General features: G+C 39.5%; 1 pseudogene; it reads left to right on the top strand.

Moving 5' to 3' along the window:
• Nucleotides 1-48964: 48964 nt before the first annotated feature.
• LOC101822394 lies at nt 48965-60050 on the top strand (annotated as a pseudogene).
• Nucleotides 60051-72089: the final 12039 nt, after the last annotated feature.

Here is a 72089-nt window from a genome sequence, read left to right as displayed (position 1 = left end):
CTCGGCTCGTAGGTAGGACACTGTCCTCTGCCCTGGCTGACGGGAGAGCTCAGATCAGCTGCAGAAGACCTCTTTCTCTGATATAGCTTGTAATGTTTATTGTGGAAAATAGTGCAGGCTTTTCTGCTTAATAATATTTAATGGTAAATTGAAAAGAAATCAACAAAGTCCCTGCAAATGAACAGAGGTACTGGCCACTATGCATGTGATTGTTTATGGCAATACAGAACAAGACTGTCACTCAGTGGGTCCTTAGGCCCCACATCACAGTGTGTGCTTTTCCTGGATTGTTCTATTTGGTCCCTAAGATACAAGGGCTCTTACGCCGCTCTTTTCTAAGTGAGGATGGTAGCACCAGCAGAGCTATGACTTGAACCTGAGGCCACTGTCCAAAAAAAGAAAATTCTTGAGAGTGAGGCTTCAGTTTCTGCAAAAGGATGATCTGTGCTGTCCCTGAGCATTCGAAATTTTTCAACTATCCAGGCTGTCTAGGAATAAGACTTGCCATAAATCTTTTTTGTAAAATAGACAAATAGTGATGAAACACTGAGCAATTGTAAACAGTGCCATTAACTGGCTGAAATTCTAAGTTTCCCTTTTCTCATTTGTATAAAGCTCATGAGAATATTAAAAGACAAAGAGGGATCTCACATGGCAGGCATTGTCTTAGCTATGTTTCCATTGCTGTGATAAAGACCATGACAAAAAGGCAACTTGGTGAGGATGAGGCTTATTTCGTCTTAAACATCCATGGAGCCGTCCGTCACTGAGGGAAATGAAAAGCAGGAACTCGACTCAGGAACCTGGAGGCAGGAACTGAAGAAGAAGCCATGAAAACTCTGCTTACTAGCTTGCTACTTGTGTCTTGCTCAGCCTGTTTTCTTAAAGAAGCCAGTACTACCTGTCCAGGGATGGCACTGTCTCTTTCAATCATCAAATCAAAAAAATGTCCAATAGACTTACCTCCAGGCAATTTGGATATTCCTCTCCCAAATATGTCCAGATGTATATTAACAAACACCACCAGAAGGATATAGTAAGGACCTGATAGGCCAGAAATATTCAATGTTTGATGCAATCAGCATTTTTGGTTGTGAGCCTAGCCTTTAACGGCTGAGCCATCTCTCCAGCCCGCAATCAGCATTTTTGGTTGTGAGCCTAGCCTTTAACGGCTGAGCCATCTCTCCAGCCCGCAATCAGCATTTTTGTAGACCCTGTCTTGCGCTTATTTTCCCTCTTAATGCTTTGCACGGAAGCAGGCAGTTTCACAGACATCCATTAGTGAAAATTTGGGTGTTTCTAGTGAGTCTTACTAGGAAATATTACCACACTAAAACCAGTAATGACTTCCTTCCATCACCCTTTGTCTGCTGGTAATGACTTTCTACCCTCACCCTGAACCCACCGAAGGACAGAGAGAGCTTTAAGTTTCTCAATCACAGAAATTACGCCATCTCTTAGATTCAAAGCATCATATTTATCTCTCTCAGTCCCAATGATTCTACACTCTCCTTGCATTGATACCTACGGGTAACAAACTCCTCAGGGAAACCTACCTTTTCTTCATCCCTGTTTTTCCCAGTGACCTAGTTTCAGTCCTGCTGTCTATGAAATATGACACCAAAAGTAAGCATAATTTTCAACTTTGATCAAGCTTTTAGAGCCAATCTGCAATCCTTTTATATATTCCTATCCTATTCCTTTTGTTTTTGCCACAAATATATTTACTTTTGACTATTTATGTTTACAGTTCTGAAAACTCATTTGCTCTGTTTTGTTTTGTTGGGTTTTGTTGGGTTGGGGTCAGAATCTGACCCACTAGTTTAGGCTGATCTTGAATTCATGAGTAATCTTCCTACTTTAACGTCCTGGATGCTGAAACTACAGTCATCACACTGGCTGTCATACTCACTTTTCAAATCCTATCTTTTAATTCATGGATTATCTTTTTTTCCTATTTTTTAATCTAAATTAGAAACAAGCTGTTTTACATGTCAATCCCAGTTCCCTCTTCCTCGCCTCCTTCCCTGCCCCCTATCCTATCCCCTTCTGCTTCATGGGTTTTTTATACTCTCTTCTTAACACAGAAAATATGTCACATAGGGAAAACTTTCTTAAAAATATTTTTGGGGTTATTTGTAGGTGCATTGACATGCCTAACACATTTTCCATCACAATGGATGCAAAATGCTACAACTCACATTTCTCACCTACTTAGGATCCTTGCTTTACCCATCAGCTCTTATCTCTTCTCTTTCAGCCTCTGCCTCTGTCTTGGATCTTACCCTCTACCTATGATATTTGCAGGCTTTTCCCATATGAAGAATTGAATCTCAATATCAACCTTACACATCTCTTGAGAAGTTGTGCTAGCCCTACCTGGTACTCATGACCATGTTTCTACATAATAAACTTTGGGTCCCACTTTATCTTTACACTATAATTTGATTCTTTCCCCATTAATCTACAAAAGTTGCTCCTGCTGAGACCAAATTGCTGTTCCCAATTTGCAATTACCCAAAGTTGTCTTCCTTGATTTTCTGTGACATTTGACATGGTCACAACTTTTTCAAATTATTTTCTTTCTTTGTTTTTCCTTCAAACTGAAACAAGTGTTTTGGGGGAGTAAGGATACTCATTTATTTCTTGTACTCACTAAATGCTTGAGGTCCCCCAAAGTCTTATTCTTGGGGCTTATAGTCAACAAAACAACTCTGTGCTTCTTTCTTAGAGCCTATGTCTTCCCATAAAATAATATTTGTTACATCAGTGGTTCTAGTCTTAATATCTCTGTAGATTAAATTATTAAGAATGATCCTGACTAGAGAACAAATCCAAATGAGGTCTCAAAGCCTCTCAAATTCAGTACTTAAGCTCAGTGGTTACTGTGTAGATGTCTAACAAGTCATTATAAAATCAGAGTCACTTTTGAGTTATTCTATAATCTTAACAAGAGAAGAGAAGAAGCTTTTAAGAACTTAATATAATTTGCAGTAGAGAATTATTTATCTAAAGTTAAATCCTGAAATCTATTCATCTTTTTAATCTATGTATTTCCTCACAAAAAAGTTTGAAGTTAAATGCACCAGACATTAGTAATGTGTGTTTTTCTCATTCTACTGCTTTCACATTGTGCTTTTATATCAATATAATTTTACAATGAATTTATACAGTTTATGGTACAATTTCCAAATCTAATCACATCTCTTTCTGTATATCCTATTATTATATTGCATGGAATAACACGGTTTCCCTACTTATTCATTCTTCAATTAAAATTTTGAATGCAATCCCTGATTTATCCTTACACTCAACCTGTCTTAGATTCTTTTCTCCTGCTGCAATATAAATACCCTGGCTAAAGCAACTTAGGAGGAAAGGAGTTTATTTAACTACCAGTTCTAGATTGTAGTCCATCATGGAAGAGAAATCATAGTAACAGGAGCTTGAAAAAATGCAGAGAGCAACCCATGAATGCAAGCATGGTAGTTCTCAGATTTTCTTCATTCATATACAATCCAAGATCCCTTGCCTAGATAATAGTGCCACTCAAAGTGGGCAGCTCCAATTGCAACTCTCTTGTGATCAAGAGCATCCCATACCCCAAGTGATTCTAATGGGTCACACAATCCTCTTGAATGTATCTTAAATCCATCCACCTTGAAGTAGCATGAAAGCACATTCCAAGAATAATTTTGTGTTTTGGAAGGAAAGATCACAAGATATTAGTCTTGTTTTCTTGGAGTTCTCTCCTAAGCACTCAAAATTCTCCTCATACAACTCCATTCTTTGACTGTGTTCCAACAAAAGGAACCCTTGTACATTGCTGGTAGGAATGTAAATTAGTGAAATGAGGATGATCTCCTCAAAAAGTTACAAACAGAATGTAATTTGACCCAACAATCCTATTTCTAATGTATTCCAGAGGAAATAAAACCAGCATTTCACAGGTCATCTGTACCCTCATGCTTACCATAATACAAGATATAGAACCAACTTCATTTTCCAAACAGTGAATGAACAGATAAAAATACTATGGTTAGTATACACAATGTAATAATACTCTGTCATCTTATAAACTAAGAAGTCTTACCATTGTATTGAATCTGGAAGACATGTTAAGTAAAATAAGCCATCAACAGAAAATCAAAGACTGAATGATCTCACCTCATATGAAGAATCTTAAAAAGTGAATCTCATAAACACAGAAGACTGGTTGTAGCTCAAATAATAAAAACCCAGAGACAGATATTGGGGTTCAAGCTGAAGATTCGAAGCAAAGCAGTCCACCCCTAGAGAGCTCTTACCTCTACAAAATCTTCAGACTGAAAACAAAGAATGAGTTCCTGTCTCATCCTGTTTTATAGTCCTCTCCAGTGCTGATATTAAAGGTGTGCACCACCACTGCCAGTCCTCTATGGCTAACAAGTGTGGCTGGTGGGAATAAAGGTATGTGTCACCACTGCTTAGCCTGTAAGGCTGACTAGTGTGGCTGCATCCTTTATTTCTTAGATCATAAACAAAATATCACCCCAGCTGGTGAGCAAATGCTAGGTTGGTAAGGAAGCTTGGGGGTGGAAAAACACTGACCTAAGAATATATAAATACTGTTAGATAGGAGTACACTTTAAGAGTCCTATCATACCAAAAAAAGTGAATGTAGTTAACCATGACACATTGTGCTCTTAAAAATTGCAGAAAGAATTGGCAAGATGGCTGAGTGGGTAAAACCACTTGCCACCAAGCCTGATGACTTGAGCTCAGTAACTGGAACCCACATGATGGGAGAAGAAAACCAACTCCAACAAGTTGTTCTCTGACCTCCATACATGCACAATAGCACACAGATACATATATGTATACACTCAAAAATTGTAATAGAAGGGTTTTTAATTGCAAAGATAGCAAACACTATATGGATTTACTACAAAAATAATAATGCTATGATGTCATGTATTTTTTAGTTAGCTGCGTGTAACATATGCATGTATTTCAAAATACCATGCTGTATACAATTTAAAATTTCAATACGTGTCATTTTTGTTAAAAATGAATAAATAAATACAAACTACTGGACTCCCTCTAAGATATTACATATAATCTGGTCTATGGATTTCCAACTTGATGACATTGAACTGCAGTCAGAATAAGGGTCAAGTCTAAATTCTCCATTGTCTCCCTGTGACTTAGACACATTACTGCACCTCTCTGAGACCATTGCTTTATTCATTGTAGAATCGCTGTGCTACAGACAACACATCTAAGTATATGTGCTTTTGGTCTTCAGTAAACACTGTTTTACATACAGCTATTTTGATTATTTCGTGTAAATGTTTCACGTACCTCCTCCTTTATTAGGGATGGAGCCTTGTTTATCTTTCTGTCTATCATACCTCTGCATGACAAGTTGAAGGGCTTCAAAAATGCTTCCTAAAGCCTGGCAGTGGTGGTACACATCTTTAATCCCAGCACTCACAAAGCAGAGGCAAGTAAAACTCTGAGTTTGAGGCCACCCTGGTCTACATATTGAGTTCCAGGACAGTCAGAGTGACACAAAGAAGCCTTGTCTCAAAAAACCAAAAGAAGAAAAAAAGTTTCATGAATAAAACTATACATAGATGCTCACTTCAGAACCCTGCTTAGTCTGCCTTTATTAACTGTGTGTGGGTCTTCCAAATTCATTACTCTGCTCTTCCCAGTTTTGTAGTCTGAACCCAACCATGAACTAAGCTCTCTGTCTGCATACAGTCAAGGTTTACAGGAAGTTCTTCCAACCTGGTCTTTACAGCCAAGAGCTCCTGAATATCAATGCCTAAAAGAGCCATACAACCAAGTCACACCAGATAAACTGAAGAATATTTATGTAGATACTTGACAGTCTAACAAACACCTTATCCTCTTAGGCTGCCTGCTTTAATACTATTTTCTCAGGTTCCCAACATTAAATCTTAAAAGCCAGTGTCCACATTCAGTCAATGCATCTTGACCTGCGTACCTGGAGTTAAAATCCACCAGCAAACATTAGAATTCCTCAAAGCACAAGCAAGTTACAACTCCAGGCAGTCATTAAAGTAGCGGAAATACACTGTTTTGACTAAAGGAATCAAACTTGTCTCTGTAAAGTTTTATGAGTACTCCAAAGGGCCAGCTTTCTCATCTTCTAAATAAACAAAGTCTTAAATTCCACAGATCAGAGTAAAATTTAAAACAAAAACACAAAATTTTTTAGGTTTAAAATGAGTACACATACCTACCTGATTAGTTGTGACACATGCTTAATATCAAAAGGCCTGATAATAGCTATCTTAGTCATGTCAATTTGATGTGTTCAAGGTAGAATAATGCTTTAGGAAATAAACTTTGTTCTAAATGAAAGCATCTCATATAGGAACCCTTCCATCTTTTAGTAGTATTCATTCAATTGAACCAACACTAAATAATTAGTCTTATTGATAACAGAAGCCATATGTCCAGGAATACAACTTACAGAATCATTAAAATTATGATAATCAGAAATTATGGTTTTATTTCAATGTACCTTGAAATGTACTCAAAGTAATTACCTGCTGAAGCTCACCAAGGCTACATAAACCAACTTGCAGTATTGAGACCTCATCAGGATCTTCAGCAAATATCTCAACTAATTTCAACTCAATGCAACAAAAATATTTGCATTTGGGTTTATGGAATCAGTATAGGCAGGAATGAGAACAAAAACTGCACAATATCTTTTCTACAACATTTTGCCACATAAATTCTTCCTTTTTGATAGTTAACAACCGCACAATCCCTGTTCTGATTAACTTTTAAAAACTATCCTAGCAGTGAATAAAGTTTGATTAATTTCTATTTAACTTGGAAATAATGTGTGTGTGGATAGAGTCTGTGGCGGGGCTGAGAGTTCACAAAGAATGCAAGAAGTGATGAAGTGTGAGATGGAGCGACCACAGCAGGCTAAAAGGCGGTGATGCCTGATGACGTGCAGCTGAGAATCCCAAGAAATGATTAAGTGAGGTGGGCAGTGATCCCAGTAGAGTGGACACCCATCCACAGAATAGAAGACTCCATCTGTGGGTTTATTCAAATGAGAGGGAAAAGCAAGAACTCACTGGGCTGGATTTGGTCTAAAGAAGATATTCTGTCTTGGTGTTGTCTCCTGTAGCGTACCTCTACAGTGACATGTGGTCAGCAAGCTACCCTCAACACTAGCAACCATTGTGTAACTTCTGTGCATGGTTTGTTTTGGAACTCATGATGCCAGGTATTAGCAGACCCCAGACAGTGACTGTTACTCATGCACAACTCAGTCCACGCTGATTGGTTTTCAAGGCAAGATGGTAGAGTTCATGAGGACATAAGACATACTTTCATACAGTATCCAGCACATAATTCATGATCCAAAAAATATTAAGTGAATACGTGTGGGAAGGAAGGAAGCAAAGAAGGAAAGAAGGAAGTCAACATAAATCAGGGACAATGATTACATCATACTCCCAGTGTTCCCCCACCATAGTGCAAGACCTGAATTTATCAGTATGTAAAACATGTGATAATTTTTGTACAACTTTTGTGTTAGTTATGAAGCCAGTGAACTATAGAGTGCATAAGCCAGAGACTGCATCTTAAACATTGTAGTACCATTAGCACCCAATCCAGGGCCCAAATTTACAGTGAAATAAGAAATTCACTGATCTGTCAGAATTCATAACTTAAAACAATGTTAAATGTCAAGAGTCATTTAATACATACCTTTTCATCTACATGGTACTATCCTTAACTAGGCTTTCCTTTTCTCAATGATATTGATGAATTTCTGAAAAAAAATTGGTCTTTCTACATTAATATAAACTCAGTCACATTCTAAAGCTATATGAATATGACCACTTCAGTGTAAGCATGTAAATATGGATCGAAGTTATGGGATTTCTGGGCCATCTTAGGTCTTGCACGTTCTTACATTAACCTTTTTTTTTTTACTTTTAACAGGTATTTATTTATTGTGTTTGTGTCATGTACCATGGGGCAGGTGTGGAAGTCAGAAGATAATTTTCCTGAGGTGGTTCTTTCCTTATACTGTGAGAGTCCCGGTAATTGAACCTATTGTACCAGACCTTGTTGACTCCTCATGGGAGCCCTTGCCTGTGAGGAGGAATGGACTGGGAGTGGGCTAAGGGGAGGTGACGGAGGGTGGAATGAGGGGTGGGAGTGATAACTGTGGTTGGAATGTACAATTAAATCAGGAATCAAAACTGGGGAAAAGTACTTTAAAAAATATAAACAAATGTTTTTTGAACACTTGTTCCAGCACTATAAAAGAAAATAACCAGACACACCAGTTAAGGGGTCAGAAGGAAATCTTCAGGGAGCTGGCTACAAAGGCAAAGGCCTCAAAGCTTTTGGTTTTCACATGGGCCTCGTCCTTTAATCCATCTGAACTCTACATTTGGGACAGGGAAAGCGAGCTGTCATAAAGATGCCTTAGAGTGATTTTGTACATAGGAATATAAGATTTCCAGTAACCTTGCAAGCAAGTGGTGGTCAGGAAGATGACCCTGGGAAAGCACCAGGGTAGCAGGAAGTAAACCAGAGTAAAGAAGTCGGTGTAGGGTATAGTTGAGGGTAGGTTCTAACTGTGGACACCTGGAGATCCAATCCCATGAAGGAACTCATGGAGACAGAGACTATATCTCAAAGATAACCAGTCAAGAGATATTCACCCATCTGTCATTGACAAAGGACCACGTTGAAGGGGCCTTAGTGCCCATGCTTCCAGCATGCACAACCCCCCCCACCCAGAAGCATTCCAGAGGCCAGAATCAACCCAAAGGAGGATCTCCCAGGCCTAGTGCAGGCATCAGTAAATGGGCATGTGTGAGAACCAAATGCCAAGCAAACATAAGCAAGACAGACATGGTGTTTATTACCTCAAATTCCTGTGAGATTCTATTCCAAATGCTGACATATTTATGATCTGACCAAAACATGAGAGAAATGAAGAGAAACTATACTTGCAGGTAAGAGGATGTTGTGTGTAAAAGAAAAAATATCATATTAAATGAAAGCTTCCTTACTCTAAATCTCCTGAGGCTTTGAGGAATTAATATTAGTTTAGAACTGGGCTGGCAACTGGGACCTCTGGACCAAATCCACTCCGCCAACTCTTGTCATGCAGTCCCCAACTAAGAATGGTAATTTATATTCTTTAATAGTTGGAAAAAGTCAAAAGAGGACTATATCACAGTGCATGAAGTTTATACGATACTCAGGTTTCATTGTCCATAGATGTTTATTGGAACACAGCCACACCCACTCATTTGCATACTGTCAAAGACTACACTGCAGATGGCAGAACTGAGTAGCTGTGACAGGAACCATCTGGATGTCAAGTTCTAAAAGTTTATTATCTGACCCTTCACAGAAAGTTTGCCAAGCCATAATTTAGAAGCACCCTCACTCCGAGAGACTCTTCATGACATGAGTGCTCCCCAGGGAACAGGAGTGGGGGGTAGTCTCATCCTTCCTTTAAGGAAAACCCAAGCTCTGAGGTCAGGCTCCATGAAGCAGCCTCTGCGTCTCTTGGATGACAAAGGCTTTCTCTCAGCCTTCCCTCCCTTAGGTCCCTGCCAGACGAATAGATATTGACAGTCCTTCAGATTAACAAAACACATATGAAGGAATGAGGTTCTTACAAGCAGTGATGAAATAGACTTTGAGATTTACAGTCCCTGGTTTCTCCAGTTCAAAATATAACACTTTGTGAACACCTGTTACCTTTTTTCAATTTTCTCAGACACAAGTCCACACCGGAAACTAATGTCTGAACTCTTGAGAAGAGTCTCACTGTGAGAAAGGTCAAAACCAGGACAGTGGGAGATACCATCAAACAGAAAACAGAGATGGAGAGAGAGAGAAGAAGCAGAAGCAGGTAAGAAAGAGAGGAAGAGCTTAATTAATACAATTTAATCACCAGATGGGCAGCAACTAAATATCTAAAAGAATAATAAGGATCTGTGTAAACAGTTGGCGTGCCACTGGAGAGTTAAAGCTGGTCATCTTCCTCCGACGACAAGGGAAGCCAAGTCTAACCCAGCGCCTCACCACATGGCTGGCTGTCCAGCCACGGAAGAAGAGGATGGAATATGTAAACCAGGTCTTTTCCATGGTGTGCTGTCATGATCTATGGGTGTGCTAACACATCAGCATTTCATCTCTCAGAATGCCAGAGTCCATTCCCAAGTCTTGTTTACCGGGAGAGCATCAGTGCACGTCAGCATGAAGGGCGCTTTAAATAGCACAACAGAAGAGTGTTCTTGGTAGGAGCACAGCCTATGATAAACTCTGAAGTACAAATGAGAAGTGGAAGTGAATGTCCAACGCATGCCTTGTCCTAAAACCGTGAAAAATGAAATGTACAAGAAAAGTTGGATCCTTGCCATGACACCCATTACAGGGTAGACGGAGGATCTGACCTTTCATGTTAAACTTGCTGTGTTTTTTGACACATTTAGTCAATTAAAACGGGTGAAGTGTAATTTGTTTTCCTTAAGTTTAATACAGCGTGTCAATAGAAGTTAACCAAAATTTATAGTTGGAACACTAAAGCTGCCACACACACTTAAACAAATGGACACAATTTATCATAGTTGAAATAAAGAGAACATCACGGGCATCGGACTTTACACTTCACGTAAGCATGTTGCCAAATATAGGAAAGCAAGCGCCTTCTCACACTTCCAGTGGGAAAGACATGTGGGTTCACATTAAATACTGGCGTGAAAACGCCTGGCAGGTATCCAGTCCTAAGGAGTGTTAGCGTTGGCACTTGCACTGTGTACTTTTACTATAAATTGTTGTAGCGTTTATTTGACATGGAATACCCAAAGGATTGATGAGCAGAAACGGAAGATTTTTTCATCGTGCCATATTACCTTTTTCATACATCCATACTAAGCTTTTACGTCTTCAAAGTCTAAACAAGTAGCCACCTGTATTCAATCGGCCCAAGATATTTTTCATGAAACTATAGTTTGCCTTTTTATAAACCTATAAAAGTACACATTTTCCATTTTATTAGTCAGTGAAGCAGAGGCAGATTTAATAATAAAACTTATAAAATGCGGTTTCTTTACAGTATAACTTTTTTTTGCATGTTTGAAGTGTCACAGGACAACCAAACTTACATCACAGTTCCTGTCTCCTTCACACATGAACAAATTGCTGCTGTTTTTTGTATATCTTTACCTTGAAAATATTCACCTAACCCTCCTCAATTTATATAGTAGCTTATAAATCCCAGAAGATTCAGGAAGAACATGAAACAAGTAGGAAAGAAATTTGAATTTGGCACCCATAACATGTATGCCAGTTATAGACACCTATAGTGACCAGTCCTTTTACAGAAAGTAAAATGGCTCCACCCATGACTACAACCTGAACATAAAGTCTCTGTAAAACTAGAAGGGGATATCAGAATCAATTGTTGTGGTTTGGGTTCTGAGCCTGGACTTTAAGAGCTAACCCACCTCTCCAGGATCAAGTTTTCAAACTTGGAAACAACATAAGTAAACCCAGCAGCAATACTTTGCAACCAATGTGATCACCTAAAAGGAAAACATTTGTTAGATTACAGATTATAGGCATAAAATATATCATATATGCTTACATGGAATATATATATATATATATATATATATATATATATATTGGCCTAGCTAGACTTATTGCTTGGATGCAAAAATGGTTTGTATCTCCACTTTTAAAGTTCTGAGGAAAAAATGGCTATCTCTAGAAACATCAAAATTCTTCAACAAAATTCACACCCATTCGTGTTGAAAATACTTTGTACAGCAGAATATTAAGGATTTTTCTTTAACAAGTTACATTTACTGAAACCATAAACCCAGAGTACTGCTTAGGAGGTGACACTGAGATTTCTACTGAAAAACCAAAATGAGGAAAGAAACCCACTAGGTGTGATCCCTTCAGTATTCAACACAGAACTGGCCTTGTTCCCTATTGTAGTCATACAAGAGAAAACAACAGAAAAGCTCAGAATGTAACTCAGAAGTAGAACACTTGCCCAGTATGTGCAAAGCTCTGTGTTCTGTTTTGCTTTGTCTGTTGTTTTCTAGCAAGAACAAAATAATTTGTTTTCGTCAGAAAAGTAATTACCTATGCTTGCACAAAGTGTGCTAGTTTTTCATTACTGTAACAAGATAACTGAGAAATCAAAAGAAGGAAGGTATTTTCCCCCTTGGCCCTGTCACTTTGCACCTGGGGTGAAATTTAGGTTTTGAGTACATGATGGGAAGCCTGGGACAAAGCAAAGGCGTTAACCCACTGTCTTAGGGAGTCAGAAGCTGGGAGGAATCAGAGACAGGACCCTTTACCCTTCAGTGGCACACCTACCTTGACCAGCCTCCTCCAGCTGCACCCCCCACTTTCACAGCTGCTGTAACTCCCCAATGGTTCACTCAGCTGTTAACCCATCAGTGGCCTCCTCCATTAAAAAAAAAAGGAGAGTCCTGGAACTGGATCGATGGCTTGGAGGTGAAATGTGCTTGCTACTCCTGCAGAGGACCTAGGCTCTTTCCCCAACACTCACATCAAGTGACTCAAAGCCTGAACCTCCAGTGCCAGGGAGTCCAGTGAACGCTGGCCTCTGAGGACACCCACATGCACATGCTGTACGTAAACTCATATACGGGCATGCACATACACACAAATTTAAATTTTTAATTAAAAAAGTAGAGACTTCACAATCCAACCATCTCTGAATACTGCTGCAAATACATAGGTATTTGAATAATAGGATCCACACCATAAGTAGAAGCATCATATTTTAAAAATCTAAAGACACTTTATTTGGAATACCAAAAGTAATGATTAATTATAAATTAATTCAGTAAGATGTAAAATTATTTTTTAAATATTACTCATTAGAAAATACACTACCAGCAAAAACAATGAAAATATTAAAAATAAAACTAGTGAGGTGCTAAGCTGTTATAAGGTACATTTAGAAACAAAAATAGAGCAAATAGAAAAACATACATTCTCTCAGATAACATAAATACAATTGATTCTCCAAAAGTATACACAAATAAAAGTTTTGTCTGGATCTAGACAGAAATCTTCATGGAAAAATTCATAAAATTGCCTAACAAGTCACTTATTTGTTTTGAAAATAGTATTTTAAATTATGAGTTATAATCAGACTGGATCACTTATAGGTAACTTTACCACTGCTTAACATGAAGAGCTACTTATGTCGAAGAGGAGAGCAATTGAGAATTTACCAAACATCAAATCATACCACATAAATAAACATACAGACCAGTAAATCAATAGACAATGTTAAAACAAATCCATGTATGCATGGAAATGTAGAATGTAATTGAGGTGACACCTCATACCTTTGAAGACAAGACAGACTACTTATTGAATAGTATTGTAATAATTGTACTAATTAGAAAAAGACAAAACTGGAGTCCATACTTCCCACCACACACTATGATTAAGCCCAATTTGAGTTCAAAAAGAAAATACAAAAGTTCAAGAAATAGAAAAATTAAATTAGTGGCACTTGTCGAATAAAATGTGGTGTGAATGAGTCCTTTTATCACATGGATGTCATCAAGACTTCTCAAAAATTCAAATTCTAGGGACAAAATTAATGTTAATCTTTTATGTGTAAAAACAACCATAAAGTACAGAAGAAAAAACAACATGCATCTAAGATGAAGACCTAATCTCCAGATACACAAAGAGCACCAGGGGTGAATGTGTATTTACTATTTAGTGAATATTTATTGAGGACCTACTCACTTTAATACTCGATGCTTGAACTCGTGACTTGGAATGATGCACAGCAAGTGTGTCTCTACTCAAACTCGGAACTCCATGCCTTTCCAAGTCCAGTAGCAGTCACTTTGGCAGCTGAGGGCAACTGAGATACTAATTTCCTACACGTGTTTTTCATTTCACTCTTTGCCTTCTTGAAGATCTCGGCCTGCAAAATAACCCAAGAAAAGAACTATAAAAATCCTTTGATATCACAAGATAAGAAAAATATCCCTATACATCATAATATTTATTATAAATCTTTTTAAATTACAGTAACTTAAGGTATTTTTGTTGATCTATTCTGTCCTAATTTTATGGGTAAATTTCAGTACTATCTTTTGTTTGCAGCCATTAAAGTCATCACTTCTGTGTTTGTTTAACCCTGATTTTAATTTGAAATATCTAATATGACAGTAATTGCATTGTACTCATTTGATATTTGGCTCTGCATCTCACGTCCCTCCTAACTCTAACTACAACCATCTAAAAGACTAAGCTTGCTGCCTTCCATTATTTCTTACTCAAACATACAGAGTTCAAGTTTAATATTTTGTTTAATAATTTTTGTTTAAACAAGACTATTTATTTGCATTGGTAACAAAGTTCTTCTGGGTTTTTTTCACCCTAATGTGTTTTTCTTGTTGTCATAAAGAAGAGAACAGGGGCAGTGTATGCTTCCCATCTGACAAGAGAACTCTACCCACTTTTGTATTATTTACGCAATAATGATCAAGGCCCAGGGCATTTCCTGGGGATTAATAGCTGACTGGCAGACTGACTGAAGGCCATTAACTTCAGGCAGTCATTAATTTTCTTAGAAAACCTGGTTGAAGCCATTATTTCTATTATAAGATCAATAGCACACTTCCCTAGTCACCACTATCACACACACAAAAATGGAAAAGGCTGCTTTCAGGAATTGTTCTTAAGTACATTCAACTGAAGGTTTTGTTTTAAGAGAAACATCAACAAAATTTCTAACAGCTTGGAAACGTGTTGTTCCTCACACAGACATCAACATCATGGACATTGTGTTCATTTTCTCCTAGACTAAGAGTCAAGCTAAAAATAAAGTCAATTTCTCTGTCCGTCCTTCTTCCCCCTCCTCTCTCCCCCCTCCTCCCCTTCTTCTCCTCCTGACCCTCCCCCTTCTCCTTCTCTTTTTCTCCTTTCTCTCCCTCCCTCTCTTCTAAGGACTTCAGCATGAAAGCGGCCACTCTAGATGTAAATCCGAAAAAACAGCATGTGGTGGGTCATACCATATACAGATTATTAAAGAGCAGGTATACCTGCCAGTCTACAGTGTTTTTGTGAGGGCATTTGCAGAGAAATGACCATTGGAAAGGAATATTCTTTCTATGCAACCCGAGGTAAATGGATCAAAGCAAGAAATCAAAATTCACTTAATTAGATAGGTATTTGTCTGTAGCTGCTTTGACTATCCAAGAGGAGGAAACTAACAAAGTCTGCCCAGAAGCAAAATGCTTCAAGAAAGAAGCTATAGTTAGAGGTGGGGGAAAGATAGAAGATTATATAAAATGGATATTAAAGAACCTCATAAAATGTCTCCCAGGTTGTGAATGAGGATATTGTTAGTGGCAGGAGAGTTCTCTTTATGAACTCTTCAGTTAGAACATAGTTCACAATCTAGTTTTCTTCATCCTTAAAATGGAAGCAATATAAATCTCAATATAACCTGTGTGCCCTAGTTAGCTTTAACTGTCAACTTGACGAAGCAACTGAGGAGAGATTTTCAATTGAGGGACTGACCATTTCACATTGTCCTGTGGGCATGTCTGTGGGGTACTATCTTTGTCATTAACTGATATAGGAAGGTCCAGTCCACTGTCAACAGCACTATTCCCTGGGTACATGGTCCTGGGCTACGTAATAAAAGCTAGACACTCATAAGCCTGCGAGCAAGGCAGCAAGCAGCATTTCTGCTTTGAGTTCTTGCTATGACTCCTGCCTTGACTTCCCTCAACGGCAGGCTGTAACCTATAAACTTATATGAATCTTTTCCTACCCTAGGTTGCTTTTGGTCATGGTGCTTGTCACAACAAAGGAGCATTGCACTGCTCCAGAAATGAATTTTCTCATCTTCTTTTCAGTCATCAATTTCTATGTGAGTCATGTCAAATCCTTAAGTGCTATTGAAGTATTGTAACCCATCTATGTGTTATTTCATACAGTTCCATTCCTTGGAGACTTTTCATACATTGGGTACCTTTTTATTCTCTTCCTTCATCTTTACTCCTCTTATTCATGATAAGACAATATTCCATCCCTATAATGGATCCCTGGATAAGGAGAAAAAGTAAACCATGAAAATGGGGAAAATGCTGCAAAGACAAAAGTATTTGGTCAGCACTGAAGAATACCTGGGATTAATAGGCACTGTTCTTCCTATAAACAAGAACAGACCAAAGTAAGGGAACACGATGGTAAAAGCATGAAAAGAAGTTTAAAACAATGCCTATTCCTAAGAATCTTACAATCTATGAAAGAAAGTGAAGTTAGAATACAAACATTGCAGTAATGGTTAGAAGGTGATAAGAGTCATGAGGGGGGGGGAATAATGAGTGGTCTCAAACATAGATGCTTGTTTCTGGTTGGGATAATCAATTTCAAGAATGATACAACTTTAAACTATCAGAGATAAGAAATAAACGTAAGAAGATAGAATGGCTTGAGGTCCACAGAGCAAGACAATGGAAGCATAGATGGTCTAATGAACACTGACACTCTGTCTCTGCTAGAATGTGTGTGCTCAACAACTACAGTGAGACATAATTGGAAGATGGGTCATGGCCAAGTCAGATATCTCTAAATTCCAGCAAAGAAATACAAGAGAAAATAATGGAAAACTTTGAAGTAGATAATGTGAAGAGAGCTGTATTTAGACAATAAGAACCTCACAGATGTTTAAATTAATTGAAGTAAAGAGCATATACTATAAAGCAATTCCGAGGCAGTTTATATAGTCCAAATATGGGAAGTTCAGACTTTTAACAAACAGAGTAGCAATGGTAATAACACCAAGAGTCACGCCGAAGTAGGAAGGAAAAAGCCCATGAGGCATCAATCCTAACAAAAAACTACAGGTAACTGAATAAAACTGAGAGTGGAGAATAGTCTTCCCCAGGGAAGAACGCACCAACCGGTTATCCAGTTCCAAATGGTCAACTTTGAAAACATACATACAAGTATCATTATACAGACAGATCAGGTTTACATAGAAAAATATATATGTATATACATATTCATGCATGCATGCAATAGCAACTAATGAAAATAAAAGGGATGAATCTGAGAGAGAGAGAGAGAGCCCTATATGGGAGGGTTTGGAGGCAGGAAAGGAAAGGGAGAAATGTAATTATGATATAATCTCAAAAAACAATTTTAAATAGAAAAAAGGAGATGTTGGGTAGATGTAGCTTATTTTCAAGACTTTTACTGTCAACTTGGGTAATTTTTTTAAAATGAGTGAAGTACAATAGCACTTTTCTGAATAAGGACTATTGTGTGAGACCTAACAATCTTTTAACTTTTTTATTGCCATGTACATGTAGACAGTTTGCAAGAGCCGGTTCTTCCCCTCCTCCACGTGGGTCTCAGAAATTGAACTCATGTCTTCAGGTTCATGGAGAATGGATGTCTTTACCTGCCAAACCATCTCACAAGCCCCTCTTGGCATGTCTTAATGTGAAATGTGCCATTGCTGGCTATACATCCAGTTAGTTCGATCTCTAGATCTTATCTTGTTTGACTGGAACTTTATGACCACTAATTTTTAAGTCCACACTTCTGCCTCCTACTGCCCCTCGAGGCAACCATTCTACTTTTCCTTCCAGTGCCTCATATAAATGGAATCATACAGCATCGTCTTTCTGTGACTGGCTTATTTCCCTTAGCACTGTGTCCTCAGGATTCATGCGTGTTATCCCATGCTGCAGACCTTCTTTTTCATAGCTGCATGATATTTTGTTGTGTGTGTATCACATGTTCTCCTCCATTCAGCAGTTATGATTATCTGGATTGTTTCCACAGCTCAGCAATTGTAAACAGTGGTGCAATAAATAGGATTACTAAGACATCTTCAAGACCTTGCTTTCTGTCCTTCTGGACAAATATTTAGAAGTGAGGCTTCTAGTTCATGTGGCAGTTCTAACTTTAAATTTTGGGAACCTCGGTATCCTTTCCCACAGTGGAGGCACCCTTCCGCATCCCCACCAGCAGTGTGCAAGGGTTCCAGTTTCTCTACACCTTCACCAACACTTGTCTTTCGTTTTTGTACGTAAGATTCATACTGACAAGTACAAAATGCTATCTCATGGTGACTTGAATTTGCGTTTCCCTCATGATCAGTGTTACTGGCCATTTCACATATCTATTTGGCATTTTATGTCTTTTTCAGAAAAAAAATTTGCTAAAGTCCTTAGTCTATTTGTTAAGTCTGTTTTCATAACTTATATTCCTACCATATCTAAATGACATTAATACCTCTTACATGGTGGCAGAAAAATAGGTATTAATAGTAAATCTAGCAAGATTTCACATTCATCACCACAAGAAGCACAGAATATATCTAGGTAAATAATACATGCATAAGTGTGTCTAGCTTCATTTGAGCATGAAGCTATAAATACACTTTGTCAATGACCTGATCAACAACTTAGAAAGATGATTATATACACTTAATCTTCATAAAAATAAACTGATATGCAATGAATATGGCCTTACAAGCAACTTAGGATGGAAGATAAAAAAAAAACATTTTAAAAAGCTTTGTCTTTTCACCCCCATGGAGGGCCTCACCCTCCCTGGGGGAATGAGGGGATAACGGGGGGGGGATGGGGGGGAGGGCACGGGAGGAGGGTAGGGAAAAGGAGAGGGACCTGGAACTGACTTGTGAAGCAACCTTGTTTCTTATCTAAATTTTAAAAAAAGAATAAAAAAAATCATTATTGATTAAAAAAAAGTTTTGTCTTTTATGTATTTTATTTCATTAGAAATATTATTGATCCCTCACTGATAAATGTTTTTAAATAAACTTATTCATATACATATATTACCTGGATGGGATACTAAATATATTTTCATTTTATAATATGTCCTGATTATTCATTTTGAGTTTGATTTTAAATTACATTTATATGCTTTCTGCATATGTGTGTCAGTCTAGTGGGAGCTCACGGACTCTGAACTGACAGCTGGGGAACCTACATGGGACTGAACTAGGCCCTCTGAATGTGGGTGACAGTTACATGGCTTGATCTTTGTGGGGTGACTGGCAGTGGGACTAGGACTTATCCTGGGTGCATGAATTGGGATTTTGGAGCCAATCCTCTATGATGGGATACCTTGCCCAGCCTTGATTCATTGGAGAGGGGCTTGGTCTTGCTTTAACTTTGTATGCCAGACTTTGTTGATTCCCCAAAGAATGCCTTACCTCCTCTGAGGATTGTATGGGGAGGTGGGGAATGGGAGAAGGGGAGGGTGGGGAAACTGGGTGGTATGCAAAATGAAAGAAAATTAAATAAAAAAAAAGAGAACTAATTTCTGCAAGCGATCTCTCAGAAACTGACACACATATGCAGAAAGACACATAAATGTAATTTAAAATTAGACCAAATTTTACTGAAGTATTAGGTTTATTTACCTTTGAGTTGTTTAAGTTCCTTATGTATGTTACATAATGACAGAAACAGAATATGGCTAGTGCATGCACCTCATTAGTTGTCTTTTTGCTCTGTTGCCTAGGTTGGCATTAGTTGTCATTTCCTCTATTCCTCGGGTTAAAAAGAAGCTTTTTTAGTTTGGTGCAATCCTGATTGTTTATTTTTTGTTTTGTTTTCTGTGCATCTGGTGTCCTAAAATTACTGACAAGACTAATGTCATGAGCATTTCCATTTCGTTTTCTGAAGAGACCAATTTCATTCTCTTGGTTATGAATGTCTGCTTTTTCCAACACCATTTTCTAAAAGCATTTTTTCTCCTTTGTATATTTTCTGTACCTTGTGACATAGCTGACTATATATATATATATATATATATATATATATATATATGTAGTTATTTTTGATTCCCCATTCTATTCCATTGTTCTATATGTCAAACTTTGTACCAATGCTATGCCTTTTTGATTACTCAACTATGTTTTGTTTGCTTGATTGGTTGTTGGTTGGTTTGGTTTGGTTGGTTTGGGTTTGGTTGGGTTTGTTGTGTTGCTTTTTCTTTTTCAAAACAGGGTTTCTCTATGCAATATCTCCAGCTATCCTACAACGTGCTTTATAGACGAGGCTGGCCTCAAGCTCACAGAGATCTGCTTGCCTCTGCCTCCCAAGTGCTAGGATTAAAGGTGCCACCACCACCCAGCAGGCTGACTATTAACTCTGTTATATAGTTTGAAGAAGTACCATGCCTCTGCCTTTGTTCTTTTTTATTGGGTGAGCTGGTTATTTGTGGCTTCTATTGTTTATTCTATATATTGCCAACTTTACTGTTATTATTGTATTATAAAAACAAATGAATAAATAAAATATGCCTGCAGATGATAAAGAAATAAATGTGTTGTGAGCCAGATTCTGATTAATGTAAATTTGTGTACCTGAGATTTAAAAAATAAAAGATTTTCAAAGATAAACTCCTTAGATCATTGAATGCCTTGAGGGCACAGCATCATCGAAGCAAAACTTGACTTCTGATATAAATAAACTTGGCCTAGAATTCTGGCTCTTCGTTTATAGTTTTATGATACAAAGACCTCCCTTTCACTTCTTTGAGCATCTGCTTGTTCATCTGGCAAATGAGAATAATCATATTTACTTTGCAGGAGACTGTGAAACTGAAAATGATACAAGGTACTAGATGCCTGATAAAAAGTGGCTATAGTGGGTGATTAATTAAAAAATGAAGAGAGGAAGGTAAGTTAATAAAATATTATTAAAATCACCATGCTGTCAATACAGGTATTAAATTTGAAACATTGAGTAGATTTAAGAAATTAAAAGATTGCTTTTATTTTGGCAATTTTTATTTTGATTCATCTCTGTAAGTTGTATGAGACACATAACTAAAGCAAGTTTAGAAGACCTTGCTCCTTGATAGTCATAAATAAATCCCAAGTTAACTTTCTTTGTAATGAATTTCATTTCCTCATTATTGCCGCTAATTCCTTTTTAATCTCATAATAATATGTTGTGAACATAGCAAAACATATAGATAATGAGTTAACCATAGGTGAAATTTGAAGATCCCAAATAAGTATACCCCACATGATTAACATTATCCCCAAACCTAACTGAAAATACAGCGTAACCAAATTTCCTTTTTGTTATTTACTTTTAATTTATGTGTATGATTTCGAACCTGACAAGTTTATGTACACCATGTGTATGGAGATGCCTATGAAGGCCATAGCGCTTTGGAGTTCTTGAAAGATTGAGGTGTTTGATATGGGTGCTGGATACCAAACCTAGACCTTCCATAAGAGCAGTAAGTCCCTTTACCACTGAGCATCTATACCTTCAGCCTCGGATTATAGTTATTTTAATCTTATGTAAAGGTTGACTTCATTTTATGAAAATGGGAATAACAAATTAAATGGGCTCTATAAAGCCCTCGACATTATGCAAAGAGTTCTCAAGTGTGGCACTTGATGGAAGAAGACAGGAAGAGTCTGGCAGTCATTCTGAGCTGAAGAAATGGGAGGTGAACTGAGTTGGGGATTCTGAAGATGCATAGACTGTCTCTTGAGTTGGGATTTGAAGATGCATAGACTGTCTACTAGTTGGGATTCTGAAGATACATAGACTACCTACTGAGTTGGGATTCTGAAGATGCATAGGCTGTCTCCTGAGTTTGGATTCTGAAGATGGCCACCATAGCAAGACTTCTGTAGAAAGACTCAGAGGAGACAGCTTCAGAGGTCTATGATGTCCATGTCTGCTACGAGTAGCTTTCCTTGATAGAAATAACTTAAGGGATAACAGCTTATGTTGCATCATTATTTGAGAGGATGTGGCAAGAAAGACAGAGTTCATAGCAATTGTAGTGAAAACTTTACATCCTCCTATAATAGACCAGGAAACAGAGAACAGAGGAAGAACCAAAAGTGAGGATAAACTTCAAAGACATGCTTCTGGTCACTTATTTGTACCAGCCACGTTTTCCTCCCTAAAGGTTCCACAGCCTCCATGCAGAGTCATCAACTAAAGACCACATATTGAAACACATGAACATGTGGGATACATTTCATATTCAGAACATAATGCCATTTCATGTATACTAAGGTCACTGAAAGACACCAAAAAAATTAGAGGGCAATACATTCACCCAACAGATATTTATAGGAAAATTCATGAAATAACACTGAACTAGAACATGCATTATTTCTAGTGGACATGGAACATCTTCCAATATATATCATGTTACAGGGCACCAAAAGAAGTCTCCTTAAAGATCCCCCAAGGAAGGCCTCACCCTCCCTGGGGAATGATATGGGGATTGGGTGGGGGGCTGGGGAGGAGCTGGTGGAGGGACAAGGGAGGAGGGGTGGGAGAGGGAGCTGGGATTAACATGTGGATCTCTGTGAGTTCGAGGCCAGCCTGGTCTACAGAGTGAGTTCCAGGACAGCCTCCAAAACAATACAAAGAAACCCTGTCTCGAAAAACCAAAAAAAAAAAAAAAAAAAAAAAAAGTCTCCTTGCCTAGGTAATCTATTGAGCCTTAGGCAGTAGATCAGTGTTTATACCGAGTATACACATGGACTTTGGACTCCCATCCAACAATGTGAGATGCACTCTCACCCTGAACTCTTGGGGGAGGGTCTAGGCCCTGCCCTGGATGAAATGACAGACTATGGACACCCCCATGGAGGGCCTCACCCTCCCTGGGGAAATGAGGGGATATTGGGGAGGTTGGGGGGAGGGCACGGGAGGAGGGGAAGGAAACGGAGAGGGGCCTGGAACTGACTTGTAAAGCAACCTTGTTTCTAATCTAAATTTAAACTTAAAAATAAATAATTAAAACAAAATAAAATAAATAAAAAATAAAAAGTCTCCTTAAACTAAAATGCAAAGTGTATTCTCTGGGTGCAATGAAATTAGACTAGGAATCTTTAACATCAGGCTACATAGGAAATTCTCAAGAGTGTTGAAACTACTATATACTTCTAAATAATCCATAAATAAGATAAAATATACAATTATGTTGTATTGAATAAAACAGAAAATATACATTAAAGTCCATAAAATACATTTACACAGTATATGGAAATAAATCCATTAACATTAAATCAAATGCCTGCATTAGAATAGAGAAATCCCTATGCCAATTACAACTTCTGTCTTAGTAAATCAGAAAGAAAAAAGGCAATTAAAACCAAAGTAAAATAGAAATAACAGTAATAGAAGATGTGACTTGATCAGGTATGTTCTACATGCTTAATATATGTTCTATAGCTTAATATATGTTATAAAGGATTTTTAAGAAGATAAGCAAAGCAGAGTAGTTGGCTGGTAAGTTGGCTCTGCAAGCACTTACCTATACGAGTCTGATGACCTGTGTTTCATCCCAGAACTCACAAAATAACAGATGTCATGGCTCACATCTGCAATCCCAGTCCTCCAATGGCAAGATGAATGACGGAGATGGGAAAGTTGCCAGAAGGCTCACAGGCCAGCTTGCCTGGAGTATACTGCACATCAGCAGAAACAGCAAGAGATTCTGCCTCAACAAAATGGAAAGTGAAAATCAGTACCAAACAACATAAACAATACTTCATGACACTTGAACATGCGATAGGTCATGTAATAGGACAGAAGTCTAAGATTAGGAGAGTCAATGATTTAACCATGAGCTGTAGTCATGCCTCTTTCTTTACCTGGAGTGTGGCAGAGGACATTATTTCTTTCTTCCAAGCCAGTTAGCTATGCAAACATCTTTGAAAAGAGAGTTTGCATAGCTAACTGGATGGACATGGTCTGCCTACACAAAATGTAAAATGGGAGACACTTAAGAAAAACTACCTCCCAACAATAACCTCATCCCTATACATCTATTTAAATACTTCCCCTCCCCCAATCAAAGTTTTAAGAACTGCCATTCAGCCTTCTAGTGCCTACTGTTTAGAAGAATCTCTGCTCTCTTTGCTCTTTCATTGTAATTTTAACCTCTGACAAGAAATTATTTACATCTAGCCGGGCATTGGTGGCACACACCTTTAATCCCAGCACTCTGGAGGCAGAGGCAGGTGGATCTCTGTGAGTTTGAGGCCAGCCTGGTCTACAAGAGCTAGTTCCAGGAAAGCCTGCAAAGCCACAGAAAAAAAACCCTGTCTCAAAAAACCAAAAAAAAAAAAAAGATAAAGAAAAAGAAAAAAGAGAAATTATTTACATCTAATATCACTTTCATCTTTTTTATGATTCATCTGAGGCAATGTTCTCAAGGGGGAGCTAAGAGGATAGATTTTGTTCCCACTCTAGTACTTGATAATATAGCCTAGCACAGAGAAATTTTATTCAAGGAAATGAAGAAAGCCAAAAATAAAGAGTATGCCTTTGGCTAAAAATTAAAAATAATTGGCCACAATTTCCAACTCATCATGCTATAGTGACCCAAAGAAATAGACTTCCTACACCAAGAATTTGACTATTACTCCATAGCTACAACCTGCCTAGATTCCACAACCAAACCAAGGCTTAACTGGCTGAAGTTTAATCACGATGTATCATTGACCATGTGGCTATGTCTCTGCTTAACTCTGGGGGATGTAAGAAACTCTCCTAGACAAAGGTTATTCTATTTTTATGAGCAGCTTCTTAGGAAATGGGGTCTTGAAATATGAAGAAGATGGGTGTGGAGAAAGAATGTGAATTCTAGTCAAGGACTAAGAACACAAGTCCATACCATTGAAGAGCACCTAGGCATATGCTCATGCAAGACATTTCAGCCTGGCTCCTTGCGCAGAGGCAGACTAAGACCAGCATGAGCATGTAATGATTTGGAAGCCTGAGTGAATATTTATTCATTGTCTGTATTGAAATAGATTCTTCTCTCATACAATACATCCACATGATTCCCCCTACACTCCTCCAAGCTCTTTGCCCCCACCTCCCCTCTCCCCCTTCTTAAGAGATAAAGAGTAAAATTAGTTTTAATGTGGCGATGGAAAACTGCTCTGTATACCTTTGCTTTGAATATCATGAGAAGTATTTGAGCCTAGTAGAAAACATAAGTCTGGGAGGGAGGTTGAAGTTTGCACTGTACAATGTACTTGTTCTGAGTCAGCTAAGTCATGGGGGCTTGCTGGGTTATCCTGTCAGTAATATAGGAAGGAAACCCCACTTTGAGGAACATATGTGAGTTAATGGGGCCAGCAAGATGATTCAGTGAGGAAAAATCATCCGCAACCGAGCCTTACACCTTGATGTCAATCCCCAGGACCCACATCCCAGAAAGAGAGAGGGGGGGGAGGGAGGGAGGGAGGGAGGGAGGGACACAGAGAGAGAGAGAGAGAGAGAGAGAGAGAGAGAGAGAGAGAGAAAGGAAGAAAGGAAGGAAGGAAGGAAGGAAGGAAGGAAGAAAGAAAGAAAGAAAGAAAGAAAGAAAGAAAGAAAGAAAGAAAGAAAGAAAGAAAGAGCAGACTCCCACAGGCTGCCCTCTGACTTTTATGTGTACTCTGTGGTACACGCATATCCACACTTACATGTAAACATGCATGCATGCACAGAAAATAAGTCAAATATAACTATAAAGCTTTCAGTGAGATAATGTGTGTGCAGTACCCATAGCAGGGTTTGCACCCAATGATTGCTTCTGTTATTATTAAACACTGACTCAAGGATGATTCATCCCTGGGAAAGTTAGAAAATGATAGAACTATAAAGTTCTCTTGGAGGCATCTCAACTAAGAAATAACTGAAGACTTTGGGGCAGGCTTTAACTATGAACCAGGGCACGCATCAGACTTCAGAAATAATGGGGGGAAGTAACTTCTCTTCAGTGGGCCCCCAGTTAGCAATGATCTAAATCAAAGCTTCCAATTTTCAGGACTATGGAAGGAGAAAAATATTGCTGTAACCTTATCAGTCTTTGCAAATTTTCTATGCTGCACATCAATATCTTACACAGTTATTTCTTATGTGACATAAAGAATTTGCCTGCATTTCAGATTGGCTTTTTTAAATTGCTTTGTTTATTTTTAGCTATTTCTACTATCAAATATAAAACTGATGGTATAATGTAAAGGAGTTGCAGTTTCTTTGTCAGGTTGAAGTAAGGTAATTGGTACTTTTCCAAGATGGTCTAAAGGGGGTAAGTTGCATTCATGTGATCTAAATCCATTGGTTAAATGCACTGGGATTAACATCTGTTAAAAGCGTTTGTGCTTGGAATGCAGGTGTTTCAATATTTGCATTTAGTACGTGTTTTAGAAACAGCCTCTGAGAAAAACATTTATATAACAATCTGGTGGTTTTATTGTCTAAATCTGTCAGGACAGTCATTTTGTTATTCAAACTTTGTGACCCTCTTGCAAGCTGTAAACTATTTAACGAAGTGAATATATTGAGAAAGATGACAGACTTTCAAACTTTGGGGAAAGAGTATTATATGAGAAGAATCAGCTTTTCTCCCTGGAGGCTGTGCCTAATATGCGAACAGCAAAAACAATTACACCAGTGATTTCAGGAAGTCCAATAAATTCCACAGAACAGTCCCACTTCTGAAATATTACATCACTCACCAAAAGCTTAGGTTCATATATTAGCTGAAATGAACTAATCATGAATTAATTACAATCACTTGCATTTTGTGAATGGTGTGCTGAGGAAGGCTCTGGTTTCTGTGTGCTCAGCCCACACCGGTTAGCTATGTCTGTTAGTTGAAATCTCACTCTACCCATATGTGGAGGGAGAGCTGGATTTGACTTATTTCCAGTCTTCAAGATCACCTCTCTCGATTGACTCAATCATTCCATTATCCACATTGTTAAGATAAGTTGTGCTCTGGTCCACTCATTTTTAAGGAAAAGTGGGGGAGCAGGGGAGATGTAGTGTGCTCTAGGGATCTGTAGCTTGAAACTAGAAAGAAAATAAACCAAATTGTTTCACATACTGCCAGATTATTCGGAAGGAGAATTAAAACTGAATAAAAGCTGAATTGCAAGAGAAGCCACACATGTCTATGATAGCACCCGATGGCTCACTTTGACCTAATTACTTCTTTTTTTTTTCTTACGAGACAGGGTTTCTCTGTATTGTTTTGGAGGCTGTCGGTCCAGCCTGGCCTCGAACTCACAGAGATCCGCCTGCCTCTGCCTCCCAAGCGCTGGGATTAAAGGCGTGCGCCACCACCGCCCGGCTGACCTAATTACTTCTTAAGTGGTTAAAATGTATTAGTGGTACGTGAATATCCAGTCAGAATCAATGTTGTGTACATAAATAGCATTTAACTTCCAATGGAAATGTCTGCCACATGGGTTATTCTCATGTAATCAAGATAAATTTTAACCTTTAGAAAGGTAATAAATTGTGGCTAGTCAAGATGTCTTTAGGAAGTATCCTAGGTTTCAGAGACATTATTGCTTCACAATATCACCTGCCAGGAATGACTGGGTGGGGAAAGGATACATGTGTAAGATTGAATTTATATTTTTAATGAATTGTTGTTTTTTGAGCATGTAATACATAAGTATGATATTAATCTCATTTCTACCACTTTCTTTCTCCCCTCCATCTCCCCCTCTGTACCCCCATTTCCTGTCAACTTCATGACTTTTTCTACAATCGTCATGAACTTAGTTTTGTCTGATAGTTCCTGAAATGGTCTTCATTTTACCAAAGATCTAACAACCATCTACTGTTTTATTCAACGAACACTAATACTTCCTCTGATTGCTGTTGTCAATTTCAAAAACTCAATCTAGGACAATCTACCATCCCTGCGGGTGCTTTCGAAATTTTTGGATTCAGACAAATGACTTTAATTTCCATTAGACTACTTTAGATTCTTCTCTACAGTATCCAAGTACTGGTACTGCCTTTTGCTCCATGTCCTTGTAAATGCTGAGACAGAAAATCCAGAGAGAGATATGTTAAACGGGAAATGTGACTCTACGTATTTTTTTAATCTCAGGAAACTGTGCCTAGTAACTTTCTGCTCATTGGGCAAACAATCCAGGAGCAAATGGAAGGAGAAGGAAAGCTAGAGTGAAACAATAGGTTCTTCTCTAAAAGTCACAAAACTTTGCATGATCATGGAGGGTGCCATCCAGATGAGTCTAAATGCCATAATGATTGGCTCTACATAAAATCTGACAAAGAACATATACATAACTCACCTTCGGTACCCTGGCTGATGACACTGTGCCTTTTAACATGTGTCTTAGTGTTTCTATTGTTGTGAAAAGACACCATAACCATAGCAACTCTTATAACGGAATAACATTTAATTGGAGTGGCTTTCATTTCCAGACATTTAGTGGCATGCAAGCAGACATGGTTCAGGAGAAGGGCCTGAGAGTCCTACATCTTGACCTGCAGGCAACAGGAAGTGATCTGAGTTTCGCACTGAGCAAAGCTTGAGCAAATGAGACCTCAAAGCCCACCCCCACCACGTGGAAGTGGAGATGGAAATGTCCCATCCTGTAATCCTTGAGTACAAAGTTTGAAAAAACACAGTACTCAGACAAACTACAGAATTAGAAAGAGCTACCTCATGGAAAGTGAAGTATCCTGTACAATGTCTAAAACAGGTGCCAGTAAGTATTTGCTAAATGAAATTTAATTGAGTTACACAGAAGTTATATCTATGATTAGATAACAAATCTGTTTGATACTTACCATTTTGATGGATTTTTGCTTTGCTGGTTCCAAAATCTGCACATTTTAAAACAAATATATTTGCATGAAGTGATTCTTGTATTATATTTTTACTTTATTGAAACAGATAAATATCAAAGTACAGTGAGACTATGCCAGCTGATGATGGTGGTACATACCTGTAAGGCCATCACTTGAAAGGTAAAGTCAGGACTCACATTGAAGCTAGTCTGGTCTCCATGAGACAGTGTCTCAGAAAAACCAAACCAACTATAACCTTGTATAGGATACTTTAGTGGTTGACTTATCATATATATGTATGTAAATATATTCTGTAATTCTCAACTGTAGTAATGAAGATACATCTTGTATTTCTAAGAAAAAAATCCCATTCACCATAATCTCTGTAGAAAGAATAAATGTGATCCAGAGAAATAATCTAATGGATTGGAGCCAAGCTCTAGTGATACCATGTTTTGTGAAAGACAGTGCTGGGGAATGTTCTTCTGTATATATGTTTCTCTTATTGGTTGATGAGTAAAACACTGATTGGCCAGACGGGAAATATAAGAGGGACTACTCAAGGAAGGAGAAGGCGAAAGAAGGACAGAAAGAGACCGGGAAGACAGGATGCGGCAGGCATTCTCTGGTAAGATAGGCCATGTAAAAATATATAGATTAGTAATTGAGGGTTCATAATCTAGAGAGAGCTAGTCAGTAAGAAGCCCTAGCCATCGACGAACAGCTTTATAATTAACACTATACTGGATCTTCATCCACCTCAGAAATTTCCAAATATAAAAACACAATATTAACTTTGGGCATTACACTCTATCTCTTGAACTTATTTCTCATGCTTAACCAAATTTTATGCACTTCAGTCAACATCCTTACAACCTTGACTTCCAGTCCTAGGCAAACAAACCTTTTGCACTCTGATTCTGTTAGTTCAACTTGTTTAGATCCCACATATTAATGGAATCACACAGCATTTGACTCCTATGCCCAGTTTTTTCACTTAACATGTTCTTACAAAGAACTGAATTTCATTATTTTTAAGGCTAAATAACATTCCAATGTGTGTGTATAACACATCCTCTTTCTCCATTCATTTCAGTTTTGCAGAAAAATGCTCCTCCAAGCTTCTCAAGGCCCATAACCATTCCTTTCCTCTACCTTTTAAGACCTGTTATTTGCTTTCCGAGTACTAAATTGTTGGCTAAAATTGTTTATGTTCAATGGCTAGTGACATAATATTTTCTTTTTGAACATGGTTCTTAAATGCCCCAACTTTAAAAAAAGAGCAAGTGATTGCATTTCAGACACAGAGAATGACTGACAAAAGAACATCTATACACGTTCCTCTGTTTTGGTATACAGTCATGGTGCCTAAAAAGATCATATTCTGCAGCAGCTAGATAGCCATTTATATGTGGACATATAAGAATGAATAAATACTTCAATTAACAAAATAGTGGTTATTTCAGCACTCCTTCAATAAATCTAAATATATATTTTAGTTTACATTTGAGGTGTTCATTTTAAATAGACTATAACTTCATTGCTTTATTTACTAAAATATTTTCTATTTGCAATTGGAGTGTATATGTTGACAAGAATGAGTCTCTAAAACATAACAGACATAATAAAGAAAGTCACAGGAGAATATATTCAATTATGGTCATATTTATTTAAAATTCACAAACAAAATAAAATAATATATTAGTGATAGACACTGATCAAAACTAAATAGCAAAGAAGAAAAATAATGAGCACAAAATTCAGGCAATTAATTACCTTCCTGAGGGAAGTAGGGCATAGAGCAATATTTATTACTTCTGGGTAGACCATGGGAGTTAATTATCTTATTTTAAGCCATTCATGTGTTTTCTCTCAAATATAGGAAACCTTTCGCAACAATGAAAGAAAATGTTTTTAAACTATATTCAGAAAATAATTGCCAAAACCCATCACCTGGAATTGACTGTTAGCAAGCTTCAGACATCACTCGTCACATGCATGTGTACACACATGTGCACACACACTCACACGCATAAGCTTTTGTGTATGTAGGATTACATATCACGAATATCATTTACTGCCTACTCCCTTTTGAATAATACATCAACTGCATCACTAGAGGATGAACTCGTGACATGTAACTAAAGAAAATATTATGAGTTTGCTAAGAACTCCCACATAAATGAATGCTCTTACCCAATATGATGGAAAATATTCCCCCCAGGAATCCCAAAGACCACATGGTGAGAATTTAATATGTTCCAAACAAATTTATAGAAAGTATCACACCAAACCAACTTTTCTTGTAAAGTAGACTTAGGCATACAACATCTTTTTAATCCATGGTCAAAGCTTGGCTTTTTCACCCATAAGCTGATTCTTTTCACTACGGCACAAATGTGCAAAAAGCAGTATGTATTGCATCAGTGCCTATGAAATATTAAAAGTAGCTTTCTCACTTTTGATTCCCATCCCCTAGTGTAGATACAGACATATACAGCATTTAAATTCTGTTTCTGTCAGAGGATTTCTACCCAAGTGCCAAAGTTACATTTCAGGCCCTGGCAACACTTACCACCCCAACTGCCTGTGTTTTCTAGGCAAACTGTTGTTCTAAACTGACACCGTTTCTTGATCAAACTGTTCCCTTGAACAAACTGCTTTCTAGTCAGGACCTCTGGTAGTACATCCTATGAATCTGGACTGCCCTGTATAGCCACATCCCAACTGCTCATCATGTACCTCACACTCACAACTTTCTATAAATGTTTTAGTTTGAAATAATAGATGCTTTCAAAAAATACACCTACTTTGATAAGAAAACCCTGTTCACCTCACAGCTCATTCCCACTTTTTAGTAATTTTTCTCTCATCAAGTTGACTCAAATTGAAAACAAATCACCAAGAACCAAGCCACATAGTACAGCCTGGCATCAGTTCCGAAATTAGGGGCAGGAGGCCAATGAATACGACCTGAGAACTTGTGGAGAAAGGGATTTTTTTTCCTTATCAAAACATAATCGTGACTTGGGAATGTGCTCACTAAAAAAGAAAGAACTTTCAGTGAAGCAGTTCCAACCATCCTCCTAAAGCAAGCTTTTATCGGTCTGAGAGATTGTACAAGCCCACATCTACAGTTCAAGTCTCACATTTCCTCCTAAGTAAACTAAATTGAATTTCTGTAGCTATCACTGTTTAAAAGGATACACCCCTTTTAAGTGACTTTAGCGTGTAGGGATAGTCCCAATTCTATAAACACATTGCTTAAACAAAGCAGGTTTGTAGAGCAGCAGGATGTGCTTGCCGGCTTTATGAGATCTAAAGCAAACACCACGAGTTAAATACCACACAGGATACTCCTGGAAACTAGAAATAGGATCAGTTCAAACCTGAACATTCTAATGGTTTTCTTGACCATGTGTTGTTGGCACTGAGCTTCTATTATCTGCCCTCGGTGAACTAAGCTACCAAATGACAAAGTATCTTGGAAAATGTGATACAGTTCACAGAAACCATGTGAAATAACTCTATCCTACTGAGATATGAAACACACTTATGAGTTGACTCAAAGCAGGTGAAGAATGGAGGGAAAAGAAGATAAACTTCATATTGTTATAGCAGATGCTCCTAATTAGTGTCAATTTCCATCCCTGTACACACATGTGGGAAAGACCATGCCTATTGAAATTGCATGCATTTGGCTTGTGACACAGGACTAACCAGAAATATGTATGTATCTTGAATGTTTATTCTTCTGCTTTATGAATCCAAGGGCTCTGCTTCACCATGGGCGATAGTTAAGAGTGGAGCTTCCGACCGTAACAAAAGGCTGCACATTGCTCGAAATACATGTTGAAAGAAAAGAGACAAGCTCGAGGTCTCATTGGCTTCAGCCTAATGTGATTGATACAGTTACAAGAGTAACTCATCTGAAAAGGGTCTAACCAATCACACCAGCTTGCCCCACTTCTCAACTTACAGCAATAATTATACCATCCGTCATGCTCACATCAAGCTTTCTTAATATAACTTAAACTTGTGGGGTTTTTAAAATATATTTTGAGCCTAAGTGTGGTAGCATTCACCTTTAATGCTAGCACTTGAGACTCTAAGTTAGGGGAGTATGGGATCACCCAGGTGTATCACAAGATCTTGTTGTCTTGTCAATTAGATATTTTCCTTGGAACTTTAATATATGTGATTCTGCCCTCTCCCAAGAAAACAATTATTTTTTAACCAGTGAAGGGGCCTTGGAGCTGGCACATAATACACCCAGACACCAGACTCAGCACAAATTCTCAACACAAAGGAGATTTCATTACCCTGGAAGGACAAGCAAGTGGCTGCCTCTGGATCAAGCAAAGACAGCAATGACTGACTGGCACATAGTCTTCTTAAGGGCTTAAAGCACCAGAAAAGAAAAAAGGGGGTTGTCCATCCTCCACCAACCCCCATAGGGTTTGATCTCTGATTGCCTGGGAGGGGAAGAAAGGAGATGAGGAGGCTTTCAGTCATGTAACCCAGCATTGTTTTATGAGGTAGTGTGCCTTTGGTCATATAGCCTGTGGGTTGAGAGACCGTATCAGAATGACCAATCAGAAATAGTTTTAGATTACATGCTGTTCTATTCAGTTTTCATTTCTTCCTAACACTGCTTCTGAAGAAGAAATTTTAGAATTCTCCCTTTGTTATTTTACTCTGTGCTTAAACTCATCCATGTTTTCCCATTGCTAGTAGCATAAGGCTTCCATAATGTGACCCAACCTCTATGTTTTTAACTTTGTTTGTGTTGGAGGCTTATGATGTAAGATAATGTTCTTGCTCACTGTAAGAATTTGTCACTTGTATTGGTTTAATAACATGCTGATTGGCCAGTAGCCAGGCAGGAAGTAGGTGGGGCTACCAGACTAGGAGAATTCTGGGAAGAGGAAAGGAAAGTCAGAGACACAGTCACCGGCCAGATGCAAGGGAAGCAAGATGAGAATGACATTCTGAGAAAAGGTACCAAGCCACATGGCTAAACATAGACAATTATGGGTTAGCTTAAGTTGTAAGAGCTAGTTAGTAATAAACCTGAGCAATAGGCCAAACAGTTTATAATTAATAGAAGCCTCTGTGTGTTTATTTGGGGCTACAGGATGGGCAAGACAGAAACTTCCCTCTACAGACTCACATTCCATGGCATGCATGTGAATATAAAACAATGTCTTAGTCAGGGTTTCTATTGCTGTGAAGAGATGCCATGATGTCAACAATTCACAAAAGAAAACATTTAATTGGGGGCTTGTTTACATTTCCAGAGATTTAGTCCACAATCTTCATGGGAACATGGCTTCATGCAGGCAAACACAGAAGCTGAGAGGCATACTCCCATTAAGATAATGGACCCACACACAACAGGAAGAGAGAGATCCTAGGACTAGAGTGGGCTTTTGAAAACCCCCAAAGCCCACCCCCAATGACACACTTCTTTCAACAAGGCCATTCCTCCCAATTCCTCTCAAGTAGAGCCATTCCCTAGTAATCAAGGATTTAAATAGATGAGGCTATAAGGTCTATTCCTATTAAGACCACCGTGGAGGACAATTCCATGAAGTCAATTCCAACTCTACAAAAGTTTCAGGGATCGAACTCAGGTTGTCAGGTTTACAGAGCAAACAATCTCATCTGTCCACATTTTTTTCTTTCTTTTTCTTTTTTTTAATTTCCTTCCTTCAAAATTCCCTTGCCTAGGTCAATTTTTTGGGTTTTCTTCCTACTCTCAAGCACGTGTCTTTCTGTTTCAACATGTGCATACAATGCATTCCTTGCCCATGCTGATGAGCTGTGCTTCAGATAATCAAACTCTCCATAGATTCAATAGCAAATTTTTATTTCTCGTTCACGTTATGCATGGGCTTTTAATGGGTCTGAGCCCTATTCTGGGTTGTGCCACGTCATTCTGGAAACCAGGCTGAAGAAGACATTGTCAAATGAGACATACTAATCTGGCAGCAGAAGACAGAAATGAAACCTGCTTTCCAAGTTTATGCTCTGATAAAGCATGTCAGAATTCTCTCATATTTCTCAGGAAAGAGGAAGCCACATAGGCAAATCTAACACTAATGAGCTGAATAAAACACCGTGTCGGAAAAGGCATGACAAACCACAATGCAACTGGTACATGTATATCATCCTCCTTAAGAGAAAGACAGATTAATTACTACGTGCACAGATAAAACCTTTTCCACTGCCCGAATCATCTTCCCCACTCTGCCCGTAGTAGGTCCTCTCTGATCCACTATGGTTTGGGTCCAGTTCATCATCCGTGTCTTAAACATCGCCGCTCTCTTGGGGAGCTGCTCTTCAGCACAATGCATCTAGAACAAATTATCCTCCCATCTACCTATCTCATATTCATTCCCCATCTTCATTCTTAAGTGGACCACAACCTCTCTGAAAAATTAAAGTGACTCTTACACCTCCTGGTAATGTCACTGATTATGTTAGTTGTGTCACTGCAGGATTGTTTGTTTCTTGATGAAAAAAGGTACGAGTATCACCTTTTTCCCAGAAGAAGAAACAGGTCTCATCTGCAAAGAGAGACAATGCAAAGGAAAATCATTGCAAACCTGAATACATTATCTCTATTTTCAACATTATCAAAAACCATATGAAAATACAGCATGTAGCAAGTTGAGGGTAGCCTGGGATCTCTAGATTCGGTATAGAAAGAAAAAGCTAGAAAATGAAATGATTTATTCTCATGAGAAGTTAATGTATGCAAAATGACAGCTTTCCATAAAATAACTTCCATTTCAAAATAGTTCTTTTCTTTTTGAATTTACAGCACTGGAGCCAGATTCACAAGTCACATAATTTCATGGGATTTTCAAAAAAAATTCCTTGGAACAAAATAACAGAAAGCTTACGCCTACCTAATCAGAGTGCTATTTCTGCAAATTTTGTTTTTAATGTTTTTGTTGCCTTCCTTCCAACTGATCAGCACTTGGAAATTCTTCTCAAATGTTACATGTGCAATTCACTCTGTCTCCCACTAATACTTCCATATTTTTTATCAGCTACCTTATTTTAAAATCACCACTCAAACACAACTCTGAAGTCAGGAGTTGGCTTCTGTCATGCAAGATACGGTATCTCCATTCAACAGCAGATGAGAATCTCCCAGCACCTCTTCAGACACGCCCTCTTCAGGATCCTGTCTTGTCGCACATTCCTTCAGAGCTCCTTTGCCTTATTTGAAGTATGTTCATGACTCTGAGCACTGCAGCCATTGCCTCTCCCACCCACAAATAGAATCCATTAAGAGAAAATTCATTCCAAACTCATCTTAGGGTAGCAAGGAGGGATGGGTAAACCCCTAAAGGTCTAGAGGTTGAATTTCATTTGGAGAAGCACCCACAAGTTCAACTGCTTATCCAGTCCTTATCCAAGCTATAAGAGTGGAGTGGGAATGTGCTGACAGGGAGGAATTAAGGGTCCACTGGGCACCAGGGAAAACAGGGTGTGGAGCCCATGACTGTTCACTGCTGCTGAGGAGACAAAAAACATGAGGAAAGATTTCGGAGACAGTAGCAAGTGAAATTTTTCACTTCCAGCTTTTCAGAAGTCTCTAATGCTGTTTTCAACTGGGACATCCTGGGGTACTTGCTACAATTTTTCAAAGAAACTCGGGAGCTCCTTTAAACTACTTTTTGAGGCTTCCTTTCTGATTTGGACACTAACAGTTCTGAGAAGTAGTGAAATGCCATTATTTCCTTATAATTAAAAAGTTAAGTTCAAGGAAGACAATTGAATTTGGAAAAGAAAAATAAAGGGCAAGGCTTTATTATACAATCTCAAGGATGCCATAAGGGAGTGAGCCAAAATCGTATCTCCATTTCACCATTCACTAGGAAGCTCATATTCCTTTGATTGATTTTTTAATTCAAATCAGTGTGGTTGACTTCTTGATCTGAGATTTAGCAGAAATTGTTCAGATCACTGTTTAACTAGATCAACCGAGGAACTCAGCTTTAGCATAGAACACAGAAATAGAAATTTCCTTTCGGGGGATTTACTGACCTACTTTTCCCCTCTCTGGTGCTTCCTTTAAATCATTTGAGAGAAAAGATAGCTGTTTGATTTTTAGACAGAGTCACAGGGAAAACACAGTTATATCTCATCTCCTGGTTAGTAATATTCAGCAATGCTACAAAGTTGTTTCTTGTATGTAACCCAAAGGAAAAAAAAAGAATTTTCTAATACATCCCTCATGGTGACTGACACCCTATCTCTGAGGCCTAATCCGGTTCACTGGCCTTTTCATGGGATCCAGAACGGGTGTCTGAGGCACTAAAGATAAGCTAAGGCCTTCCATATGTGTCCTCACTCTTCCTGAGAATCATTTTCTCCTAGAGGGGGGGAAAGTAGTTCATTCCAACATTAATGTATCTTCTCAAATCTCCAAAATTCTGGAAAAGATTTTTTTGGTTTTGTTTTTTTATAAATTTTTATTTAAATTAGAAACAATCTTATTTTACATATCAATCCCAGTTCCCTCTCCCTCCTCTCTTCCTATAATCCCCACCGACCCCCCATCCCACCCCCATATCCACTCCCAGGGAGGATTTCCATGGGGGAATCATCAAAGTCTGTGACATCATTTGGGGCAGGGCCTAGGCCCTCCCCCATGTATGTAGGCTGAGAGAATATCCCTCCATGGGGAATATTTTTTGAGACATATTTTCTCTGTGTGGCCCTGGCTATCTTGCAGATGCTCTGTAGACCAGGATAGACTCAAACTCAGGAATTTGCCTGTCCCTGCTGAGATTAAAGTTGTGTACCACCACACCTACTTGGGAAGAAAATTAATAGGTAAGTTTGAGCATCTTTTTGTAATGAACAGTACCTTTAAAAGAACAAAAATGAGAAGAGAAACTTGCATTTCACATGAGCTACTTTTAAGAACACTTTTGGATCTAGCTATTTAAGAAATAGCTAGATCCAAAACGTTAGTGAATATTCTGATCCAATGAAGAAAAATAAACGTTTTTGAAAATAATGAATCAACTAATAAAATGCTGTATAAGTGTGTACAGGAAGTTACTAACCAAAAACAGTTGTCTCCAAAGTTTTTATTGCAACACATAGAACAGATGAGATCTTAGCTTTCTGAGACAATACTTTCACAAAACTAGGTCTCATTCTGAAAAAAACAATGGTACTTAAGGAAACACAATTTCTCCCAATGCTTCCAGGAGACAACTTGGTATCCGTGTTAAGTTAGCTTTCTTCAGAAACTCATTTCAAGACTCTTACCACTCTTTCTTCCCAGGATTATACAACCACAAAAACCCAAGAAATCATCCATTGTATGAGAAGAAGAAATGACCTAAACAAAATATATAGTGTTGAACATAGACAGAAATAAAATAGCAATGAGTTATTGCAAAATAAGGCCATCTTTACTGTATCAAGTACCATAGCAACCATTCCACATCAGGACCATGGGGCTTTCTAACAGCAGAGCAGTATCTGGTTCATTGCTCAAACACGTGGGCTCTAGAACCCTAGGAAGTATTCACAGTTCAGGTCCCTGTATTCCATTCACAAATTTGAGTGAATTCTGTGATTTCTCTGCCTCCATTTCCCCATCTGTAAAAGGAAAATAATCAAAACTAGAGACTGTTTAAAATAAATATAGGTTAGTGTTTCAATCCTGAATCATCCTACAAAGAATTCTCATTTTCATTTGAGAAGGAGGTATTAATGCATGAACAGCCTCCAAGAAAGGCTCATTGTTGCACACTTGGCTCTCCCAGAGACCCCAATTATGGACAAGTGATTGACACCTGATTATGGATCTGGCATATCAGTGGATCAATCACTTGATAAGCTCATGTGATGGCATTATTAGGAGGTGAGTCCCAGTTGGGGGAAACAGATCACTGGAGGCATGACCCGGGGAGATAGTCCTTGTCCCTGGTTCCTCCACCTGTGATTTCCTCTCTACTCCACCTTCCACTCTGACTGCCATCCGTTCTGTCTCACCACAGACCCACAGCGACAAAGCAAGCCAACCGTAGGTTAACATATCTAAAACCATGAGTCAAAGTAAGTCCGTCTTCCTTGAAGTTCTCAGGTATTTGTCATAGTGATTGAGAAAACTGACTCGCACTGAAGTCACAGCTAAGAAAACAGGTAACTCCCTCAATCTCACACCATTAGTTAGAGTTCCAGACACTCTCTGAGTCCCAGAAATAGCTAGATCCAATCTTTCTTCCAGTGCCAGGTACTCTAGAACTGAGATATAAACTTAGACCTTACATTTTTAGACAGTTTCTCACTATACAGCTCAGGCTGGCCTCGAACCCCTCTTGCCTCTACTTTTCAGAATCCTGGAGTTAGAGGTGTGTATTACCACGTCTGGCACCTCTGACTACAAATTCATACCCTTTCCCTTCCACCACACTGTTTCTTCAGTCTCCCAGGTTATCTGGTATGAAAATGCTGGCTCAATTTAATGCAAATAGTCAATGTGTTTGTATGAATAACAGCATTCTGCAAGTCTAAAGAAGTGGGTAACTTAATATGAAAAGACCATATTCTTCAACTGCCTACAGTCAATCTCCAGCATTCAACAACTCTTTTAAAGACACTGCTTTTAAAGTATGTGTATGAATTTACTAAAGGAGTAGCTATTATTCCAGTTTATCAAATTTTGAGTTCTTTTGGAAAATAAGATCAAAGAAAAGCCTATCTTTCCCTGGGGGGGGTGGGGAGATGCACATACATATACTCATACAAAAAAAAATCTACAAAGTTCTGGTTAGGAATCCCCATCCAACAGTGCCTGGGGATTTGGAATGCTGTTCCATTTACAGGGACTCCCCTCCTCCCCCAGCTAGCATCTCCCTGCTGTGTTTTGCTTTGTTTCTTTTGATTTTTGTTCTATGCCCACCCCACCTTGCTTTCATGCCCTTACCTCTTAGTCTTCCTTTCTCAATACTCCCTCTCCTCTCACTACGGGTGTTCTTACAAAGCCATTATCAGAGCCGGCTCCCACACACACCCCGATGCTTCCTCTCTGTATCCTTCCTGGGCAGCTGATTCCGGAGAGGAATCCGATAACTTATCAATCGCTCAGGTTGCTCCATAAGAATATTAGCCAGCCTAGGAAACAGGCTTTATTTGCAGGATAACAGATCAGAAATTCCGACTCCATTGGGGAGTGTTTGCTCCTTGTTCTGCAGTACATGAAGCCACTTTCCATTAAATATACACAGATTCACTGTATCCTGTTTTCAGGGAAACAGATTCACTAACAAGTTAACAATGCTGGCTTAGATATCAGCTTACTCCCTGGTCCTTTTTTATCTGTGATTTTTTTTATGATGTCCATCAACTGAGTAGTTAAGCCCTTAGAAAGAGATACAGTAGAAACTAAGCGGCCTTACTCATGTAACTTTTCCATTAAATTTCCTCTGGTAGGATTTTTATTTTTACACATTTGCAAAGTTTTACACATTTGTCGTAACATGCAAGTGAATTCTATTTGCCCCTGATTTTTTTATTTTAGTGTGATATTTTGGAATCCTTGGTAAACAGATAATCAAATATTTAGGCTTTTGTATACAGTCTGCCTAAATCTGCCTAATATGAAAATCTGATTAAATGACTATTTTTAAAAAGAGAAACTTTAAATTGAAATACAATGTAAAATCCTGGAATAAAAAGTCTAAACAAAATTGTTTTCAAAAGATTTGTGTTCTAGTTTTCCTTTTGATATATTTTATCCTTTGTAATATTCCCATCATCAAAAAAAAGTCTAGTCAGTATTTCCATTCCCAATCAATTACAAACACTTTAAGGATGCCTTTCTTTTTTATCTTTTCTTCTTTTATTTTTGAGATTACAATTTAATTACATTTCTCCCTTTCCTCCCTCCAAATCCTCCTATATACCCCTCCCTGCTTTCCTTAAAATTCATTGCCTATATTGTCACTAATGCATGTTATTGCATTGCATGCATCTTGCATATACATATACATTCCAAGTATAACCTGTTCGGTCCTTATAATGTTACCTGTATGTATGTTTTGAGGGCTGACTGTTTGGCACTGGACAGCCAATTTGTGTTAAGGATGCTTTTCAAAAGAGGAATTCTTTGTATTTTCCATCTGGAATTTTCTGCAAAAATGAAGTAAGATTTGATGACTGCGCTTTTAATAAGTCAAATTTACCTCCACAAATGTGTGTCTGATTGCAAACAGGATACGCTGTGAACCGCTGGCTACACAGAGATCATGGCAAGAAACAAATGTTTCATGTATGACCACTATACACTCATATCAGAGTTTCCTGAGCACTTCATAGAAAATTCATTGGTATATCTGAATACCATAATGGGTCATTTTAAGGTTCTGTTACTGTGAATTCACTTTCTGCATGGAAACTTTTTTTTTTGGAAAGAAAAAATACATAAAATGGATAGCATGGGCAAATGTTTCTAATCACTTCCTTAACATATGAAACCACCAAACAATCTTATTATTTACTACATTTTGGCTAGGTACATAAATCAAATGACAATAACAAGCCTAATGTCAAAGAAACTTTTTGACACTTCATACATTTGAGCAAGCTGAGCCGATACACAGTTTAGATGAAGTTTTCCTTTGAAATACGTTTCCCTAGAGGACTGTGGTTCATAAATTGCTATCAGACTACCTCTGTCATTATTGATTTGAGAGGTGCCCAAAGTACCCTTAGCGATTATTATGTCTAGCATTCCTTAACCCTTAAACAGAGAAGGCACTTGATTATGCAAAGACAACTAACTATCCATCCTACAAGAAACATGCAGGGTGTTTTGTATCACATATCTGAAACATTGCATTCTAAGTGAAATTTTGACCAACAAAAGAGGAAGTAATGTTATCCTTTCTTGAAGATTAAACAGCCCTTTAATTATTTACATAATCCTAAAGGTATATTAAATCTGTTTCACAACTGTAGCAAAAATGTCTACAAGAATGAGATTTTTTTAAGCCATTAAACAACAGAAATTTTCAACCCAATGCTTTGATATGTATTTATTTATTCTATCTGGGCTCTTAGGTGTTCTTTGCAAAGTTAAGTGTTCCTGATACATAAAGTCAAACATTGGTTATGTAGTGTGTGTGTGTGTGTGTGTGTGTGTGTGTGTGTGTGTGTGTGTGTGTGTGTGTGTGTGTATTCTGTCCCCCTGCCTTCAAAGCCTGGCTAGCCAGGGTTTCTATGTGAGACCTAAGAGTACGGAACAGCTTAGGCAGTCATGCCCTCTCTGCCTTGTGGATTTGGGAAATGTCAGAAAAGATCAGAGCAAGGATCCTGCTACTTTTTATTCAGATCCTCTGGTCTTAACCTTCAAGGAAACACTTAAAGGTTAGTTATGACTGGATCACCGTGCATTAGCTTTGTCATCGGTGACCTGGCTTTGCAAAAAGCTCAGGACCGGAGAGCTGAAGAAAGGAACTGGATGAGTGTCATCAGCTGTCAGAGATGTGACAAATTTATGAATTTTATCAGCCTCGCTTTTAAAAGTCCTGGTAAATTAAACCGTCAGAGGTGGAGGTGTCCTGGGAGCCCTGTTAATCATCCGCGCGGTTGCAAGACGGCACGTTTGAGGAAAACTATACAAAAAAAAAACTTGACCACATCACTTTCACACAAAGAGAGCTGCCAAATGCAAGGGAAAATATTGGTTTTTCTCTAAAAAGAAACAAAAGAAAGCCTCCCTTCCTGGAACTCACTGATTGGATAACCCGTTCAAGGAAACCCTGGTTGAGCGACAGCCTCCACACTACCACACGCTCCTCGGGCTGCTCCTGTGACCCCTGCTAAGTTCACACTGTCGTCTTCCGGGATGAATGAATCAAGAAATAAGTTTTACTTTGAAAAGTTTGAAATTAAATTTGCCTCGGTTCTGACTCGTGGCTGCAATTCTTAAGAATCCAATAGTCATTGTTGCCCTCCAGAATTATCTACATGGCACCAAGCTGCTAGAAACAGTGTGGTATCTGGGGAGCTATTAAAAGGTTCCCCAAGTCACTATCAACTAATCCACTCGCCAACCCACCCCAAAACCCAAAATGGAAAATTAAAGGTTTGTTTCGGATAATTTTAAATAGGAAGCCACAGATTTCTTCTGTTGTTTGCTGCTATTTCTAATTAAAGCAGGTCCTCTCGTTGCAGGATATCTTGGCGGTGTGGGGGGGAGGGCAGTAATAAACGATAGAATTCTTCTTTTACAAGAAATTTGGGAAACTTTTACGGAATTGGCTCACTACTCTAAAACATCTCGAAGAGCGCTAGGTATACAGCACTTCTGACGTGTAACTATTAACCTCTGAACAAAGGGTCCTCGGCTACTTTTTTCTCTTGACCTCATATATCCCATAACCCCTTGCTGTGGGTCTGGCGTCACTTCAAAGATCTTCAGGCCAGAAGGAGCCGCACTTACTGTATTTCCTTCTTCCTCCCTCTCTTCTCCCTCTGTGCCTTTGCTGAGTTTTTTCTTAAAACAACCTTGCCCTTGATAGGAAAAAAAGGATTAATCTCCCTATCTTCCCACAGTTTTCCAGTCTGCCTGACCATGGGCCTAACGCTTTTATTTCCTTTCTTCAAGAAGAACTCCCAAATTCTCCCATGGTAGTTTCAGATTTTCAAACTCCATCTAAAGTTTAGAACTGTCCCTACTTTATAACGTCAGATAATAGAGTAGGCAGAAATGAAAATTTTAGCATCAGATTACTAGATGAGTTAGATTGTTATTCCCAAAATGAGACCTTGAATCAAAGACTGGAAGAGGTGTAGGCCTGGGCCTCCTCTTTTGAAAATAACAGACATACAAAGGTTAAAGAATTTGTCCAAAGGCAAGGGTTGCTTGTGACAGGGGCAGAAATCACATCTTTGTTCCAACATTTTCTGTTTTGACACTAGGACCTATATATGATGAGATAGTGACAGTTCTTTGTCTTGGGTGAGGTTTGCTGGGGGAACATTGTCTCCTCCCTGTCAGTTTGGTCTTGTAAGGGTTCAAGTGGGAGATTTCTGCATTCCCAGATCCATTCAAAGGTCAGGTGCTAGACAATTGATGTCACATTTCTTGTGTTCTAGTCTCCTTCTGTTTTGAGAGAAGCAGAACTATACGAAAGATTCATTTTATTATCTATGTGTCATGAGGAGCTCAAGAAGGCTTGAACCCCTGATGGCCTCATTTTTTCCTTCACATTTGAAGAAAGAGACCTTGAGTTAGCTGCTTAGTTAGAGGGAAAGAAACTGGGAGCAGAAGGTTGGATTTGCAGCTTTGACTTTCCCATACAAAGGAGAGTCTGCATATTAGTCCACAGTGCCAACACTACTCTCAACTTACCCTGTGAACGCCACCTAATTATTTCTGTATTTCAAGGATCTATGATGTGTAGTAATCAGGACATCTCATAAATTCCCTTTCAACTATTTAATTACCCCTAAATATCTTTTACAATTACAACTTCTCATGCAAGGTCTACAAGTTTCAGTATCAAATAATCAGGTTTATCACCCTTCTGGGTAATTGCCTAAACATGCAAAATTTCTTTTGTGCTGTATTTTCAGAAAAAAAATACCCACTTTGGCTTACTAATGTTTTTCTCTTATCCATAACCAGTAGGCAATATCAAGGATTTGTTTTAATGAATTTTCTGATAAATGTTTTCAGCTACAAGTTTAAGAATGTGTAAGGAAAACAACTTGTCTTCTATGCTCTGTGTTTGTTTTCACCTTTGGGAACAAAGTCCCAAGAGTCAAAGTTTATAGCCAATCAAAAAAGGGCACATTACTTTCTCATTTTAATAGCAGAGTGGGACCTTTAACTTTCCTGGAGGTTTCGCTTGGGGTTTACACAGAGCAGAACTTCCTTAACACTAGTAATCAGACCCACAGGACACATGTTAATTGTCCCTTACATGTAAAACTATCTACAGTATCTCAGCTAATAATGTCACTGCAGACATTTCACTTCTGAAAACCATGGTATTGCAGCAAATTATTTGACTTTCAGTTTACCTTCCCCCACTCCATTCTAACAGTGCCAATGCTCTGATTCTGAAATAGTAGCAAAAATGCTAAAGAATGACATTAGGTTGTCCTGCCCACTGTCACCAACTGCCCAGAGATGCCTACCGGGCCAACTATGTTTGGGCAAAATGTAACTGTGAAAAACCCTACAGGGTCAGGGAAGTGATAGGATTTCAGAGCATCTCAAAGATTCAAACATCTGAAAGGTTGCTTGCTATTGGCTGTATTTATAGGTCAATGCATAGTGTAGAATCGTTGTTACCCAGACTTTGGGATTTGTTCCTGTAGTGAAAGCTCTGGTTGGTAAGAAATGGAAGTGTCTGCTGATCATCTAAAGAAGAAAAAAAGTGGGGAGAATAGTTTATAGAGGTTTACAGAAATGGTTGGAGGCTGGAGGAGTAGGCAATGAGCCTGAGATTCAGTCAGAACCGGAGGTCCAGACAGACAAGACTAGCCACCTAAATTCCACAGCAACTGCTAATGTTTTATCTCTGTTCCTCAACCTCACTCACACCTGGTCCCCTTACTTTATAGAGTTCAAGATTCAAAACCCCAAGATGGTGGCTAATAGCCCAAATTTAAGTCATGTGATTTTTTTTAAGAGTAGAGTGAGAGTGTTTGGTTCCTTTAACCAATTCTCCTTCTCCCTAGTAGACTTGCCAAAGGCAGATAAAAACAAATGAAAAAGGTAACTGAATAATAAAATCACACATACACAGAGATGGACAAAAGTTTATTGAGATATAAATATGTTAGTTGTTGTTTGATGGCCTTTTCATTTAGAAAATTATTTTCTATTTCTGATGATGTCCATTTTGAGCTTCAGAGATTCAAAGCTTTGGACTAAAAAACAAAAAATTTAGAATTGCCTTGTACCATTGCTTTTGCTGCAGCAAGGGATGTCATCAAATGGTTTCTGGATCTTACCTAGATCCAGTCATACAACAAAAGGTGACTGTAAGAGACTGATCATAGTCTGTCATAATCTTTGACCCATATGCTAGACAGCAAGATTCAATAGCCTGTCAGCTGAAAAAAATAGCTCCAGAGTAGGTCCCAAAGAATATAAGACAAATGTTCCATTTTTCATTCTTGATGATTCCAGTCAGCTACTAGTATATTTTTATCTGCACTAAACAGAATATGTGAAAAGGAGTTATTTGAATATAAATTTCACTGAGTGATTGCAAAAATGCAACTCAACGTGGAATTGTCTCCATAATATTTTTACCATTTAAATAAGACAAAGAACAACTTTCTTAAGGGTTAAAATAATATTTTATTGCATATTTGCTCACTAAGTCCAAATGCTGCAATAAAAGTTTAAAACATACAGTCCTTATGAAAGAATTTTGCAGGGTTAAAGAAATGGCTCAGCAGTTAATGGCACTGAACACAACAAGGCAGCTGTACATATTAATTCCGATGATTGTGCAATATGCTCAGGACCTGTAGCTCAAGCCAAACAAAATCCCAGCATGGACGGGAAGGACTGGTCATGAGGCTCTGTTGGGGGGAAGTCCTGTGCATTTGTCAATATAGCACTGCTGGCCTATAGGGAACCAAGATAGGTAGGACTAGGAGTCCAGGAGGATTCTGGGAAGGAGAAACACAAGAGAGTCAAGATGTAACGCCATGGGGTAGGAAGCCCAGAACTATTCTCCGGTAAGAAACATACTTAGATTAATAATTATGGGGTAATTACTTAAGTCAGAGCTAGCCAGTAAGAAACAAGCAAGGCCAACAGCTTCATAATTAATATAGCCTCCTGTGTGTTTATTTGGGACTGATGCGGCTCTAGAACCAGGCTGGCGGGAAGGCTCCTCACAAGGAAAAGGTTTCCCTTTACATAATGGTGTCAGAAGTGGGATTAGCTTTTATTCTCTTTGCCATAGTGTTTTTCTTCTTGGCATTGGTAAGAAAATACCATGGAATAAACATAAGGGCACTGTATATTGTTAGTAACAAGTGGACAGGTAGCAATATAATGGTGAGCACATTTAGCTTAAGTTTCATAGTGGAAAGGCTTCTAATACGGCGCTTATTTGTGGTTATCCTTTGGCTTTTAAAGATTTAGGTTTCTGGAGAAGGCAATAATGAAAGCAGCAGTAAGAGTAGCAGTATAGTCAAGGTAGTTCAATTTTAGTGATACAGATAAAAGTTAGTAATCTTTGGAAGCCGACAATAAAGGACACAGGTTTCTTCTTTCCCTTTTAAGAAGAACAGGTATATCTCCCGTGATTTGATTGTGTAAAATCAAAAAGAGCCAAATTTGTAGAACCAGGAGAGAACAGTGGTTTACCAGGATCTAAGGTTCTGCCTCGTCCACCCACGACGTCTCCACCACTCGGTCTGGCCTCAACGGAAAGGAAGCTAACGGAGAGGAACTCGCTTGCCCGCTAGCTCAGGAGCTGCCTCACAAGGAGGGGCACGCCAGACAGATAGTTATAATTATAGTTTTCCTTAGTTATGATAAAAGATAAGCTACATATAGAACTTTGGACTCACATGATGGGATGGATGATATTTTCTTTAAATCTTGCTAAAATATTGTAACTATGTTCTTATTTGATAACTGTTCTGTTATATACAATTTGACTATGTTAAAGTTAAGACCTTTCTTTTTGTTTAAACAGAAAAGAGGAGATGTTGGGGGGAAGTCCTGTGCATTTGTCAATAAAGCACTGCTGGCCTATAGGGAACCAAGATAAGTGGGACTAGGAGTCCAGGAGAACTCTGGGAAGGAGAAACACAAGAGAGTCAAGATGTAATGCCATGGGGTAGGAAGCCTGGAACTATTCTCCGGTAAGAAACATAATTAGATTAATAATTATGGGGTAATTACTTAAGTCAGAGCTAGCCAGTAAGAAACAAGCAAGGCCAACAGCTTCATAATTAATATAGCCTCCTGTGTGTTTATTTGGGACTGATGCGGCTCTAGAACCAGGCTGGCGGGAAGGCTCCTCACAAGGAAAAGGTTTCCCTTTACAAGGCTCCACCCCAACCAAGATGCTATTAGCATTTGATGGCCTCTAAGAAGGTGGAGTTGCTTTCCCTTTTCAGTAAGATACCTGGAATATCCACCACACTCTAGGTAGGCTCCATACTCACACAAATAGTCAGACAACACAAAGGTACTGGACATGCATCTGAGAGGAGTTAGTGACTAAGTTGCATGAATTATCGAAAGAATTAATAAAAACATTACTTTTATAAAAGGTGTGCTCTGTGTCCTGAATATAGTGATGGTTCCACACGCCAGCTATAACTGTGTTGGTCCATAGTGTCCATAAGAGCACTGGCTTCAGGACACCCTGAAGAAATTGGAGTCTGCTAGTACTCGAGATCCTTATACAGCAGGGAATAATACATACATATAACCAGTACCCATATTCCCATATGCTTCAAATCACCTCTATGTTACTTATAGCAGGTATAAATACTGTGCAAATCATTTTTATTCTATATTATTTAAGGAATAATGATAAGAAATAAACATGGGTACATGTTCAGTGCAGACATAATTTTGTCCTGTTTTCAGGCCACAATTGGTTGAATCTGTGCATACAGAACCCACAAATATAGTAGCTCAAGTATACTTAAATAGATAAACAACTTGCTAATAGGGATCCAGGTGTATTCTTGGGTGGCCTCAGAAAATGAAACAACCTAAAAACCAGTCTGTCTTGGTTAGGGTTCCTATTGTGATAAAACACCGTAACAGTTTGTAGTCCATTATTCGGGAAACCAGGGCAGGAAGCTGCAGACAGGAATGGAATCAGAGGACATGAAGGAGCGCTGCTAGCTCCTCATGGCTTTCTCAGTCTGCTGTCTTGTACCAGCCAAGACCACCTGCCTAAGGGGAGCACTTCCCACAGTGGGCTGGACCCTTTCACGTCAACCATCAATCATGAAAGTTCCCCACAAAATTCTGGGAGTAGCCAACAAATGGCTGGTCTAATGTGAGGCCCATACCATGAGAGGGAACCCACACCAGTTCCACGTGGACTAAGAGTAGATGGGATAAGATTAGAAGGTATATCAGGTCGGGAGGAGGAATGTAGGGAGAAAGCATAGGCAGAGACAACAGGAATCAGGGGGCATTCGAGGGGCAATGTGAAAACCTAATGCAATAGGAACTCCCTGGAGTCTACAAAGGTGACTAGTGAAGACTCCTAGTGATAGGGGACATGGAGCCTGAACCAGGCAAGGCTTCAGATGGTGGGACTGGAACACCAACCCAGCCACAAAATCTTCAACCTACAATCTGCCCTGCCTTCAGCTACACTGGGGTAATGGCGGCATAGAAATTCTGGGAGTAGCCAACAAATGGCTGGTCTAATTTGAGGCCTGTACCATGAGAGGGAACCACACCTGACCATGCCTAAGTAGGAGGAACCATAGGCTGGATAGCTCAGAGATGTAGAATAGAACCAAACACCACTGGCCAAAAACAAAGATAAAACCAATGAACTGACTCCTAACAATATTCTGCTGTGATGGTTCCTACTCCTGTCATCGTCAGAGAGGCTTCCTCCAGCAGCTGATAGGAGCAGATGCAGAGACCCACAGCCAAACATTAGGCAAAAAAAGAGTCCAGGTTGAAGGTCTCCATCAGGTCCCTCCCCTAGGAGGTCAACGAACACACACACAGAGAGAGAGAGAGAGAGAGAGAGAGAGAGAGAGAGAGAGAGAGAGAGAGAGAGAGAGAGAGAGAGAGAGAGAGAGAGAAACAAGAGGGAGAAGAGGAATTGTGGGAGCCAAAGATGTCAAGAATTTTGCAAGAGGAAAGTCTGCAGAATCAACTAAGTAGGGCTCATGGGGACTCACAAAGACTAGGGGAGCAATCATGGAGCCTGAACGGTCTTCACTGGCTCCTCTGTACATATATGTTATGGCGGTTGGCTTGCGGTTTATGAAGGGAATTCCCGACAGTGGGAGTGGGGGTATCTCTGAGTCTTTTCCCTGCACTCAGGATTCTTTTCCTCTTACTGGGCTGCCCCTCCCTCAGCCTTGATGTGAGGGTTTGAGCCTGGTCTCTTTGGATTTTGTTGTGCTGTGTTCAGTTGGTGTCCTGGGAGGCCTGCTCTTTCTCGGCTTCTCGACGGGGAGGGGGATGGAATATTGGGAGGGAGTGGATCTGGGAGAGATAGGAGGGGAGACTTGGGGAGGCACAGGGAGGAGAGGTGTCAGTTGGAATGCACTGTGTGAGAGAAGAATGAATACAAATTAAAGAAAATGAAAATGCCCCCCCACAAGCACTTGCTACAGGCAAATCTCACGGAACATTTTCTCAGTTGACATTTCCCCTTCTCTGATAGCTATAGTTTGTGTCAAACTGACAAAAAAAAGTCTGACTAACACATGATCTAATTTGCAGCCAAAGAAGTTTTTGATAATTTACAGCCGAAGAAATTTTTGATGAGAGAAGGGACCAAATCCCTGATATGTACTGAGCTGTATATTGAAGTGCTAGTGAAGGGAGGCTCAGCAACCCATCTTTATGACAACAAACGCATGTGTTTTGATAGCTGCACTAAGGAGCTCAGTAATTACTCAGAGGGTTTCCAAACTCAGTAGAGTTATTGGTCCCTGTTCGAAACCCTTCCTCCCACCATCAGTTACCGGGTTCATTTGTGCCACTGAAGCCTGCACTCAGGACAACTAGAGAAGTAATGATGTTTACATTTTACCAGTGTTTTGTTTTCAATTAAACATCTTGGCTACTATTTACATAGTTGAATGGCACGGCATTTATGCCATCCAATTTGATGTTATTTCTTGGTAAATATTTCCACAAGGAGAGACCTAAGTTCAAATTAGTTGTGAAAATGTCACTGAAAATAAAATAAACTTTAATTTAACCTTGATCACAAATTATTGTTAAAAGTTAAAAATGAAATGCCAAAAGAACTGAAATGTATATATCCTAAGAAGAACCTTGCCTTTATCCTGCCTGAGGTACTGAAGACTAGGGCAACCTAAGTCAATGGGGATAAACAGAGAAGATGGAAGGGGCAAGAGTACCAAGATAGGGAGGCAGTGGCTCTCTGGCTTCACTTCTCAGGCCCCATCTTAAAGTAGAGGAGAAGTAGACCAACTCACATTTCTCACTCATGGCTGATGCTCCCTGACAAGTGTTCATGTGAAATTACAGGTCATGGTTGCCAGTTCCTTTCCCAGCTGCATCTGGGATTTCCAAAGCCAGTGTGGTCCTTGTGAGTTCAGAACGTAAGCCAACACATGAGAGGGTGAGCACTGCCCTCTTTGCTTTCTTTTACAGGATGTTCTCTTCATGGGGCATTGTGGGTGCTCTAGAGAAACCTAAGGAAATGGCAGAGTTTCAGACACATCATTTTTGTTTTGTCTTATTTAGTCTAGACTGTCTTAACCTCCAAAGGTCTAGGGGTACAAAACATACACTTTCCCTAGATAACTACCATTTTGCTGTTTGTTTTTTAGTATCATCCAGCTCTTTTTTCCTGACAAAATTCTAAACTTAGGAAAAGCAGGCTTTGAGGATAATTTCTATCTTATTATACACATAGCATGCAAGCCAGTCATCACAACTGTGTAATGATTTGAGAGATTTACCCATGCCAAAAAATGAGAAGTGAAATGGTCATGCATCCATCCCCAGAAATCATATTAGCTTGAGATGCCAGAGATTCAAGCATGATCACTATTCTCTTTTATACTTCCAATTGGAATAATTATTTTACAATTCAGCATGGGTTCCTTTATTACATTATTTGCCTTTGACTATGAAAATGCAATAAAAGAATAAGAATTTAACAGGGAAAGGAGGTATCTGGGGTATGATGATGTCAAACTCAACAACTGACCAAATTCTCCTTGGTTTGGAGGAAATAACCTAATTCATTCCTTCTCAATTTCATTCCATCAACTCAGATGATTTTAGCAGTGAGGAAGGTGACTTAGACTCTGCAGAGTCAACTTTGCAATGCAGCAAAGTACAGTGGGGACTACATTAGAAATGAGCTGCTGGTTTTGATCACAAGCATAGTCCAAACCGAAGGCAAACAGTTTTCTTCAAGGGAGTCTCATTGGGGAAACAAGCTACTCTCATGGGCAGATGACATGCCCAGCAGGGGGTAACCAACAGAAAGCAACCCTGATGACAGCTTCGGAGTTTCCTGGTCTATAATGCCATATTGGGGCCATTTCTATTTTTCTCTTATCTTTTTTAAATTTTATCTTTTCTTTTTCTCTTACCTTTTTTTTACACTAGAGATTCTTTGCATGCATATGATGATTTCCAATCTCATGTTTTTATGGCATTCCTGAGTGTGCAAATAAGTCTCTGAATCTATGTCTGAGTCTTGTGCCTTCTTTTAGGCTCTTTTCCTTCCGTTTGTTTGTTCTGTCCAATTCTGATGTGTCTGGTTTTGTTTCAGCTTATTACGTCTTATTTTATTATTATCCTTTAGAAACTCATTTGCATTCTAATGCGAGACAGTAAAAGGTGGCTCCAGATGGCAGGGGAGGTGGGGAGAAACTAGGAAGAGTAAAGGGAGGGACGCCATAATCAGGATATATTATGTGAGGGGAAAAAAAGCTATTTTCGGTAAAAGGAAAAAGAATGATAATATTCGGGAACTGAATGAAAGCCTCATTCCATTTCCTGGTGATGCTTGTTAAATCAAGAGGACACTGAGAGAATCCCACTGACAGGTGAGCAACAGCTGGTCGGGTTCTCTCCCTAGAAAGAACAACTTGTTAGCATCTAAGGGGGAAGAGCACAGCCCACGAGCTCAGGAGCTCAGGGCAAAAAGTAAAATTCCATCAGCATTCAAATACACCCAATCAACTGGAAATACTTTTCTTTTGTTTGTTTTTTTTCTTTTGTTCCCACCTCTTTGAAAGTAGCACTTCCAGTGTCTGCCTCCAATTGGTATTATGAATATTAATCATAAAGTGCCTTGCAGGTACTTTGAAGATGAAAAAGGACTAATGAGTATCAAGTCATGAAGTTTCAGCCAAGATATCCACAGCAGTTAAAGCAAGGCAGGATGAAGGAACCGCAGAAAAATTTGGAAGCAGTACAGCAGTGTGTTCTTGTTTGTGCAAACCCTTTAATAATGAAAGCCTGTGAACTCCTCTTCAAATGAAAAGAGACTCAACTGTGTCTTTAATTAGGTCATCCTATTGGAGCACAATATAGTGATAAAGAAGATTTAATAAAGCATTTTGTCTTTTTATTACTTTGATTTCATGCAACATATCTGCTTATCCAAGCAAGATGTTTAACTTCAAAAGAAGTTTTGTCCACCCTCCCCTCTGGCCAATAAATAACTGCAAAGTAGGGGGGAAAAACAATATACTCAGAGCATCCCTAGACTGCAGAGTGATGAAAAGATTCATCATGTTTTTTCTACTGTGGACACAGTTCTTTGATTAGTCCTTTACTGTTCTTCTGCACTTGATGGAATGTTTAAGAGTTTAACTGTTGCTAGTTATTGATTCCAACACATGGTAAAGTAATTATAACAAAAATATATAATTACTCAACAAGCATAATAAATGTTTTCTATTTGAGATGATCCTGGGCAGGTCCATTAGAATGGGAATTTTAGGAATAAACAACATTAAGCCATAAAACTGCTCGCATAGGATTCCCCATATCATGATGCTGTCTTTTTTTTAATCCATAGATCTTTAAGTGGATCCAATTCGCTTAAATTTAAGGCTGTTGGACAGACTATTCCTGAAAACACATAAATGAAATATTTGGGAGACTGTGGAATTGATTTTTAATTGGTTTGCTTTTTGTTAAATCATCTAAACATTAATATTAGCACAGACATCAGATTAGCCAGATAAGTGTCCTGAGTCTAGATGTCAGAAAACTGCAGACAGATTCATCCAAATAAACTCATTTGCACCAGCTGAGTGGTCCAAGTGATGATGTGAAGGAAAACAGGCTAAGAGCAAGAACAGTCAAAGCCAAGACTGTCGGCCGGGCGTTGGTGGCGCACGCCTTTAATCCCAGCACTTGGGAGGCAGAGGCAGGTGGATCTCTGTGAGTTCGAGGCCAGCCTGGTCTACAAAGTGAGTTCCAGGACAGCCTCCAAAGCCACAGAGAAACCCTGTCTCGAAAAACCAAAAAAAAAAAAGCCAAGACTGTCAACGAAGAGGGTGGGACAGGGAGTAATCTACCTATCATCTCAGTGATACACAATCTAAAAGCCCTTTTGACATTTTTGTCCTGAGCCAAAGCTCAGCTGCATCAATGAATCCACAGGCTCTCTGGAAGGCTGGCTTCAATCCTTGGGTAAACAAACAGGAAAGAAAACAGGGTCTGTGAGATGGTAAATTGGTACCCAGATGCCCAGAACCCAGGTAAAGGTGGAAAGAGAGAACCAACTCCACAGTTACCCTCCAACTTCCACACACATGCTTCAACAAATGTATGCCCACCAGCTACATCATGCAATAAACAAAAAATAATAATGAATAAAATTAAAGAAATATCTGTGTTGTCTCTAAGCTACAATTGTTAAGTTACAGCAGAAATTCTAGCTGACTTCCAAGTACCTAATTTTTGGCATGCCACAAAATCTGAGGAAAAAAATAATCGCTCCCCACACTTCCCTTTCACAAAAACAATCACTACTATTTACATTTCCCAGGGGATTTTTTTAAAACTGTAACCAGAAATTCCACTCTTAGGCATATACCCAAAAGATGCACATCCATACAAGGATGTCTGTTCCACTATGTTCATAGCAGCATTACTTGTAATAGCCAGAACCTGGAAGCAACCTAGATGCCCCTCAACTGAAGAGGGGATAGAGAAAATGTGATACATTTACACAATGGAGTACTATTCAGCAGGAAACAAAAACAATGGAATCTTGAAATTTGCAGGCAAATGGAAGGCACTAGAAGAAACCATACTGAGTGAGGTAACCCAGTCACAAAAACACAAACATGGTATGTACTCACTCATATATGGATTTTAGACATGGATCAGGGGAGTGCCAGCCTACAATCCCACTGACAGAGAGTCTAGGAAACAGGAAAGAACCTAAAAGAAATGTGCATGGTACCTCAGAGAACAGGAATGAGGTAAGATCTCCTGAGCAGATTGGGAGCAGGGGGGAGAGGGGAGTGGGAGCTGGGAAAAAAAGAGAGAGGGAGAAGAGGAGAGAGGCGGTCATGGGGAAGCAAGAAGGTTAAGTTGGGGGGAGAATAGGGGAGAACAGGATGAGAAATACCATAATAGAGGGAGTCGTTATAGGTTTGAGGAGAGATCTAGCACCAGTGAGATCTCTAGCAATCTATAAGGATGACACCAACTGGCAAACTAAGCAATAGTGGAGAGACTACTTTAAATGCCCATCCCTGATAATAAGTTTGAGGACTACCTTATATGCCATCCTAGAACCTTCATCCAGTGACTGATGGAAGCAGAGGCAAACACCCACAGTTAAACACTGAACTGAACCCCTGGAACCCAGTGACAGAGAGGGAGGAGTGATGAGCAAAGGGGTAAAGAATGAGCTAGTGAAACCAACAGGAACAGCTGACCTGAACAAGGGGGACCTCTTAGACACCAGACAGACTGCTGGGAGGCCAGCATGGGACTGATCCAGACCCCCTGAATAGAGTATCAGTGAAGAGGCCTGGACAATCTATAGGGCCCAGGGCAGTAGATGAGTATTTATCCCTAGCACACAAATGGACTTTGTGTGTCCATACCACAACAAGGGATGCTCTCTCAACCTGGACTCTTGAGGGAGAGCCTAGGCCCTGCCCTGAATGAAATGACAGACTCTGGTTATCCCCTATGGGGAAGGAAATGGAGATAGGATGGGAGGCTGGGGGGGGGGGGATGATGGGGGAATGCGGGAGGCGGGGGCGGAGAGGGAGCTGGGATTGACACGTGAGGCAAGCTTGTTTCTAATTTTTAAAAATGCAATAAATAATTTTAAAAACTAATTCCACCTTCATGACCTGGAAAGAGCGACACAGCCTCACTCACACCTGCCAAGCGTAGCCCTTGGTTTGTACGTACTACTATTGCTTTGTTTGCAGTGGTCTGTGTTCAAGGTCCTGTGCAATAAACTGCACGTGTCCGACGAAGTCGTTCCATTGTCTGTTTCTCATGTGCTCCCCAAGTACCAATGGGCGTTGTTTGGAAGAACTTGCACTGGGTGTTTGAACAAATTTCAACACAGCTTTGAGCTGCAATTTTCTGGAAAATAGGACGTACTACATCGTATAACGTGACTTGCCTCATCCTGCTTCTTGCAGCTAACAGGATGAAGTCCAACATGCTGGTGTCCGACAACGCCTGAGAGTAAAGCCCCTGCTTTGGAGAATAAGGAAGGGCTTTCGCTGACAACCGTGGACAAGTTCAAACAAGGGGCTCCATCTAGTACAGACCTCAGTCTGCTGACTGGTGGGGTCAAGGCCAGACTTCCATAACAACAAGACATCAAGATTTGTAGCAAATTACCAAAAGAGAAATTTGAATGGGGGGGATTTATTGAAGGTCTTTGTGGCTACACATAATGATCCCAGCATGATCCTGGTTAAGAAAATGGGAAAGTGTTTTTGGAAGAAATTGAGCTAAGTGACAGAACCCAGAAATTTCTGTAGGATCTGAAAATAAAACAGGAATCCAGGCAAGCTTCTCTCTCCTTCCTCCCTCTCATCCTTCTTCACCACTGCCTTTCTGGTGAGATGGGAGCCCAACAGCTCTCGTGTTTACAGCACTGAGTCTGATCCATGCATCCATTCTATTCTGGATGGAAGAAATGCTCACACGCTTGCCAGAGACGAGATAAAGGTGAAGTTCTTGGGAAAAGAAGTCAACATAAGTATCATCATTATAAATGTTTTAACTCCAGAAAAGATCACAGACTCTGGAACTAGCAAGCAAAGCAAACAAATGCTGAGCTTCCGCACATAGTACATACATGTGGCAATAGCTGTCCGTGTATCACCTGCTGTAAGGAAAGATGAGTTCCTATAACAGAGGCAGAAAGGAGAATCTAGCTGGTAGACCCATCCCTGACACTTGTGTTGTCCACGGGAAAATGTAAAAGCACAGAAGAGCATATGTCATAATATGAGCAATCATGAATTAAAATCACGTTGATAAAATAAATAAAATGTTTGATTTGGCAAACATATCTTCATAACAACTTTGTGAAGCTGTACATTGAAATATGACGGCAGGAGAAAGCTGGCCAGGCGCTTCTCCATGTCCCTTACACCTCATTCTCTAGCATTTAAAGTAAGCTTCACACAACCATATGGACGCCTTATCACTCAACCAAGCTTTACCACATTCCTCTAAAACACCTCCCCTTGCATCCAAGTATGAGAAACACAGGACTTTAAAGGGAGTTGCTTCTAAAGGAATTTCAGAGTCTTGGAAACCCAGGCATTGTCTAAACAGGGTTTTTTAACCTCTGGACAATTAATACTTTGCACTCAATACCTTTCTGAAGAGAAAGGGGAAATACTTTTATTACTATTTATTTAGTGGGAGAGATGTGTGCACACACATGCATGCACTAATGCATGCTATGGTAGGCATGTGGAGATAAGAGAACAACTTGAAGAAATAGGTCCTCTCCTTCCACCCTGTAGGAATTAAATTCAGGTCATCAGACTTGGTGGCCAACATCTTTACCCATTGAACCATCTCATTGATCCGAGAAAGTTTTCTTGTGCATTCTAGAATGTGTAAGAGCATCCCTGGCTTCTACTTTCTCAATGCTGGCACCACCACTCCAAAAACGTAGCCAAAATAGCCTCCTCATTTTCCAAATGGCTCCTTTAGAGTTAAATAGTCCCAAGTTTGAGCCACAAGCCTAGAAAGGAAAAGCTAGTACTATGTACTATGAAGGATAGAGTTGACCAAAGTTGTGGCAGTGGGGGACTCTTAAAAGAAACCAAAAGGTACCAGTGTAGGCTGTCTTCACAGAGCTATTTGTCAGTGCCCACTAGCAACTCAGAGAAACTCTGTTAATCCATCTCATCAATGAGAAAATGAGCTGTGGATATGAAACAACTCATTCACTTACACATATCCTAAAACAGGCAGAAAAGGCATGTATCTCAGCTCTATTAAATGCATCTCAAGCTATGATTAAGTTCTTGAAGCCAAACTAGAACCTCATTTCTTTTTCTATTTATTCTTTTAAAAACAAGTTTTCTGCAGATGCAGAGACCTACAGCCAAACATTAAGGGGACCTCAGAAAATCCTGAGGAAGAGAGGGAGGAAAATTATGCGAACCGATGGGACCAAGGACACAACAGGAAATCACAACGTCAACTGACCTGGACTTGAGGGGGCTCATAGAAACTGAACTGCCAAACAACTTACATAAGACTGATCTAGGCCCTCTGCACATGTGTTATAGACGTGTAGCTTGGTCTTCTTGTGGAACTCCTGGCAGAGGGAGAAGAGGCTGTATCTGACTCTGCTGTCTGCTCGTGGGGCCTTTTCCTACTACTGGGGTCCCTTGTCCAGCCTTAATAGGAGCGGAGGTGCCTAGTCTTGCTGCAATTTGATATGCCATGGCTGGCTGATACATATGGGAGACCCATCCTTTTCTGAGGAGAAGGGAGATGGTGTGAATGAGGGTAGGGGATTGGGAAAAGGAACTGACAGGAGAAGAGGGAGGGAGAATAAACCGTGATCAGACAGGGGAAATTAGTTAATTAATTTTTTATTTTATTTTGATCTTTTTTTTCTCCCAGACCTTTGCCAAGTAAAAAGACCCACCCCCTCTGTCCAGTTCAGAGGAGTTCTCCTGGTTCTGAGGAAATAGTGTGCTTTCAAAAGGAATCGAACAGGAATGGCCACACATGGTAGCACACACCTGTAATCTGGTCATTTCGGAGGCTGAGGCAGGAGGATTGTGACTTTGAGACCAGCCCAGGCTATGTGGTGAGTTCCAGGCCAGTCTGTGCTACCCAAAGAATATCTGTCTCAAAAAGAAAAGAACTGGGCTAGAGACATGGTTCAGGACCTACAAGCATTGACTGCTCTTTCAAGGGACCTGATTTCAATTCCCAGCATCCATAGGGTCATTCACAACTGTCAGTTTTGTGGGATTGATGCCACATTCTAGCATCTGTGGGCAGTAGACATGCGTGTGGTACACAGCAATACACGCAGGCAAGAAAACACTCATACACATAGAATAATAAAATAAATTTAAATTTTAAAGAAGAAAAAGATCAGTGAAAATAACAGTAAATATTCAACTTATTAGGAAAGTTTCTAAGATGGTAAAGAAATGTTTACACCCTTCTTTAATACTACATTACTTGATGTGGGATGCCCATCTTATGCTGAGAATATGTGTTGCTTTATAGATAAAGCTGATTTGACCAATGGCCAGGCAGAATAGAGGCCGGTAGAAAATCAATCCAAAGATACAGAGAGAAAGACGGAGTCAGGGAGACACCATGTAGCCATGGAAGGAGTTACATGCCTGAATATTACCGGTAAGTTACGCCATGTGGTGATACACAGATTAATTGAAATGGGTTAATTTAATGGCAAGAGCTAGTCAGTAATATGCCTGAGCCACTGGCCAAGCAATTGTAATTAATATTAAGAGTTAGAGTGATTATTTTATAAGTTGCAGCAGGTACCAGCAGGCTAGAGAGAAACCAGTCCAGTGGAACTGGACAAGACAGAGAAAAGTGTCCAGCTACATTTACTCTTCTAAAAAAATTTACGGCTTTGCAGGCACCGCTGTCCCCTGTCTCCTCTTCCTGCAGCCATGGTCAACCCCATGTGTTCTTCGACATCACGACCCATGGCAAGCCCTTGGGCTGCATCTCCTTCAAGCTATTTGCATACAAAACTCCAAAGACAGCAGAAAACTTTCGCTCTCTGAGCACTAGAGAGAAAAGATTTGGATACAAGGGTTTCTCCTTTCACAGAATTATCCCAGGATTCATGTGCCAGAGTGGTGACTTTACACACCATAATGGCACTGGCAGCAGGTCCATCTACAAAGGGAAATTTGAGCATGAGAAAGAACTTCATCCTGAAGCACACAAGTCCCGGAATCTTGTCCATGGCAAATGCTGGACCAAAGACAAATGGTTCCCAGTTTTTTATCTGCACCGCCAAGACTGAGTGGCTGGATGGCAAACATGTGATCTTTGGGAAAGTAAAAGAAGGCATGAACATTGTGGACGCCATGGAGCGTTTCGGGTCCAGGAGTGGCAAGACCAGCAAGAAGATCACCATTTCCTACTGTGGGCAACTCTAGTTCTTCTGACTCGAGGGCTTCTTACACACTAGACCATTCCCTCTGTAGCTTAGGAGAACATCCCCCCCACCACCCCATCTGCTCGCAATGCCCTGTAATCTCTGGTCTCACTGAAATTCTTTGGGTTCCATATTTTGCAGAGTTAAGTTTATGGTTATGAATAAAACCTAAGTAAAAAATTGCATATGAGCAGAAAAGATGCCTAAGCGTTAGTGTCTAATTCATTAGTAGATGGAAGATGAGAACATTCGAAGAACAGGATCTAAAGGTGCACAGCTGTATCAGGGTGTTCATGAAGTCACACAAGTGCGCTTGTTTGAGAACAGGTGGTGGATAAATCATCCTTATTGTAATCTGGTACAATAAATGACACATAAAAAGCATTTAGGAAATTTTCCTGAATTGGTAAACAGCTTAAGAAAACATGCTTTCTCACCCACAGGAAGACCTTGGGATAACTGCTTCAATTTCTTATTTAGTATTAGCTCTAAAAGAAAAGAAAAAAAAGGAAGAAAAGAAGGAAGGAAGGCAGGAAGGCAGAAAAGAAAGACTTCAAGAAGTGCATTGGAATGATTGTACTTAAGAGTTATTAAGCAATTAAGAGTTTGGTGCCCAATTCACATTAAGTAATATATGTAGTAGCCAAGCTAAGCATGTGCCATCAGAAAGCCAAAATGTGTTAATGAATACATGTTGCATGCATGGGACCAAGGGTAATAGTACACAAGGGCAAAGGTTAAACAGTTGGAGGCCCTGGTTTAATAGCAGACCTCAACTGTTCTTTAAATACCATAAATGTCAGTGTTCATCTTCAAGTGGTATTACAGTAGGATTAGTGCCCTAAGCTTTGCTCCAGTTTATGGAGAATGGGGGAGAATGATCCTCGTCAACTTAGTCCAAAGCAGGAGAAGATTGATTTTCCTTTACCACTCAGTTTTTATGAGTTTCCCAGACCCTAACCTAGTCTGTATCATGGATAGAAACTGCCAGATCTGCTTGCAGGCCGTCTGTGAACGGTGAATATCTGAAAGAGTTATGGCTCATTGAGAAACCAATGAAGAAAAGCTTACCACTCTCAAGGACCTTCCACCAGTCTGGACTCCCTGCAACTGTCAGAACCAGCAGTGGCTGAAAACGTGGAACAGACATAGGACCAGTCGGGCCAGTACTTCCTTGGGACATCTCAAGAGCAGAAACCTACAGAACTAAGGCAGGTAAAGCGTCTAGACTGTTCCTATAGCTTTTCTTTGCTCAACGATGAATTGGTGCATCATCCTGAAGCTCATCTAAAACTTCTTCGCTATCTGCCACATACAATGCATACAGTACCTTATTTTGAACACACTTACATGAAGGACACATTCATTAGTCTGCCTATTTTGAATAATGAAATGAGGCTGATGTATACACAGTTTAACAAAGATGGGTTGAGTCTGAGGCACCTCCCTATTAACTATTAGTAAAAGAGTAATTTGCAGTAAGGGATGACGTCCAAGGCAGGGTTTTATCCCTTAAAGTATTGTCCAACATGGACAGCAACATTATGCTATGGCTCAACATTTCATGTTAGGTCTCCAGATGGCCAGGAATGTGAATTCAAGATGTCAAACATTATATACTTAAGAGCCACATCGACCCTTAAGAATGTCTTTTCTTCTTCAGAGCTTTGGAGGTGTCAGGGAGCGATTACCAGATAGGAGGCCTTTCTTACCACAAAGAGGACACTGGGAATGGCCAAGAACATGGATGGCTCTGAGGGCAATAGTAGGAAACACCTGCCCTGGTAACGAGTGAGGCTGCTGTTTTCCCACTCCACCCTGTCGTCTCTTGGGCCCCTCCAACTTTCTATAATCTTAGAAAGGAAATGAACTTGCTTGTGCTGGGGATTGTGGGAGTGACATGAGGAGACTGCATTAAGATTCGAGAGGCTCACAGAAAAAAAAATGTCTGAGAAAATAGCCCCTGCACAGTAAGGAATAGGATACCCCCTAAGATCTCTAGATAGTGAACACTCAGGAGATCCAGGCCCCTCTCCACTACTTTTTTTTTAAGATTATGTCTGTCTCATGTGTAGCACATTCTGGCCTCCAACTTGCTATGTGGTCAAGGATGACCTTAACCTCTTGTTCCTATGTTTCTGCCTCCCAAGTATTGAGATCACAAGTGACAGCCACTACATTCAATATGCCACTAAATACTTGGTGAGGTATTCTGTCATGTCCCCTTGGCTTGGGTTCCAGAACTCTGGCTAGAGACTTAGGGGGAATGAAGAAATAACAGACACATAGACATGAGGCTGGAATCAGGGAGGGTTCACTAGCAGCTACCAGTACATCCTGGAACCACAGCATGCCTATTAAGTTACAAAGGGTTGGGAGTCTCAGTAGAAGGTCTCGATAGGCAGCCTGCTTTGTCTCTGGATGGAGACATCCAGAAGGCAGAAGGTGCAGTTGATAGTCTTTATACACACTGATCAATCATCCATAAACGCTCATACCCTGATTACTGAGAAAAGCTCTGCCGTCCCTCTTGAACCTGGTCCTTGCGGATAGTAGCTTTGTCAATTTACCACAGGCCAGTTGACTTTAGGGTCTTGGACAGGCTGTGCTCATGTCTAGATACACATCCACTCAGGCTTCACTCACCCTGGTCTTCTTCTAATCCCTAGAGTAGAGTGTACATTTTTATCTTTCCTTTTTGAGTTTGGCCAGATGACACAAATAATTATACGGATCTCGTGACTACTAACGAGATAATGTAAAAACATAACAACAATGATGCAACAGTGAAATAAACTTGATTCATAACTTAGAATAATAAATGCTTTCATACAGTAATCATAAAAGACTATGAGTACCTACTGTGTGTGGAGTATTGGGCACTTTCGCATATTGGATGCTTTTCTTTGTGAAGTGAGCGGTATCACTTAACCCATCCTACAGGAGAAACACAACGATTTTTAAGTTTCTCAAAACTGAAACACTAACCTTTGTCCTTTTTATTCAAAAACTCTTGTTCTAATGTCAGACAGGCCAAAGAAAGAGGCAGTGAGTTTGAAAGAGTTCCTGTCTCCAAAACAAACAAAAAAAAAAACATCAAATTAAATTCCGGCTTTTTTTTTTCAGGACTTGACAGTTCAGCGAGGCAAACAGTTCACAGGAACAGTTACAAAGGTGTGTGAAGGGGTAAAAGGGGACAGATTTTATTCTGACAAATCCCTGGTATGGGAGTGCAAGGTGCTAATATAGTGCCCACACAGTAGAGGATACATAAAAGAAGTCAATATTTGCCATCATAGTTTAATAGAAGAAAGACTTCTTTGGCTCACATCTTCAGCTGGTTCATTGCTTTAGGTCTGACGAGAAGCAGAACATCACAGTAGCATGAGTGCATGGCAGAGGGGTCTACTCATCTCATGGAGGTCAGGAAAGAGTGTGCATTATTCCCTTTAGTAGAAGGTCTCTGTTTGACCTCGTACCACTATGTGTTCTAATCATTGTTAGAGCAACAGGAATTTGACCCTCAGGCCTCTCTGTGTCATCTAAATCTACCTCACCTCTCTCGGTAAAGCCTCTTGCTTCAATCATTCATACAAACTGTATACTACACACACGGACACACACACACACAGAGAGAGAGAGACAGAGACAGAGACAGAGACAGAGACAGAGAGACAGAGAGAGACAGAGAGACAGAGAGAGAGAGAGAGAGAGAGAGAGAGAGAGAGAGAGAGAGACTCATAAGTTAATTGGACTTGAGCAAGAACAAGCAAGGACAGTAGAATTCAAGGCTAACTCTTGCTTTGTGTTTAAAAGTTGGAGCCATTTCAAACTTTTTGTTTTAATTAGTTTCCCAGTTTAAGCAAGCATTGAAACTCTACTAAAATGTTACACAAAGAAAAGCAACAGCAACAGCAGCAACAATACACTGCCCCTGCACATCATTGGGCAAAGGGTGCTGAAGACTTTGATCTGCACTTTTACATGAACTGTGAACATTTAAAAGGAACTTAGGGGTTGGCAAAATGGTTCAGAGGGTAAAGGTGCTGGCCACAACCTCAGTTCAAATCATAGAGCCACATGATAGAATGAGAGAGCTAATTCCCAAATTTTGTCCCCGAGAGAGAGGGACAGAGACAGAGACAGAGACAGAGAGAGATTAAGCATAATAAAAATATTTTTAAAAAACCAACTAAATCGCACTGGAGAAAGACTAGTCCATAACGTGCTGACCTGAGTTTGATCCTCCATAACCCACACTGTAAAAAAGAAGAAAGAAAAAAATGCTGGTCCCAGCATTACTGGGCAGGTGGAGACCAAAGGATCCCTGGAGCTCACTGGCCAGCTAGTGTAGCTGAAATCAGCAAGTTTCAGGTTCAGAGAGAAACCATGTCTCAAAAAGTTTGGTGGGCAGCAATTGTGGAAGACAGCAGTGTGTCTCAGACTTCCACATACGCAGTACACACATGGACATCACACATGTATGCACACATACACACAGGGTTGTGGGAAGAATACTATACGTTAGCCTGTTAATTAACTTAGGAGAGATACGGTCTCCCTATATTGTCCTGTGGTGGTCTTGAACCCCTGGAATCAAGCCCTTTACTGCCTCGGCCTCCTTGTGCTAACCCACAGGTACAAAGCATAGCACTCAACCTGAACAGGCCCTTCAGAAAAAGGAAGCGCACACACTTTCATCACTTTAATTCTTCCATATTAAACATCCATATTCCTACTAATGTGCACAGTTTACCCAAAAATGTGAGCGTGTGTCTTCTGGCACAGTAGCGATCTTACTGGTGGGAAACAGAAATGAAGACCCCTGGGTACAGAGGGAGTGGTGCAAAGGAGAGTCCGGGCAAAATGGGATCTTGGGCTACAAAAGGGCTTTTCATTTCATAACAAAAGTCCAATTCAAGATACAAATTAACCTTTTTTTAGTTCACTAATAATCTGAAAATAATGTCTACATTAAGCTAGGAAGTAAAACCACTCAATTAAGAAATTAAAAATATCAATATGAACCAAAGGGCTTTCTGATGGCAACTGTACAATAGCCCCTTTGTTGGTCTGTAAAAATAAGTCCAGGAAATATTTTTGATAGATTAATACTCAAATGAGCAGCAACTTAAATTTTTCCCTCACAGTAATACAATCTGTTTTATTGAACGCCAAACAGAAAGTTGCAAAAATACCCACTGGACAACAATCTGTACAGTGTTGCAGCCCAGCAGGTGGATTTCAGCTGGCCAGAGACTCAATATTGGGAAAGCTCTCTTCCAGGCATCTCCAGGCTGCTTTATCTGGTGAGCTGAAAACTGTGAGAAGACTGTACTTAAGGATGCAACGGGGCCCTGAACCAATCTTTTGTTTCCTGTAACATTCCAAGAAGTCTTTATGTGGGCAAATAGTTCGAGGGTACATTAAAAGCTGAGTAGAGGAGAAATGATGGAATGTCAGTAAACACTTGTCTTGAGATTCGTGAAGATTAAATCTTGCTTCTCTGTAGACATCCAATTTGTCTAAAAGACAGAAAAAAAACAAGAATTAGTAGGTACATCAGAAAGAGGAGGGCCCCCTCGTTGGAGAATAAAAATAACTAGACAACAAATTTTGATTTTTTTTCCTAAGATGATTTTACATGTTTTAATTCAAATGGTGCTTGCCACTAAATAATACCAAGAATTGTTTAGCCCTCTTGGACTCAAAAACAGCCTCAAGTGTTACAGAAATCCAGTGAGCCAGAAAGAGATGGACTGGGGAAGAATTCGCAGCCGAATAATGAATTATGTGTCACATAATACACGATAGCTATCTACATTTCTGAAGTTATAGCTGAGGAATTATTGGCCTCCCTTATCTGAAAAACCAAGCGTAGTATGAGATCAAAGGAAGTAATAATTGTACAGGAAATATCTTTTTCAAAAAATTCCTCTGAGGATGAGAAACTGATTTATAAATTTGAAGATTAGTAAGCACTTGTGTCATCTTGGATTTCCCAAGTTGAATTAAATATTTTTGGCAATATTTCGAACAGACCATTTGGAGCAGAAAGAAACACTTAGAAAAATCAAGCTGCCAAACCAGGGATCCCTCTTGGGGAATAAGCAAGACAAAACAAGAAGTACATGAAGTTATTTTTCAGATACTTCTCTGGCAGAGAGTCCGTATAATAAATATATGATTGCATCAAATCCTTCCACTGAAAATAAAAGATGACCCTTGGAATCTTCTCTAGCTCCAGGGGTCCCACAGACCAGGCAGGTTTCCATAGACTGTACACCAGGGAAGTTATGACCCTACCTACCAGTTCATGACCTCCGCTGGGTTTTATGAATCAGCAGTTGTACAACTCCAATCTGAGCACAAGAAGGACTTGGAACAAACAGATGTATTCAAATCAACTGTTAGTCCTTGAATCCAGCTACATTATTTTGCCTCCTTACCAAAGCACACCTATAAAGCACATTTGGAATCCACTGGCACCTGATTACATATTTCACCACGGAGAATCACGGAAGCAGAAGATGACCCATGGCTTTTCCAAGGGCGTCCTTAGAAAAATGCTTTCCCTCAAAATATTCATTGTTCAAAACTCAGCTAAGAAGCTGGAGAGATGGCCCAGTGCCTGAGAAGACCTAGGTTCAATTCCCAGTATCTACATTTGCTCACAACTGTCCGTAATTCAGTACCAGAGGATATGAATGCCCTATTCTGACTTCAGTAAGCACCAAGCATACATGTAGGGCACAGATATGCATGCAGGCAAAACTCCTATACACATAAAATCAAATGTTTTAATTAAAACACTATATTAAAAGCCAGGTGTGTTGGTGCATGTAAAAAGTGCCAGCACTTGGGAGCTGAAGCAGGAGGGTGACATGTTTAAAGTCAGACTGGGTTGCATAGCAAACTCTCATCTTAAAAATAAATAAACAAATAAATATAGATAAGAAAAAAAATCCCTCAGTGCTCTGTCTAAACCTCTTTAAAACTAGATATTTGCAAAAAAAGAAAAGCAAGTTTAATAATGGTGGTATAAGACAAAGACTTCTTTTGAATTCTTTTTATTGGCCTAGATGGATACAAAGGAACATAATGTACCTTCCAATTATAAACCAGAAAAGCAAAAAGAAAAGAAAAGAAACATAAATACACATTCTCAAAAGGGACTTCAAGCACAGATGAGAGAAAAATCTCTTTCCCACTTTATTTACATCTATGTCTCCCTTACTAAACACAGACATGAGTCTAACACTTTCCATTTCATTCTGTTGATGCTTTGGAATGTTCTGTGAGCACAAGAGTCTCATTTATCTTGAGTACAATGGAGAAAAGTATCTCTGAAAATATTGTTATGCAGTATTAAGTTAAGACTGCAGTAAGACAAGTAAGAATTTGATCTCCCAGCTACACTTACAGAATCATAGTAACTAGTACCTTCTTCCTGATTTAAATACTAGGTCTAGCATGGCTATTTACCTTTCTGTGGCTTGAGAATCACAATCCTAATATTAATCTTATTCAATTGCTGGCCTACAGGAAAATAATCCTAAAGTTAACTACTTTTCAGTCATATTTTCTAACTCCAGATAGTATAGCTAAATAGACAAACATGTACAAATGTAGAAAGTGAAATTGTAAAAGTAAATCAACTATGGAGCTTGGTATGGTCATTCACACCTATGATACCAGCACTTACAGGTGCTGAGGCAGGAGGATTGATTGTCAAGAATATTAGGTCATCCTGGGATACATAGTGACCATATAGACCAGCCTGGACTCCAGAGTATTTCAAAAAGGAGGCTAATTGTCAAAAGCAGAGTGGTCAGCCTTGAAACTATATACACACAAACAACAAAACAGCCCCAGCAGGTTGTGCTTGTATATAGTTGTGCATATGCAATGCTGAGCCATCTATCTCTCCGGCCCTTGTTCTAGACACTTTAAAACAGAATAAGACATAGTTGTGTCTTGCGTTGATCCTCATCTATGAGGAAGGGGGGAAGATTAAGCCTTGCTTTATCTCTGAGGCTCTCCCAGGCCACTTACCCTTAGCTGTTCCCTGAATTTTGCTATTGCTTCTGAGCTTTGCTCACCTGGCCCGTATGGACTATTCTGCACTGAGAACATATATAAAGTTTAACTTTCTACTGGTTGGGGCCAGGGGTGGAGATACAGCTGTTCAGACAACCTACCTACTTTCTCAAATAGACTGTGGGTTCTTTATGCCATTTTGAATACCCTTTCTGATCTTGGCAACTTATATCTAGCAAATATCTCATGGATGGCTGATTTGTAGATCTATGTATGGCTTTACTTTCTAAATTATCAGCCATCTTTAACTGAGTCTAGCCATGCCCCTACATAAGTGTGAAGGCAGCAGCACAGTGGAATTGCAATCCATCCAGCTGAGAGCCAGAACATGGATAGGCCAGGCTCTTGTCTGCTTATTATCACCCATGTACTCTTGAATAAAGTCTTTCCCTTTCTAGAATTTAGTTTCCTCATTGGTAAAATCACAGGGCCACATGTGGTAAACTTTAAGTTCTAGTCTAACTCTTTAATGCTATGGTTTTGTTTCAAAACAGTTTCACTGATCAACACAACAGACACTAGTTCACATGGGCCACTTAAATTCAAATTTAAGATATTTTAAACTAAAGAAAATTTAAAATCCAGTCCCTCATTTGCATGACCCCCATTTCAAGTACTCAGTAGCTACATGCGACCAGTGGCTACTGTATTGGAAGACAGGGGAATTAGCTGGGTTCAAATTTCTATCACTGCCAAATTTTAATTGGATGGACCTAGTCTGCACTAATATCCTAAATACCATCATTGCCCTTCGGAGATTCACCAACCAATCCAGCTAACTTCTATTAAACAGATTATTCTCCTTGTATCACCAGATTTAATTTGCCCTTCGGAGATGCAGCAACCAATCCAGCTAACTTCTATTAAACAGATTATTCTCATTGCATCACCAGATTTAATTGTCATAATTCATGTACAACACATAAAATGGGCATTTTTGAAAACATTCACTTATAAATATTCTTTTCTCACAGAAAAATAGACTAAGTTACGTGAATACAAGTAACAAACTGAAAACTGGAAGTCTAGGATCCAACATTTCCGTGGAAATTTCCACCGGACACACTGACCTCTTTCCACATAACTCACATGCTGAAGTGAGACGTAGAGCAAGCTGTGAACACAAGATCATTTGGAGTATTAGAAAAACTGAAGAAGCCATCCTTTATCCACTCACCACCAGAGGACAACATGGAACCAGATTTGTGGGGTGCAAGCCCTAGCCCGTGGAAAGTTGACAGGCAATGTTCCCTTCATCAGCTTCTGACTGACAGCCCCCTAAAACAAACCACCAACGTAGCCTCTCAATAAATCGGTGTGTTGGGAGCCAACTCTATTACTATATTGTTTTTCTTGCTCCACTTGTCTTATTCTTCATGACAAATGTCATTGTCGCTTGCCTAATGAAAGTATTTTTCCCTCCCTTGAAGCTGCCAGGGCACTTATGCTATTCAAAGGGTACTCCTCATATGTCTGTCCATTGTTTAGCTCCTTTTCAAGATGATATGATCTGCATCTTGTAGTTCATTTTCCAGCTGTTAGCACAGTAAGTAGTAAACTTAGAGCCAAATAAGTATTAAATCTGACTAGGAATGGTTGAACCAATGAAGTCAATGAGTGTATTTATAAGTAAATGAAAAGATTTTTCAGTGAATGAATGTTCTATACTGAGCTACAACATGAAAAATGGCAAATGCTTATAGTATCTCTCAATTGCCCAGTCTTTCATCCTTACAGAAGCTTCCCAGTTTCAGGAGGTCCCATTTATTAATTGTTGATCTCACTGTCTGTGCTACTGGTGTTATGTTCAGGAAGCGGTCACCTGTACCAAATCATTCAAGGGTACTTCCCACTTCCTCTTCTAAGAGTTTAGATGTGGCTGGATTGATGTTGAGATCTTTGATCCATTTGGACTTAAATTTTGTGCATGGTGATAGATATGGATCTATCTGCTCTCTTTTACATGCTAGCATCCAGTTATGCCAGCACCATTTATTGAAGATGCTTTCTTTATTCCATTGTATAACTTTAGCTTCTTTGTCAAAGATCAGGTGTCCAAAGGTGTGTGGGTTGATATCAGGGTCTTCGATTAGATTCCATTGGTCTACCTGTCTGTTTTTGCACCAATACCAAGCTGTTTTCAGGACTATAGCTCTATAGTAGAGCTTGAAGTCAGAGATGGTGATGCCTCCGGACGTTCCTTTATTGTATAGGGTTGTTTTGGCTATCCTGGGTCTTTTGTTTTTCCATATAAAGTTGAGGATTGTCCTTTCAAGGTCTGTGAAAAATTGTGCTGGTATTTTGATAGGGATTGCCTTGAATCTGTAGATTGCTTTTGGTAAGATTGCTCAATAGAGAAGTCTAAAATGGCTGAGAGACACTTGGAAAAGTGCTCAACATCCTTAGCCATCAGGGAAATGCAAATCAAAACAACACTGAGATACCATCTCACTCCCATCAGAATGGCTAAAATCAAAAACACCAATGACAATTTATGCTGAAGAGGATGTGGAAAAAGGGGAACACTCCTCCACTGCTGGTGGGAATGTCAACTTGTGCAGCCACTGTAGAGATCGGTATGGAGATTCCTCAGGAAAATGGAAATCAGCCTACCACAAGATCCAGCAATTCTACTCTTAGGCATATACCCAAAAGATGTACCCTCATACAACAAGGACATCTGCTCAACTATGTTTATAGCAGCATTATTTGTAACAGCCAGAACCTAGAAGTAACCTAGATGTCCCTCAACTGAAGAGTGGATAGAAAAAATGTGGTATATTTACACAATGGAGTACTACTCAACAGGAAAAAAAAGTGGAATCTTGAAACTTGCAGGTAAATGGATGGCACTAGAAGAAACCATCCTGAGTGAGGTAACCCAGTCACAAAAAGATAAACTTGGTATGTATTCACTCATATATGGATTTTAGACATGGAGCAGGGGATTGCCAGCCTACAATCCTACTGCCGGAGTATCTGGGTAGCAGGTAGGACCCAAAGAGAGATGTGCATGGTAACCCAGAGAAAGGTTATGGGAGGAGATCTCTGAATTGAATTAGGAGCAGGATGGAGGGGAGAGGGAGATAGGAGTAAGAGACAGCGAGAAGAGGAGGGGAGAAGAGAACATGGGAAAGCAGGAAGGTTGAGCCAGGGCAAGATTAGAGAAGAGAAGGATGAGAGATACCATAACAGAGGGAGCCATTATAAGTTGGAGGAGAGATCTGGCACTAGTGAGATCTTCACAGATCTACAAAAATGACACAAACTGGCATTAAGGCTACCTTAAATGCCCTCCCATGATAATGAGATTGATGACTACATTATATGCCATCCTAGAAACCTCATCTAGTGACTGACTGAAGCAGAGGCAGACACCCACAGCTAAAAACCTAACTGAACTGCTGGAACCCAGTTGCAAAGAAGAGTGATGACCAAAGGAATCAAGATCGAGCTGGCAAACCCACAGAGGCAGCTGACCTAAACAAGGGGGAACACATGGACCCCAGACTGATGACTGAGGTGCCAGCATGGGACTGATCTAGATAACTCCCCCCAGAACTTGGGTGCCAGAGAAGAGGCCTCAGCGATTTATGGGACCTTGGAGAGTAGATCAGCATTTATTCCTGGCATACAAATGGATTTTGGGAGCCCATTCCACATGGAGAGATACTCTCTTAGCCTAGACACATGGGGGAGGAACAAGGCCCTGCCCGGGATTATATGACAGACTCTGAAAATCCATTATGGAAGGCCTTACCCTCCCTGGGAAGTGAAAGAGAGATGGAGTGGGGTGGGGGGCTGGGAGGAAAGGAAGGCCAGGGGAGGAGGGGAGAGAAAGGGAACTGAGAGTAACATGTGTAAAAAAATTTAAATAAAAAATAAATATAAAAAAAAGGATTTCTAACATAGTGACATGGTTTTACCCCAAAGCTAATTA

The sequence above is a fragment of the Mesocricetus auratus genome, unplaced genomic scaffold, assembly GCF_017639785.1.
Source record: "Mesocricetus auratus isolate SY011 unplaced genomic scaffold, BCM_Maur_2.0 Super-Scaffold_6731, whole genome shotgun sequence".
NCBI lineage: Eukaryota > Metazoa > Chordata > Mammalia > Rodentia > Cricetidae > Mesocricetus > Mesocricetus auratus.
The sequence above is the reverse complement of the archived record's forward strand: the minus strand, read 5'-3'. Positions and strand labels throughout refer to the sequence as shown.